The 72,089-nt window shown below is 41.7% G+C and overlaps 1 protein-coding gene across 5 annotated transcripts; it reads right to left on the bottom strand.

Annotated features, from left to right (window-relative positions):
- Window positions 1–37,403: 37,403 nt before the first annotated feature.
- SOCS5 (suppressor of cytokine signaling 5) lies at window positions 37,404–67,838 on the bottom strand. Of its 5 annotated transcripts, none has more exons than XM_054279859.1 (3): window positions 67,742–67,838; window positions 44,199–44,290; window positions 37,404–41,766 (listed from the first exon to the last, which is right to left on the bottom strand). In XM_054279859.1, exon 3 carries the CDS (start codon window positions 41,752–41,754, stop codon window positions 40,144–40,146), a length of 1,611 nt encoding a protein of 536 aa, XP_054135834.1. In that variant the 5' UTR covers window positions 41,755–41,766; window positions 44,199–44,290; window positions 67,742–67,838; the 3' UTR covers window positions 37,404–40,143. The 5 variants fall into 5 exon arrangements, with proteins under 5 accessions (XP_054135834.1, XP_054135833.1, XP_054135835.1 ...); XM_054279858.1 differs by lacking the exon at window positions 67,742–67,838 and adding an exon at window positions 67,445–67,533; XM_054279860.1 differs by lacking the exon at window positions 67,742–67,838 and adding an exon at window positions 51,661–51,679.
- Between the last annotated feature and the right edge of the window lie 4,251 nt (window positions 67,839–72,089).

The raw sequence follows: 72,089 nt of genomic DNA, 5'->3' as shown, positions 1-72,089 counted from the left end.
GTTAAGTGTACTTACCTGTAATATCTATTAAAAAGATGGACTTTCTTTTTAGGAGGAACTTAATACAGTAACACTCCAATGATATATGTGAAAGAGGCCTTGAGCTATTTAATATTATGGAAAATTTTAAATACTTTTCTAGAAATCAGCCACTTGAATTCTACTGATGACTGGAGCAGAAATAATACTCCTCCAACTTAAAGAATGGCAATAAGGAAAATCTGAGGTTCTACAGACTGGTTGACTTCACCTTAGTCTCTAGGAAGCTGATGGAGGCAACTGTTCTTAAAAACATTTCCAAACACATGAAGGATAACAATGTGATTGGCAATAGTCAGCATGGATTTACAAAGGAAAAGTCTTGTTTAACCAACCCAGTAGCTTTCTACAATGTCATACACTTCCTTTGTATGTCTGAATTCAGTTTGGCACTCCTTGCTCATGCACACAGGCTTCCTGCCACTATTGCTTGATTGCCTGTGCTTTCAGATGGTCCTTTTCTGAGCATTCCTGCACTCCTTTTCTCTCTGCAGCCATATTACATAGGTTTCTTCCAAGCAGATTCTGAAGGGATTGTTATGAATGACTGTTATGAGATCATTTAAAGAATCATTGGCAAAGGTATCAGTAAAAACAGCTTTGATATAAAAGCGACAGCACAACAAATTTTGTTGGCAAGATTCACTCTGTTACTTACTAAATGGCTAAGGCACACTGAAGAAAAAAATGTAACTAAAATCCCAAGTCAATCAATCCAAACCAAAGTAAACCAAAAACTGTATATGCGTGTATGTGTGTGGCAAAAGGATAGAAAGGGTAAGGATTAAAAGGAATATGGTCTAAAGGCCTGATATCACTTAATAGCATTTAAACTTAGCAGTACTTAAACTTAACAACATTTAACTTAAACTTAACACTTCAGCGATAGGATAGATAGGATGTAATGTACCACAACAGTAACTTATTTAAAGGCCTAACTTACTTACATAATCTGAAGTACTTAAGAGTCTAAGAGAGCAGCATTTCTCCCATATTTGAAGTAGCATATGCACACTTGCATGCACACAGACATAAGGAGCCTGAACAGGCTATCTTTAAAAAATTCTCCTCAAAGACAGTGAAATACATTGGAAGCCTTTGCAACTTCTCAATGGGCAGAGTCAAGGCTCAAGGAGTGAGGTCCAGAATCTATCCTTATCTGGCAAACCTATGAGTGTAGCAAACCTGAGAGGCCCCACTCAGAAGGAGATTTCTGGTCATGGCCCTTTGCTGTCCAGGAGAGCTCAAAGGGTCTCCGTTTGGACCACTGTAAATAGGGAAGCAAGAGAGCGGGCTTTAGTCATAACCATGTTTCATCCTGGCTTCATTGCAGTCAGAGATTTTCTTTGAAAGTGTGAGAAGAAGAATGCTATGCCATTCAGGCAAAAAAAAAAAAAAAAAGTTTCCAAGGCTGTTCATAAAATAAAAAAACAGGGACTGGTTAGAGAGCACAAGTTCTGGAAGCAGAAAATGTTTCTGATAAGGTCAAGAGGAGCTGAGCCCAGGTGCTCTTTGTCAAGGTTAAGCTTAATCAGCATTTCTTAGACCACAGTGTGGCCTGAAAAAGGAGGGGAAGGGGAGGATGCACCACTACAGAGGAGTATTTTCCTCTCCCGGAATCCAGGGCTGTGATCCTGCTTTTTGGCCAGCTCCTTCCTCTTAGGGTCATCAACTACACAGCTCCATGGTCACTGCAGCCAAGGCTGCCTCCAGCCCTCATGTCACCAACCAGTTTTTCCTTGTTCATAGAATCAGGTCGAGCAAAGAACCTTTTCTTGTTCATTCCTTGATCACTTGTTTGTACAGCATCATATCTTTGCTCAATACTGTTCCACGTCGATGGAAATCTCCCTGTGAACATTGTTTTGAGTTTGCAGCACTGACAGTGAAAGCTGTTCTCAGTAGGCACGAATGCCAGGAAGCCACATGCTGCTTCACTTTGTTTCCTGACTGTACCAGCAGAACTCCTAAAAATGGGACTTTTGGCACAAATAACCACAAATGCACTGACAGGATATTCTATCGTCACTGTTTAAAATGTGATGTTTAGTGAAAACTCTGCCGGATGTATCTTTATAATCATTCACACCAAAAAATCAAATAAAAGAGAAGTGTCAAGGTTCCAATTCAGAAAAGCACTGAATATTCCCTTTAAGGGAATATTTTTATACCAACCTAAGTTTGGCAAAATATTAGCATGCATGTTTGGCAAAAGTTAGCATGCTCAAGCCCTCTGTCTAATGTAAGGTTAATTCTCATAGAAGTTAAGATGAATGTTTTACCATCCTCCTTCATCTCTACAGAGAGATTCCAAACACTCTTTAAAATATCATCTCTGCAGCACTGTCAACAGAAAGCAGTAATTTTGGCTGCCCAAACTGAAATACCTAAGAGAGCCTTTGTTTCCAAGGATAGGTGCTCAAAACTCTTTGAACACAAGACAGTTTTAAAGGCATCTAAAACAGAGTTCCAAACAAATAAAGGCAAGGGAAATCACTAAACAACTATGAAAAGCAGTCTGCAACTTCAGTGTTGCCTGATTTTTAATGGCTGAAAATTGGAATCCTAATGTTATACTAACACATTTTTACATTTTCAGTAGAAACAGATGGAATAATGTTGCTCATGCTATGCCAACACTATGTTGTTACATAGCCTTTATTAAAATTGCTCCAAGGCAAAAAACCTGTATGCACAAAGGTAAGGGGTGGGGAAAGCTGGCAGCTGCCTTGGATGTTCAGGCTTGAGTCCTTTAACTCTGAGCCAGGTCTGTGCTTCATTGAGAAATCCCCACAGCTTCATGAAGGGCGAAGTGGAAGAGAAGCTGGATGCAGGGTACTGAGTGAACAGTGTCCATGAGACCCCTGTCCTGACAAAGGCAGTGGAAACACACAAATAAAAAGGAACAACAGGAGAAGGGGTACCATGGACAAAATGAAGAAAACCAAGCTTCACAAATTAAAGCAGCAGAGAGAAGTATGAGTAGAATGAGATTTAAAGGACATTATTGAATTGAGAATTATCATCAGCTTATCTTTAAATCCAGGAAAATCGCCCAAACTTTCCTTCCCTATCTTGTTCAGAAATTAATCCCAGTTCTGACAAATGAGATGTGAACCACAGAGGCACCTCTGTGTGTGCACACATCTATAAATGTGTCTTCAATATGTGCATCCACAGTATGATCCACAGCCACTGAATTAGATGGAACCATTCCCACTTGGCTTCAGTGGGTTTTGGATCAGGTCCCCAAACTCTGTGATTTAGCATTGAAAATAAAAGAAAGGGACAATAAAATGCCAGATTGATTCTCATTCTGAAAAATCTGAGCTGATCTGCTGGGGGTGGGGGGAAGGGGGGAAGAGGGTAAAAAACTCACACAAAAAACCAAAACAGTCCCCCCCCAACTTTTAACCTTCCAACCATGTAAATGCCTTCAATTAACTACCATTGATTTCCCCTTGCTTATATTGAGAACTTTTATGTCCCAAAAGGAAGCAGTAAAAACATTTCCATGATAACCATAAAGATCACTGAAAAGAAAATAAAGTTTTCTGTTTCATTACCTTTTCTGTGTGGTAATCAATTACAGAGGAAGAACAGTACAGGTTCAATTAAGTAACTAAATAAAAAGGAATTAAAAGCCACAGGGGATCTTTATTTTACTTATGTTCAAGTAGGGTCCAACCCCAGGCCTCGCTGACTTGTTTGCACCTTATAAAGGGGTTTAATTTCTGTGAACCAGTCTGTCACCAATAGCTGATCATAATTATAAAAATGGGGTTAGAGAAAACAGAGGTACTGAAAATAGCTTTCCCCAAGTGTAATCTTCCCTCCTCCCTGCTTCTTTCCAAATGGGATTATCCTGAGCTCTCAGCACATAGCAAAGTAAAAATGAACCATTCAGCAAAACAAAGGTTTTTCCTTTGAAACATAAGATACAACTCAGGAAAACACTGAATGCTCTGTCCCAAATTAGCAAGCGCCTGAGCACGCACTCACCTTTAAGCACTTGCTTAGATGTTCCACTGACTTCAGGTTTAGCATCTGCTTATAAAAGCTCCCTGTGTCTTGCAGAATTGCAAGTTCATACTAAGCGGTGAGAGATTCATTTAAAAAGGAAATATGATTTTTTTTTAGAACTTGAAAAAAATAGCTGTGGGTTTGGTTTTGGATTTCTTATTTTAAAGTCTGGGTTCTTATTTTAGGCAAATAACTCATGACTTCATTATAGACAGTCAGCTTCACATGGGCAAAAACAAAGCTCATGGAGACATATGCAGCATTAAATTAGTGCAGATATCACATGGAAAATTTCAGAGGAACTGGCACCCATGGTATGCTTTGCCAATGGAAAGCAGTTTTTTGGGGATCTCTGATTACACATACATGTATGCCAGTGCATACACACACACAAAATTTATCACAGGAAAATTAGGCATTTTACTTCAGGCAATGGCAGAAATTTTAGAGATTCAATTGAAGCCATTGAGGTTTCACCCACAACCTTTACATACACTGGCTGGGACTCATCACCTCTAACCCCTGAAGCCTCACTTGGCCGAGGCTATGCCAGCCTCTATGTCACGGACACTGCATGACACAGCAAAGGGACCAAAATGCCTTTCAATCTGCTCAGAGATTGAGCAATACAACCTGCAATACACCTGCCCAGCTTCAGCAGGCACCTGTGGCATCCCTGTTCAACCACGGTTCACCATCCCCCTCGTCAGCAGGGACCCTCAGGGCTCAACATGCCTGCAGCCAGCCCTCCTTCCCACCCTCTCTGACCATCAATTAAAGAAGGGCCAAAGGCAAGAAAGCACCACCAGCCCTGGTATGGCAGCTGATGCTCCACCTGGGCCATACAGAGAACAAGAGGGATTGTACCATCAAGTTTCACAAGCAGTCAGTGTAATCGTACATCTCACCAAGAGCTACACCTCCAATATGAAAAAAAAAATCACTCAGAAATCTGTTTGCAAGAAGATAGCTTGGTATTGCTCATAAATTAAGCCACTCTGTTTCACTGCCAAAATATTCAACAAATTTCTTTTTTGGACTGCTCATTTTTCATTCTTTCAGGCTACGTTTAACCAAGTAATCTCCCTATAAATCCTGGCTCCTGCTGCCATTCACAATGCAGTGGGTCTTGTTTAGAAATTCTTAGAGTCAGTGCATTCCTGATGCATGACAGTCCTTCAACTTCTTTCCTTTTGAAAGGAAGAAAATGGAAATCAGTCCTTCTCCAAGTTTATCAGAAGGGCAGCCAAACACTGATGTTATACAGTAAGATCTTGAACTGGGAACTAGGCAGCTATTTTAATCAGTGGGCTTATTTCACGTCTGTCAAGGACAGTATATTTAGATCTGGACAAGCTGTTTCTTCACTGCACCTCTGATCTAAAAAAATGACCCAAGCACAGCAATTCTCAGATGGACTCTTATGGACTTTGGCAGAGCCTTGTGAAAGAGTTTAGATAACACACCAGCTATCAACAGGGCCAGGATTTAAGAACAGTAAATAAATATCTATGCCATGTAGAGCTGGAGCCATCACTGCTGTTTAATCAATCATGGCTATTTAATCATACCTTCCAGGCACCATCAGATTTGAGTGAATTACTCAGGTCAAAATAAGACAAGCTTTTTTGTCACTGCTCACCTGCCCAGAGTAAAGCATATGTGAATATGATGTAAGTGACAACCTCTGAGCAACTAACAGCAAACAGAGCAGGAAAGCTCTCCTCAGCCAGGAAGAAGAGCTTCCTTAAGGTACCCCTTCCCAGCCATGCCACCAGGGAGTACTACAGCAGGCTGCCAGCCTTTTCAGAAGTGCACAGCCCCCTCTTTGAGCATCAAAAGAAGCAGGAGGATTTTGGAAAGACTTTGCCTCCAAACTGGCTGTCCTTACCACAGTGCAAAGGTGAGAAAAGCTCAGTGGCTTTCTTTCTTTTTAATCAGTCATTAGAATAAAAAAGGGATTAAAAATGAAAGCATTACTGTCTAGCATGTTCTAAGATACCAGAAACCTTACCCATCAGTCTCACCTAGCCTGCCATATGCCTTGTCTCACCAGCTGGAGCTGTGGGTTACAGCAGGAGGAGGAGATGCTTGTGCTATGAACAACAAAGGTCCTTGCAGCCTGTGCACTGCCTGCAGGGACTACAGCATGTCTGCTGCAGCTTGGGCACAGAGCTGCCTTTCATGTCAAGGCAAAGCACAGATAGCTGGCACTGTATCATCTTCCCCATTCTCCTCACTAGGAGCTGAAGAGTTTGGATTTGGGACCTCCTGTAATCAAAAATCTAGAGTCTAAGAGCCATGTGGACTTGCATCCTATTGATAGTAAGGCACTGAGAGGAAGCATCACCCTCTGCACTCATGCAGACTGTCAGTCCTTTGAAGGACTTCTCAGAATGCTTTGGTAAGCATTAGAGTAGTAATGAAATACTGAAATACAATGCAATCTGAACCAATCACCACCAAACATATATGGAGTCTACAAGGACTTCCATATATTTCCTACTTCTCTGCTCTTCTACGTTTTTATGTTCTAAGGGAAGAAAAATTTAAAAAAAGCTAAGTTAGGAGTTATTGTCTGGGAGATGCCAGTGGACAAACTGCTTAGTAAGGCTAAAATTAAATTACCTGTTCCTTCACCACACAACCACCCAGGGAGTGCTCTAGACCCACCCACCACAACCCTTCAGGGTCCCCTCTCTAACTGCTGCACAGGGAGCACTGCAGAGAGACCACTGCAGGTAACCACCTGCCAGAAAATGCAGGAGCATGAAAACAAACGAACAACCCCCAAAAAACCAGCTTTACACCTCCTGCTCTCATCATAAGCCACAGATGCTTAACAAATCCCAGGGGAAAATGATTTTATGTGTTCCTCTAGGGTGCTGAAGAAGGACAACACAAAAAGAAGCCTGTGTTCCTCTAGGGTGCTGAGGAAGGACAACAAAAAAAACCACCTGCTACCCTGAGGTGTGGAGTAAATTCCACCCTGATCCAACTAGCAATGTCACTAGGAGAACAACAGTACAATTTGACAGGCTGCCAAAACACCTCCCTTGCCTTGCCCATGCAGTCTCATCCCCAGACTTGCCCTGGAGGGGAGAACAGTATTGCCCCTTCCTCACCTGCTGTAGCACAAGCTTCAGCCCTGGACTGCCCTGGGGCTGTCCAGCAGGACCCTGGCTTTGGCCTCCTGGATGGCTGCAATGCAAACCTGCACTTCTGCTGCTGGTTTGATATTCCACTCCTCTGCTCCCTCTCCTTCTCCTGCACATCAGCTCCATTCCTCCCATGCATTTCTCACTTTCCAGCTCAGTCCCTCCTTTACCTCCTTCCCATCTTGCTATTCACTCTCTTTACCTAGGCAGATCACAGCTACACAGTCATGGGAGTCATCCTTCACCGTCTCTATGGAAGTGTAACACGAAGTGTCACCTACATTTCAGTGACATATTTTACTGCAGCTGCAAATTGCAGTCTCAAGATCAAGAGCTGGGGTCCTAACTGCTTCCTCAAACTCCCATCCAACCTGAAGTTGTTTCAAAAATAATATTTCATTGGCAAGAGGTATAATGCAAGCTAGCAAAATACCATTTCCTCCATTAATGTCTGTGAAGTTTTAACATTCTTGCCATAATCTGCCTGCAGATGTACCATAGGTATTGAGAAAGAGCACAGAGACTCAAAAGCATCAGGAAATGACCACTTTCTAGGGTACAGAGTCAGCTTGTTTTGTACAAACTGTCTGGCTTACTAAGACAGTCTTGTCTTAGACTTGCCAGCCAAGCGATATGAGCTACTGATGTACGTCTGGAAAATATTTATGATAAAAATTATGGTTGCAAAAAGAATAGCAAGTGAGTAGCTGATCCAGCTGGCATGCAAATTGTGCATAATGTTTATCAGCACAAATATGTTCATCAGCACTACCACCTAGTCCTTCTGGAGAACAGTAGGTACTCAGGGATCTTTGTGACCATTAAGCAGTAGGGTTTCCTGCAGCCCTGATAATAAATTTATTCCTGTCTTCTGTGAAACAGGAGAGGACGTTTAACCATCTATCATACTGTCTGACAGAGCAGCACCAGGGTTTTTTTCCATCTCAGAGTGCATCAGGGCAAGTGAGGCACTTGAGGCCTTGGACTTCAACTGATATTTCAACTGGACAGTGCAACACCTTGGGAGTTCATTGAGCCTCTGGCACTGGGTAGAAGAATGCTCAGCAAAATCACCCCTCTCAGAAAACAGAGCATCATTTTAAAGTGCATCCCATCTCTGACATCTCTCCTCTGCCTAAGCAAGCTCTACACAGTGCAGCAGCCAAGTTGCATTGCAAAAGGGGTTTCCCCAGGGCAAAGGCAACGCCAGCTGTGCCCAGTGAGCGCTGTGCAGGTGCAAAATCACTGGCAGCAATTGGAGGGGTCAGAAAGGCCACAAGACAAGGAGGTTTTGCAAGGACATGGCATGAAAACTGCTGAAACTGCTCTTTGCACACAGGAGGAGGAGGAGAAGGGAGGCCCACCTGTGAGAAGTGTGCAGAGGGCAAGGCTGGGTTAAAAACAAAGCAGTGCCACCAGGAACTGCTGGCTCCACATGTCCTGCAGCTTTGTCTGTGCCACCAGGGCTCCCTTGCACAATCTGGATCTCCCTAGAGCTCCCATTCTGGGACAAATCCTCTGCTCCCCATGAGCACTGCTGAGCTTCCACTGCTCCTGGGTCTCTGCCATCTAAACAGCCACCTGTTTTCACAAAACTCAAGGAGTTTAGTATTTTTATCTTGAGAGTGGTCAGAAGGCAGACATGTTTCCCTGGGAAACCAGGCTAAAAACAGACCCATAGTCTTCCATGTCTTTTGAACAAAATAATTAACCTGGGAACTGCTGTATTAGAGCATATCTTGATGCAGCTGAGGGAGGAGAAAACAGCTCCCAGTCACCTTCCACATTACTGTGGAAACACTGAAGGCAACATTTAGTGATTTCTAAATCAATCAGGATCTGCTTTAGCATCTGTCCCTTCTGAAATATCCTGACACCCACTCTGTCAGCAAAGACCAGCAGAGCATTGGAGCTCCCTCACTAGCCCAGCAAACCCCAGTCACATCAGTTTTTCACTGTATGCCTTTCTAACCCTTTGACAGTTCTACATTAGACTGTTTTAAAAGGGCCAGATAAGAATGAGTCCTGTCAGCAAAAAGTATGATTTGGCTCTAAGTTCATAAATTCTGTGCTCGGTTCCTTGATGGATGAGGTCTGCTAGTGTGACACTGTTCCTTGTATTCCCCTCTCTTCCCATAATAAAATGGGAAGAAAACCTCCCTTTCCACCTCATTTCATATAAATGTTACTTCTTGGTCTCAGAACAGCTTGGTCAGCTTTAAGATCCAAGACCAGCTTTGTGCCCACTCTGCTCAGGCTTTCTAGAAATAATTTTGCTCTAGTGTGGGTCACCCAGACTGTGGGATAACTGGAAACTTCAGTGTTTGTTAGTTTTCCTATCCAGTGCTGAGTGATTTTTAAAGGAATAATTGTTTCCAGATGTCATGCATATTTTGCTCTGAAGGAATACTGCAATCTCTGTTAAGGTGACCAGCCTGGGGAGGTTGTTTTGCCCTATCCAAGTGGCTCTCTCAAGAGGATTTGGGAACACTGTGTCTCCCATGTGGACCCTGCAAATGCAGGTAAGAGTAAGACTCAGGGTTTCTGAAAACACTCTTGGTTGTATGACACATTTCACAAAGCTGAAATGTTGAATGTGCATCTGTGATACAATTTTTGGGTTGCTCTGTAGGGAGAACATTGTACTGGGGTGTTAGAGCAAGGCTCAGTCAAAACCAGCCAACCCTAGAAGACTTGGATCTCCACTTTTACAGGAGCATCCTCACATTACACGGAAACACACTTCTGATGATGCCAAGCCCTCTCTGACTTCAGAGTGCAAAGGCTGGAAAGACAGAAGCACCTGAAGAAGCAGCACAAGTTAAAAATAAAACACTGCACTATGGAAACTCTGAGTCTTGACTGGTTTTGAATGCATTTCTTTAGTCAGATAATTTCTGTGCTTTTACTCTCAAAAGATGTGCACACACATGAGTAAGTACAGAGTTTATGTAGCATCAAAGATTAGGTGAGAGCACAGAATAAATATCATGTTATACCTTACAGGAATCAGTAGTTACATTATCCAAACTTTGAGAGGATGCTCCAAATTACTCCTGAGCAGTTTCAAAGTTACATCTGGGTGCTCTGCTTTCAAGAGCTCTGCTCTGTCATACTAGGTATTAGCTAACAAAGGCTCTTGGATCTGTTAATCTACATTTCCAGTTCCAGAAGACATTATTTCCATAAACACAATTTCTTGTTGAAAGGCAGATGTGTTGTACACATCTCACACAACACGAGGTGAGCAAGATTTCACACAAGGCCCATGTAAAGAAGGATGGGAAGAAAGCACCTTCTCCAGGACACAATAAAAGCATGTATTTTGGACACAGCTAGACCAGCTAAAACACTCATACATGAAAATGACTGATGAAGACAGAATAGTTGCATTTTGTTGTCTATGAAGTCCTGCAGGTTTGCTTATTTGCAAGGAAACCTTGTATGATACCCAACTAGACTTGTAAATTACTGAAAAATGCTGGGCAGCTGCAAGTGAAATGTGGAAGCTTTGAGGGAAAAAATCAATACATAAGTTGGTAAAAAAAAGCTTTAGTAAGACTTAAATGCACTATTCGAACCTTTCTGCAACGGAATGATTAATTTTCTATTTTTGAAAATATTATTTCAATTCTGTGTAATGCAGTAAATGCATTTGATTAGCAAAATCTATGATTTTTTCCTTACATCTTGTATGAACAAAAAATTCAAAATTGCAAATGAAATCCCCAAAAAATGAAAAATGAAGTTATCTCTCTGCTTTACAACTAAGAGTAGGTGGTGTTGAAAACTGTCCTAATAACACAGGACAAGACTGACAGCACTAAAAAAAGGGACTAGAAAAAAAAAACAGAGCTAGAAATAAACTGGCCTCTGCATCAGAGCACTCCATAATAGGTAGGAAAATATGTTCCTTTTTCTACAGAAATAGATTATACAGAACACCATAATTTTGTGTACAACACCTACTTCAAAACAGCCCAAAAAGCTGTAATGCCTAAAATAAGAAAATGACCAAACTTATGTCCATGTTCAGCAAAACTCCAAATTTCATTGCAGCACTGTATCACATGAACAGTTAGTAAGCACATGCTAAAGTACACTGCTGAAGGCAAAGAAACATGGGTCAAACCTAAAGGCTTGCCTGGGTAGACCAGAAGGACATCCAGGGCAGTTTAAGTCTGTGTTTAAGAGATTCCTAGAATGGGGACAATTAATTTTAGTTGAGGGCATGCAAAACACCACAAAACTTGTGATACTGCTGGGAACAGGCTGTAGTCTCCAAATCTGCACCCCTAAATGCACTCTAAACAGTAAATAACTAAAATATTAATGGAGTTTGAGAGATGATATGCTAAGCAATTGATTGTATCAAAGAATTACTGCAGATGGTAGTAGGGCCACCTGTCAGCACAAGCTGTCCCTTCACATTCTCCTATTTTCAGCTGTTTATAACTTTGTCACGAAATAGACTTTTTTTGCTAAATATCTGATGCAATTAGGGATCTCTTTGCAATCAAAGAAGACCTCACCATCATTACCAAGACAAGCTTCTGAAATGTTCTGTTTTGCCCACATTGAAGTTGTCCACAATTCTACCCATTTTGTTGACAAGTCCTATTGCTTCCAAAATACTAAATCCTGGCAGTGGGATTTGGCACAGACTATCACAGTGAAGAATGTCCTTTTTGGCATCCCCATAAATTGTCCCAAACCTGACCAGGCCATGGTGAAAAGTGATCACAGTTCATGCAGGGCCAAGAGACCCTTGTCTCAAGGTGACTAAATCTTCTGACATCCAGCTGCAACAGCACAATGCACTGCTCTTTTCTGTGTAAAGTTTACATTTATTAATTTAATTTGATTATTTAATTTAATCTGATTATTTTCATTCTGATATTCCTGAGTGCTCGTGTGCTTCAAGTTCTTTAAATTATGCTATGACATCTTATATCATCAAACCACTCACAAAGCCTTCACACACAAGTATATAATAACAAATATCTTAAAAATCACCATGCCACCTAAGTGTTCCTCTAAATACTTGCATTTTAACTAAAAACAATATAAAATAAGTGTAAGAAATAGCCTGCAAAAAGGAAAAAAGAGAGTTTTCTTTTCCTTAACAGCCAAAGGACCCCACATCAAAACAGTCCATGGTGAGCACAGCTCACACTTGCATAACAGTCACTTGCTCTGCATTAGATTTGCTTTCACAGGTCCCATAAGCACAAGCAGTGCCAGGAGAAACTATGCTGTGGATCAATACCAGGAATATACATTACTTTTGCACATTTTAAATAATACTAAGTACTTTTTTATTTGTAGTTGCACTAACAGGTGTTATTGCAGCAGCTGGGAAATGTTCTATGTAAAGATCCAATTCAAATTCATGGTTAGGCTAATTTTAAAAGTAAGTCTCCACTTTAAAGCAGAACTAAGCCTTGACAGTGCCCAATCCTGCAAGATGGCTAATTTTAAGAGGCAGAAATCCTATGAGATCTGATATTTTGCAAGATTTCCTATCCACATGCCTTCCAGCTTGAGAAGCAATTCAGAACCACAGCTATGGGCATGAATCCAAGCTTCAAAGATACAACGTGGACTAATCTCTATTTTAATCCCCACTTCTCTCCTCCTGGGTATTACAAAACACATGTTTCTGGGTTTGGAGCTTCTGACTTTATCACTCTAACTTTGGAGCTGATACCTCTTGGTTCAGTTGAGAATGAAACAATTAATGACCTTACCTGGTAATTAGCTTTCCTTGCCCTTCTGATTTCCATGAAGAAGGCAGCATTGCCCTGCCCAGCCCACATGGATCAGCAGTGCTGGCAGCTGCTGAAAAGCAGAGGTCACTGCTCTTCAGGGGTGATGTCCCTCTGGGATCTTCCTCTCTCCAGCTGTGGCTTTCAGGGTGCTCTTCTCCCTGCACTAGAACATCTCAGAAATCCTCTAAACTTGCATTTGCCAAGGTGGAAGCCGTGATTTGAGCACTGCAAGACTGCCAGGTCAAACTCCTGATATCATCAATATTCAGACACTTGCTAAAATGAACAGTGATGAGTTCTGCATGCTGGCACTCCCTAGTCCAGTTTGAGACTGATGGAACATCTCTAAATATGCTTTGATACAGTATAATAGCAGCTTGTTTGGATTGAGTTAGTTTGCAATGGAGATTACACCTTTTTTAATAAGATGCAGGGCACAATGGGACTTTAAAAATCTCTTGTAGCTTCTAAATTTTTCTGCAACAGAGTAGATGAAGTTGTGGAGGAGCTGAATATTTCCAAGAACTCATCAGTGATTCAGTGTGCCATGCTCTGAGCAAACAGGCCCCTGGGGATGATGCATGCCAGTGGTCTGGCAACATCTCCAGCCATGAAGTAGTGGCACAATGTTCATTTCCCTGAGGACCTGAAAATGACATTTCCTGTAAGGTTCTTTGGATTCCCCTCTGAACAGGGACAGGTTTTTCCAGCATGGAGGTTCTAAGCCCAAAAAGGAGCCTTGCTTTGGCTTCCCTGACCTTTTCAGCAGCCCCCTGGAAACATGTGGCAGGAAGGGAAGCTGCTTTTCCTGATGCCATTCAGCTGCCAAAACCAGTAATCCCTCCACAGTGTTTCTGCCTGGCCCCGAGGCCATGGAGCAGGAGCCCCACGGGCACCAACCTGCCCCTAATTCACCCCCTGAGCCAAACCCACTATAGTGAATGATGACAGCAACCAGGGCAGGGGTGGTAAGCAAATCTGTGACCCCTTAGGAGAGGGCTGTGCCATTAGAAACGTGTAATATTCTATTTCAGTTGAAAGGGACTTACAAAGTTCATCTAATCCAGTTGCCTGACCAAACAAGATGTCTGACATACAAAATATTAAGCAGAAACCTTATTTCTGGCATTTCTTCACTTCTACATCTCAGAACTTGCAACTAAACCTACTCAATCTGTAAATGTGCATATGTTGTTTATTAGATTATTTGCAATCTTTCTTGCTGCTGAAGGGTTAACACAGTGTCCTTACCTCCTGATGATCCTTAATTTTAAATAATTAAGGGCACGGCAGAACTCTTCACTAAAAACTAGTGTAGTCTTTTCCAGAACTGATTTCTAATCCTTTCCAGGACAGCTGCACAATTTAATATTTTTTAAAAAGTGCTGAAGCATATTTCACAACTTGGCAGCTGCCTGCCAGGGCAGAGGGGTGCGTGGTCCTGGCAGGGAGGGCACAGCCTCAGCTCCAGCCTGCCTGGAGAGCCCAGCTCTGCTCAGTGCCACTGCCCCAAGCAGCAGAGGCTCAGGAAGGACCAATTCCCAGCCCATCCAAAAGGACACAGGGATTTACTGCCCTGGCCACAGGGAGGGGGTGACTGCTGTAATGGGGGGCTCCTACACAAGTTTGGAGAGGGCAAAGAAGGCACAGCTGAGAGGGAAGAGCTGATTGCCAAGGTGGCCACCTCAGCCCCTCTCCTTCATTACAGCTCTGCACCTTCCCCTCCTTGTAGGTCACAGAGAGGTGACAATGGGCACAAAGGGAATTAGTTGGCTGAGCTCAAAAAAACCAACAAACAAACGGGTGGGCAGCAGGTCCAAAAAGCTGACTTGTAAAAAACAAAACCTAGAAAGATCACTACTGAGACCCCCACATCAGAAATGCCTTCTCCTCTAAAGCCACTGACACACCTCTTCTTGCTTTGTCATTTATCTTGTAAACCAATCCATCTGCCTTCAAACCAAAAATGCCATGTAAATATGAAGATTATTAGGAAGCCTTTTTTTTCCCCCTAGAGTAAATTAAACAGCTGGAGGTTACATTTTTTTAACACTGACAACCATTACCAGGCGTAACATAAAGCAGTCGGCTGCACACACAGCCCCACAATGTTTCACTGGGCCTGATGCAGCAAAATCAAGGAACTTGTGCCATGTACCCAGCTGCAAATGCCAGACAGACTCCTGAATGCCACTGAATTTACAGCAACTGTCACACCCGAAGAGCTGATGCTCCCAGACAGTGGAAGTACACAATTAGGTCACATTAAACATTGAGGAAATACCACAGGAGTTCCACATGCCAGCTACAAGTGAGTGACACTGGGAAACAGCTCGTAGCTGGAAAATGCCATCCCAGCATCAGTGCAGCATTTCTGCTAAAAGTTCCCAGATGAAGTCTGCGGGTGCAGAAGTGTGAGCAATCACCCAAACAGAGGCAGTAATAACATTTCCCCACAAGGCAGAGAAGTGAGACAGGCAAGAACCAAAGACAGGTTTGTTCCTCCTGGGGAGCCACCACTACCTCCTGTTCACAGAAAGGGAAGGCTGGGGACTGCATTCCTTCAGGAGGGTTTCCTTTAGGGCCAGAAGAACAAGATGAAGCAGCGATGCTCACAGCAGAGGCCTCAGACTTGTGTAGGCTTTTTTTTTCCCATGTACAGCACCAAGCATAGCAACTGGATCTCCTAGCCCTACCACAGGAGGAAAAGTGTTTGCAGTGTCCTTACCATTGCAGACACATTACAAAGTACATTCCTGGCCAGAGGTGGACTGGTCAGAAATGCACGGCCCACAGAGCCCACTCTGCTTACAGAAAGCCTTTTGCATCCTGTCAGCATCACCAAACTGTTCAGCCGAGTCCAGTCTTGCAAACCTGAAATCAAAGGTAGCTGTCAGTTGCAAGGTAGCTGTTATCACAGACAACAGACACTGTGTTGCACAACATTTGGTGCTCGCCATAAAATTGCACTGAAAAAGATGTCTATGCCCTTTCCACAACAGTGATGATTATTTAAAACATTAATAAAAGGGCTCTGTACAAGACCTCAAAAAGAGGGCAATGCTGCATGGGGAGAGAACAGACCATAACATGTAAACTTCAACCCTGTGAGAAGTGTCAGTTTATATCTTTTTACTCCCATGTATCTTGAAGATACTTGTGGAGTCCACTGATTACAAAAACACGTTTAATTTTGCCTGTGATCAAACACATACCCATGATGCAGCAGCAAGCAGTGCACCTCAGGGAAATGTCACACAGTTTTTGGGATGGTGAGTGGGCAGCACAGCTTTCTCAGCACATGAATTAACACCTCAATTCTTTGAAAGTTTCCATTTTTCCAATTTCTTCACCAGGCTTTTTCAGTAGAAACACTAGTTGTCACGATCAGTAATCCTGTTGCAATATTTCCTCACAGAGCATCCCCATGGCTCACTCCCAAACACAACAGCAAGGCTATTCTTCACACTTTCAGGTCAGCCCTTTAGCACAGGCCAAGAGCAGCATCTCATCCCAAAAGCAGCTGTCAGAAGGGCACAGGCAGAGGAGTGTGCAGGAAGTAGCCTCCTGAGGTATTGCTGCTGCTGCATGACCAGGGGCTGAGAGCAAAGCCACACACCAGCACACACTAAGAACCAAGCTGAGCACTTAGAGGAAACAACCAACCTCCAAAATATTTTGAATTGTGAAACTTAATCTAAATTCCAGCCCAGAACAAAGATGGTAAATTATGACACCCTCATAAATCAGATTTAGTATGGTCTGTCATGGCACAAGATTACAATGTTAGGCTTTCACAGACTGGTTAAGATTGGAAAGGGACCACTGGGGTCATCTAGGTCTCAGTCAAGCAAGGGTCCCCCAAAGCAGGTTATTGAAGGATGTGTGCAGATAGCTTTTGAATTCCTCCAAAGAGAGAGACTCCACAACCTCTCCACGCAATCTGTTCCAGTGCTTGATCACCCACACAGTAAAGAAATCCTTCCTCATGTTCAGGTGGAACTTCTCGTACATCAGTTTCTGCCCATTGCCTTTTGTCCTATTCTTGGGTAACACCAAGCAGAGTCTGGCTCCATCCTCCTGGCACCCTCCCTTCAGATACTGACAGACTTTGATGAGGTTCCCTCTCTGGCATCTCTTGTCACAGCTGACCAGGCCCAGCTCCCTCAGCTATTGTTCATACGTGAGATGTTCCAAACCCTTAATCACCTTGGTGGGACCCACTCCAGGGGCTCCATGTCTCTCTAGTCCTGAGGAGCCCAGCACTGGACACAGCACTCCAGACGGGGCCCTACCAGGGGAGAAGGAGGATGAGGAGGATGAGGGCTGTGTGGGAGTCGGGCGGCGCCGGCTGCTCCCTCTCGCGGCTGCGGGGCCGCGGCCGCCGGGGCCTGACTGCGGCACAGCCCGGCCTGAGGGGAGGGCCGGACCCGCCTGCCGAGACATGGCCCCGCTCCCGCCGGGACACGGCCCCGCTCCCACCCCGGGACACGGCCCCGCTCCCCACCCCGGGACACGGCCCCGCTCCCCACCCCGAGACACGGCCCCGCTCCCCCCCGGGGACACGGCCCCGGCTGGGATCCGGCAGGAGTGAGCGCCATGGAGAACGGGAATCGAACCGAAATACACATACCCCACTCTCCCAAGCCTTAATTGAGGGCAAGAGCTCATCAAAACGGGCCCAGCCTAAGCTGGAGGAGACCTGGGACAGAGGAGTTTGCATGGCTGATACCTGGCAAAGCAACCAAAAGCCTTCACCAAAAATGATTTAATTAGTTTTTGTTTTGCATAACTTTCCCTCCCTTACTGCCAGTGCCCTCCCCACGACCCCAGCCTGCCTGGGTTTTGGAGAGTAATTTTAGGTCTCTGTGTTTCTGACCAGATCTCATCTACTGTGACATGTGACAGAGCCCAGTGAGTGGAAGGCTCCAGCCCACAGATACCCAAGAAAATCTAAGATTCCCTTGCTGCTCATGCAGTTTTGTTACATGGTTTGTCAAAAGTTATTGGTGGCTATTTTTTAAATGGAAGGAGTAGTGAGAAAATAGCTTTGCAGCATATTGGGCTAGCAGATTGTTCAGACTCTGTACAGGGACAATAAAGCCTTTAGGAGCCTTTGATTGACATATATAATGAATGTAGCTGTCAAACTTTTGTGCAGCAATTTTATTTTGGCAAGCTATTTCACTGGCCAGGGTTTGCATAAAAGGAATAATCCACATTGTTGTGGTGCTGCTATTTACAGACCCTAGAGGACAGTGGCCTCAGTACGGAATAAATATTAATATTCAAATTTCTTTTGAAATACATAATTCTGTATGCAACCTATACTACATGTGCATCTTCATACAGGGAGAAAGGCATTGTTCTGCAGAGAGAAGGGGGCCTGGAGCTGCTGGGAGTTGTTCATTCACTGATTCATTATGTAGCCTTTGAGAAGGCACTTAGTCACTCTGCAGTTTAATGTTTCTCTCTGTGAAGCAGAGAACAAAGCCTCAACACAAACTGCCATCACTGTTATCAGTCAAAGTGGCAGAGGTCACCCAGCCAGCATGGGGTCAAGGGGCTGCTCTGAGCAGCCCTTGTGTGTACAAAGCCCAGGACAGCTGTGCTCTTCTGAAACAGCTTCTTTCTCCTACCAAAGCAGTGGCAGGGTCAGCTTGGGCTACCTAAGGCAGCAGTTGCTGCTTACCCACCACCTTTCCTTGGCTGTGAACAATAACTTGCCAAGAAATCACTAGCCTCAGAGAAAACGGGCAGAAAGCTACTGAGAGGGCAAAGCAAAACATGAAGGAGAGGAAGAAAATAAAAATCTACATAAGCAAGGATGACTCTCATACTGTATTTGCTATGCAGTCAAGCCCACAAGTGGGTTGTATGTCTAAAGGTGGAAATACAAAGACATGTCCTGTTCCCTGGAAAGGTAAGCAACTTCTCAAATTATCTTTAGAGGCTATTATTAGCCTCACTCCAACATTGATGTACCCTGTGCCCAAAACCTCAGCACGCACACATTGGATCCATAAAAACAGATATTCACAGCTCTGCAGTTCATAGAAGTGCTGGGCCCATGCTTTGGTACCAGTATAATTTAAAAAAAAGAAGTCTGAGTAGTAAGTGAGGCCATGGAAAGGACATGCAGAGCAAGAACTTGGAAAGGGCATGAAGATCCAACTTGAGGCGCTGAGGTCAATGGACACACATTTTTTAAGAGTGTAACAGGTTTGTTCAGTCATTCCTATATTAAATTCTAGAGATAGGAACTTTGTGTCTACCCTCAAAATAATAGTATTGTCTGAGACAAAGCCAACTTGGTACCAGAGCTTTTCCCATCCCATTCATGTCATAAAGCATCATATACAACCAGGAAGCAGAACAGGAGCTTTATGTCCCTGTTGCTTGGGTCCTAAAATACAGACAAAGGAGACAGGGCACAGAGCAAATAAGATCCAAGCCTTGTCCTCATTCACATCACAGCCCTGTAAGGCTTTAACACAAAAGATGTAACTATATGGTGTAACATCTATCGGGGACACTCTTGTCTGGCACAGAGGGGTTCTGCAGATGGACTTCCAAAGTAGAAAAAAGAGTACCTAGTTGGCAATGCAAATTACTTCAGGCCAAGCTGCAATACATAACTATAGATCCCATGTATAGATCCAGCCTTAAGCCCAGGAGCAATACAGGTGGGAAGAAAGGAGCCTGGGTGATTTAAACTAGATATATAAGCAGTTCAAGGTAGCTGAAAGTAGCACTGATGCCTCTGGGTTTCTGTGTTCATCATTTAAGGTGAACATGCAAAACTCAGAGTGCAGGAGCCCAAGGATGTTCCTCGCTGGCTTCAAGCGGGCAGTTTCCTAAAAGCAGCACTTGTTGGTTTCCTTGGTTTGCTGACCAGCAGTGCCACCTCCCCTCCCTGCTGCCATGGTGCTCAGCCTTCCTCAGTGTCAACAAAATGGCATGTTACTCTACTATGCCAAACTTTAGCACTGAGAATTTAATTTCAAACAGTTCGGCATCTGCTTTAGCCAAAACAGTTCAGCCATTTCCAGGAATATTATTAAAGGAAAAATATACTGCTTGGCACATACTAAATAAATCCAGGCAACCTTTTTACGAGGATCTCTAGCTTCAGAAGTGAAATTTTCAAATTTGGCAAAGAGGTGATCTTTGTGGTAGAAACATGTCTATCCCTATTAAAACCTACCCAAATTTGGCCAGATTACAGGGCAAGGAAATACTGCAATTAAGGACTCAGTAAAGACTTTTGAGAATTGCAGTTACTTGCTGTTCCTGCTGTAGGCAAGAGGTCCCTATCTCCTGCAGAGCTGCAGCTTGCACCCATTACCTTGGCCAGTTGTGCCTGCACAGATCCTCCATGGCTGGATGATGAAATTACAGAGCCAAGGGTGAGTGGAGAGACCAGCATTCCTTCTGACATCTCCATATATTCCCATATTTTTCTGATAGAGGACAGCCTCATCTGCCACACAGCCCAGGTTCAGTGTCAGCATCACAAGTGCTGAACAGCATGAGGACACTGCAGAAGACAAAGTGTGACCAAATAAATCAGGGCGATTACAATACATAAATGCACAGCTGGAAGAATTAATATCAAACAGACAATGGCATTGCAGATATCCCCTAATAATGAAAGCTTGAATGTGCTGTCTCAGTAAAACTCTCAGAATGAAGTTTGTGTGCAGTATAAGGAGAGTTTCTAAGAGAAATATAAATACAGGCCACCATTCTGCAAAACTTCACAAACCCAAGCCCTTGCATTCAGGTGCCATCTCACTGACTTGGCTGCAAAATCAAGGCCATTCATGTTAAAAGCACAGACAAGAACATCTGCTCAAACTGGTGTGTTTTAAGAGTATTAGTTAATTATCCAGACAGTTTTTCTTTTGTCATGGAAATGCAGTTTGAACACTGGCAGATAAATGCTCTTGCATTAAATAGGGAGGAATCAGTATTTGCTGTTGTATCTCTGACATGAATGGGAGTGGCATGAGTAGGTGGGCTGCAGGCTCCCATTCATCTCTTACAAATAGGGGTTAAGAGGATTTACAGATTTACAATGAAAGCACTCACCCGATTGATAGTTATAACATTTCAGTAATTCTTCACTCTTGGCTCATGGAAAAAGGACAAAGCCAACCAACTTCCACCTAGACCATGCTATTCCTTCAAGGATTTACAGCCCAGCAGCACATCAAGGAAATGTTTTCAAGACAGGGAAAAAATCTATGGAGGAAACACTCAAGGCAGCCATTAGGAAAAAAAGGTTCCACCTTTCACACAAGGGCATCTTCTCCCCAGTCTTCAGCACAGTGTGCAGTCCTTTCATGTATCCATGTGTGGGATCTCAGGACTCATGTCCATATACCAAGAACTGGCATGTCATCATCATCCTAGAGAATGATTTCAGTTCATGAAGTGCTGCTAGGAGAAGGATTATCATTCCTCTTACCAAAAGACTCGACAGGCTACAAAGGAAGAGTACAAGGAAAAGTTAATTTCTTTGTTCAGGATATGTACACCATCCCTTTTCCTCACCCATAAAGCAGGAGCAACACAGAACTTATATACGTATATAGAAGTTCTGTAGCTATAATACAGATTATATACTTCAGTACATATGTATATGTAGCTAGATATAGATCTCTGTATTATCATATACATACTTCAGGTCTGGTTAAAGCACGGTGCAGAGCAGAGGGAGTCTGTGGGGCTTTTGTTCCATGGGAGAAGCAAACCATACCTCCTGCAGAAGGCAAAGTGTCCCTGCGGACTGCAGAAGGCTCTCAACAAACAATTTGGGTTTGTCACTCTAGTGTTTGGTTAATGATTCTCCCTGAACAGCCAGGCAAGGAAGAAGTGAGCTTGTCCTCCTTAAGTCCACTGGCTGCATTATGAAGAAAGAGCTCAATGTGGAGCCAGTGCAAGAGAGAAACTTCCCACCCACAGTGCTGCAGGATGCACTTTTCCAGGAACATGAACCAGGATTATGCATCACAACAGCAGGTATGGCTGAAACAGGTATGGGCCAGCCCAGCCACACGTGGACCTTGTGTCATATTTTTCATTAGCAGAACCTTTACACAGTAACTGCCTCCCAAATGAGGAAACTGCAACATAAAAAGCATTTGGGTGACTTCCTGATTGGTGACTGCAGAGTCACAGCCTCATCTCAGCTCTTCCACACACTCAAGCTTAGAGTGCCTGCAAAATCCTTTTCCTTTTATGCCTCAGAGTGGTTAAGCAGCATGGCCAGCCATTTTGCAGGGGCTTTCAAGAAAATTACACACTTGATGCTTACATGTTTTTGCCCATGAGACAACTTTGATATGCTTTGCGAAACACGTGCTTTCACAGAAATCTGAGGAGGAAAGCCACATAACCAAGAACAGCAAAATATTGTTCTGTTTGGAATAGACAATTTTAACAAGACTGTTTTAATGGGAAAAGGATTTAGTAGATATTTTTAAATGTTGGCAGCAGGTTTTGCTAGAAAAAAATCTTATTATATCATTCATTGGATAGATTGCTAATCTGCAAAAACCCATCATTTGAGACCCAACAAATACCATTCTAATGTTGAGAAATCCCTTGACTTCTATGTGCAGCTTTGGAGACTGTGATACAAGGTCAAACCATTTCTGAGTTTAAAGTCTCCCCAGTACTTAATTTTTCCAGGTGACACTTGCTGCCACTTTGCTGTTTGAAGGACAGCTTGAGTTATTACAATGTTTCAACAGAGGACTGTACAGAATGACCATGTTCTTCTTCCCTTCTAAGAGTTGTACAAGCAGATAAATGCTTCTGTGTTCAATAACTAAAATTAAGATTCTCTCTGCCTGTAGGTCTTTCAGGAATGTTGCTATTCTGCTTGAGCAACCACATCCTGTTCTGCATCCTATGTGGATTTGTTCTGTAAATTGAGAGACATCAAGCTAAGCAACCTTCCAGGATTGCTGGTAATCTCTTGAGAGTCTACAGTAAACATTTGTTTACAGACTGGGTCAGATCTGATGAACTGTACAATTTCCCAGCACTCAGGAAAGTGTATGGGACTGGCTTTTTAACCAGTGCAGACGCAGGGGTGGACTTATAGGCCAACTTCAACTTTTCCTAGAGAATGCTGAGTATGTATTTTTCCCACTTAGAGCTATTGTTCAATGTTTTCCCAGCACTTCAGAATGTGTCCAGCAGTGACTGGAACCCCTATGCAGTAAATCCACTCAGGCTTACCAGGAAACTGGAAACCCAGGGTACATATGTGCTACAGTCCATGTAACCTGCTACTGCTAAGGGTACTACAAAAATTTTGAAAGTCTTACTCCAGATATTGCTCATGGCTGCACAGTGGATTTGCCCAAGTCTGATCCTGCTGGAAAACCATCCTACTCAGTTGGTACAATTCACACACATGCAGCCAAGGACCTCCCAAAGCATCAGATAACCCATAACAGGTCCATAACAGGACCTCAGCCATGTTCCCATCTTAGGCAAGGAAGATTTAACATTTCTTGGACAAAGTCCTGTATTTCCAAGTTCAAATACATGCTACAGGCAGTAGTAGCGCTACTGAGTGCATTTGCAGACCCAGCTCCTTGAGATACCTTCAAGCAGCTCTCTCCCCACCTCCTGCATGCCTCAGCACATCAGGAAATCAGACTCAAGTGCCTGATTTCTCAGTATGGCCAGCTGGTCTGCACAGACCCAGTGCTTTGCCACCAAGCACCTCTCAGAGCAGAGCAGAGCAGGAGCAGCTGGCCTCCAGCAAAGCTGCCACAGACAGATCCCCTGAGCCTCACCGTGCTTCACTCAGAGGATGTCTTATGGCTGCTCTGACTTGGAGGCGACCTTCGCCCCACCTGATGAAACCAGCAGTGGGCTGAGGGCCAGCCTCTGGGCCCAAGCCTGTGCAATCATCTGCTGGGAATCACTCAAATGGCCTTCTGCTGTGGAAAAGAAGTCTGATTTTGAAATTTACCCTAAAGATCCATAGCAGAGGGCGCTTTCTGTGCACAGGCTGAGGCATCATGTCACGAGCAGTCTCAGCTGAACATGCCTATTTATGGTGCAAAGCTAAAGGTGCTATGAGTCAGGTGCCTGAAGAGGGATCTCTAATTATACCTTCCAGCTACATGTAATATGTAAATATGCTATGTGGGCAGGAAATGTATGAAATAGGAAGGCATTTATTATAATTATTTTTAAAGAATTTTAAAAATATTTAAGTATTTGAACTTTATTTACAGCATGGCAAAAACTGCTGCAAAGAAAGCTGGAAGTGAATAAACTCCTTACCCACAGCTCTCTTACAGGCCACTCAACAAGAGGAAATTATTGTAACTTTTCTGCTTCAGTTTCTTTATTTTTTACAGCCATACCAGGCAAAACTGAGCTGTTCAATAAACTGATCTGAGTTTTGCAGATGGAAAGGAATTTATAAAAATGTAAACAAGAGTATTTAAACTGTGGCTTCTTCTAACAAAGTGGACAAATTCCTGGATTTCTTGGTTGATGTTCATAGCAAATTAACCTACTAGGAAAAATGCTGAAGTGACAGCAACAAGAAGCAGAGCAAAGAGGCACAAGGGGGTGAAGAGCAGCGGTGGGAAGGTCCCCAGGCTAGCATGTTCCCTCAGGAGAAGGTGCAGGATGACACTGGTGACAAACACAGTGACCTACACACTTTTGTCTGCTATGCTCTGCGATGAGGTCCCTATACATGCCCGTCCCTGGCCTGGCTGCTGCTCCTTGGGGACAGCCTGCTCCCCTGCTCCCAGCTCTGACTTGGGAGGCTGCAGTGTAGGATATGCCTATGCAAACTCCAGGAAAACCATCCAGAACGGCCACAACACAGCTCCCTGACCAGAGGGATAATGGATCAGAAGATCCTCAGGAGTATTTTAGAATCCTCCCTGTAAGAGTGGTTTGAACCCAAGGGATGGGTTTGGACAGTGACTCACAGTGCCCAGTGCACAGCTGGAGCAGGACTGCATGTGCAATTACAGTTATTAAAGTCAGCCAGCTATAAAAATTCACTGCTTCCAAGTGGCATCTGAGAAACCACAATTATTTCCCGTTCAAACTGTAGAAGAAAAATGTGGTATTTTTTGGTACCAGCAAGCAGCAGAGTTTGCAACAGCTGTACACGTTCAACTGAAAGGGAAATGACGGGTTTTGACAAATTTAGGTTCCAATATTAAAGGTCTGTACTATGAAATTCATCAGCCATGAATCATTTGTATTACAGATGTGACTTTAAGACCTTCACTGTCAGGGCAAGCTTTGGACTTGTGATATGGTCATACACATGCTAAATGTCCATTAAGCAAGCCCTGATGTCATCTATCTCCTTCCTTCTAATTTAATGAGGGGGAACAAAACTTACTGATAGAATTACAATTTTCTAAATAGTAAAATTAATGCACAGAAGTTGGGAAGCAGCAAAAAAACACCGTTGAAGTAAATTCCTGAGTCAAGTGAAGAGAACCTTGGACAGCAACTGTGGCTCAAGACTCCCATGACAATGAGATCAGCGAGGCCAAGTCTTGTGCCTGACTTGTTTCCTGACATGCATCTGGGAGCTCCTTGGATGGGGCTGGCATGAAACCTCCACAGCACGATGATCGCTCAGAGGCTTACAGCAGACACTCCACAGAGAAGAAAAATGTCCCACACCAACTCTGTGGATCAGATGGAACATTTCAGAGGAGGTATCAAGGGAGAGGATTAAGAGCAAGGAACAATTGCATCTGATGTCCTTGAGCCAGCTAAGCTGTAGTGCTCCTTGTCTAGTGGGCAACGGCCCCAATGTTTTGGGGTTTAGCAGCTTTAAATAGTCAGTTAAATTGAGTGTGGCAATGAGGAATAGCCTGAAATAACAGTTGTGTGTATATGATGCTTTCCAGTATGCTGATAGTGAAATTATTTCTTTGGAGGGCTTACTACTTCTTCTAACAGCCCAAAAAGCTGTTAGGTACAAGCTGGGCCTTTTTCTCCTAGCAAATTTGTCCAGATTTTACCCTGCTAGAATCACACAGCCAACAAGCAAAGAAAACTTGGAGCTTTTTATTCCAAGGCACCAAGGGGAGGCAAGTTCCCTAGAGCCTGGTGGTAACAGACTGACTTTGCTGGAGCAATAAAGTCTGTGCCCATTCAGCAGTCCCCAGTGCCTGGTAAAGTTTCTCAGAGAAGCTTGGGTGTTTGTGAATTTGAGTTATTTCTGAATTCACAAAAACAGAAGCTGTTGACAGCATTTAGCTCATGGCCACCATAAGAGGGCCAATGGCAATCCTGCACCAGCTCTACATCTCTGCTTATCTCCACACTTAGCAGAATATTTTCTCCTGTACTTCAAAGCATTCAGCCAATCTCTAAGAGTATCTTTTCATTCATCAGGCAGATTCTGCTCTTTAAGGTATTAAGCCTGAAGACGAATATAGTTGTAATGTGATGAATTCAGTATTTTCAGGCCTCTCTGTCTTCATGAGAGACTTCAAAAGTCGGCAAATAATTCAGATTGCTTTAAATTTTTATTTTCTAAAAAAAATCAAATTTGAAAAACACACTATTGAGGATTTTTGTTCTCAGAAGTAACAAACGTTAGATCAGTCTGACTTCATCATCACAAAAAAAATTTAATGTAAATATGATATGTATTCTAACTATTATCTCTAGCTCTCATAACAGAAAAATTCTTTGGTTAATAGATTTTTCTTTATGTTCTATAGCTCAGAACACTACAGTATTCTCACTAGTTTTAATGTGTCTCTTCACACATGATAGACCTTTCAGGTGTTGCCATTAAGGGACATTACTGTTTCACATAATAAATTGGTATAAATAGGAGATTCCACCCCAAAATGTGTAGTCCTATTAGGAATGGGAATGTGGGTATGTCCCAGTTTGCAGTGTAAAATGCTAATGTCTTAATGTATATTAATTTGTAATACTAAAAGAACCATTTCCACAGATTTTCTCCTATGTATCCATTTAACAGTTTCAGGCAAAGTAAATGTAAAGTAAATTTTTTTAGATTTGTTTTTAAATCTATTAAATCTTAATTAAATAGATTTAAAAACAAATCTAAAAAAAAAAAAAAAAGACAAAAACCAAAATAAACCCAAAACCACCCAAAAATCCCAATGACCAGGCATCATCATCAGAACAGCAGGTCTGGTCTATTTAAATTTCAACAATTGCAATAGGAAAGAAAAGACAGTGAATTACTTACAGTTTGTCTCCATGCCAGCCTCAAACAAACAAAAAATAAATCCAAGTTAGTTTTTAAAAATGTCTACCTTTTTAGTCACAATTATACACATGAGGCACAGAGACACACAGGACCTCGTTCAAGTGACAACACGTGTAAGTGAATTACCATGCCCCATGTTCACACACCCCATCCTAATCATCTCTGAGGAGCTGAACAGCCTTTCTGTTGCACAAGCAACTGCTGGGATCGTGATCAAAACTCTTTGGGGCATGTCCTGAAACACCAAATATTGGGATGTTTGTACAATGGACAGTTACCTGTGACGTCCCTGTAGCTGGTTCCCCTCGCTGGAAGTTGTCAGGCTGGACCTTTGGCCATCTCAATATTGCCACAGCACGAGCTGTGTGTGAGCCTTTGCCACGCCATGTAGGACTGCTTTTGGCAAACCTGCTCCAGGATGACCACAGGGCTCATCCTAAAAAAGTTCCACTGTAAATACACAGGGAAGCCCTGGGAGCAACAGGGAGCACTGGCAGTGTCTCCCAGGCTGGTTGCTGAGGACAAAGAGCAAGCTGACTCAGCCCGCACTCTATGGGATAACATGACAGAGGATGAGCACACAGGCAGCCTGACAGGCCACCAAACAGCACTGGATCCCAAGCCAGACATGGTAAGTGAGGAATTAACGAGACTCAAACTTTCTTTCCACAAATACACAACAAGAATCTCTTACTGGGAGCAGTGACCTAATGCCAGCACTGAACAAAGCACAGCTGTGTTCCCGGAAGAACGTGGCCTTACAGAGAGTCCAGTGGAGCAGCTGTGGCCTCTCAGCCATGCTGTGGGACATTCTGAGGAAAGAGGTGAGCCTGCACTATCTGTGGCCACCTTCTCCATGCTGCAGCTTCCATGCAAACAACATTCAAATGCACAGCTCAAAAGCTGCAATAATTTGACACGCTGGCTGAGTGGGGAGCTAGGGCTGGAGGGTGCATTCCACAAGGTATTCCATGAATGCTTCCCAGCCCCCCCACAGGGAGTGCTGCCTAACCCAGTCCACTGTTTCTGAGTCTACCTACTCAAGTTATCACAATAAATCAAAACAGCCCCTCACAGCTTTAATTACATCCCCATTGTAAATTCATACTAATTTCTCATCTCACACAACAGCATTTAATCACTGTAGAATAAACCAACCAAATCAAGACAAAACATAAATGATTAAAACCTGCAGCTTCAAATTCTGTGTTTCTAGATCTACAAGCTCACCTACAGAAAATCATAGGTGATGTGCTGATCCAGGTCTGGATCTCATTTGGAGGAATCCAGCCCTGTCATTTTTAATATGGGTTCCAACACCAGTTGAGATAAACAGGAGCTGGATTGCAATGATCCTGATGGGTGACTTCCAAGTCAATCCTATTCTGTGATTCTGTAACCCATCACACACATGCCAAGCACACCTTCTAACTTTCACCTTTTGTCTATGCTGACCAACAACTGCACAGTAAGTTCTGGGTGGGGATGATACATATGCACAAGTTAAGTAAGCTGTAGAATTTGGAAGGTCATTCTGTACATAAACACATTGTAACAAAGTTTTAAACTTCTTTTGCATGTTTACTGATTAGTTAAAAAACCTTTATGTGAAGACATTTCCCTGAAGTCTTTCAGTCCTCATCCATGCAAAGAGAGTGGCTTGGCAGAGAGAAACATCTTCCCAAAGTACAACTTCAATAAGCTTGAAATCTTTCAGACAATTAACTGTAAAAAGTATATGTCTGTCAAAGCACATATTCACTACACAAGAGGTCACAATATCATTTTTACAGGAGCAACATTCATTTCCACAGACTCTCCACTTGGTAGACAACCCTGCTGTCCCTGGAATCTGAATAAATGATGAGGTGCAGTATTTTGCAGTCCTTTGGAGAGAGGGGAGAAGGGCACTGTTCTGCTGAAAGCTCACCATTCCTGGAAGCCCTCACATCAGCACACTCCTTGGTAAAGATGCAACCACACTTCCAGGTAGCTGCTTTCATTACCCAGTTCACCAGAGTAGTCCAAGCTTTGCTGAGTGGCATTTTAACCACATGTATTTTCATCTTCTCACATTCATTATAGGTGGTGTCACAACCAGCTCTTTGGTTTCATAACCTTTAGATAAAAGAGCTGAGACCTGGACTTAGATTGTGGAAGGTGGTCCCAAAAAATTTCATGCTGTTCAAATAGAAAACCAAAAGGTTCCTCAATCTCCGAGATAAAATGAGATTATTCAGATTTGTGTATCTGCAGTTTTGGGAAACACTGTAACTAGCACAAAACTCAGATAAAACAGTAAAGCAAGTGCAAAAGGCAGTTTAGTCAAGAGAGAGGCAGCGCAGGGAGGGCCAGCTAGAAGGGCATGCATTGCTCACCCTTGTCATCAATTTGACAGCCAGCAGAATGGTTGCTATGGGCTCAGCCATCTGATCTTCATAGATGTCTAATCCAATTAAAATACTTACTAAGGAAAGAGGTTTTAAAATAACATCTAGAGATGAAAAGTAAAAGAGAATGAAAGGAAATGTTTCTAAATTGATAAGCTTTCTAGCCATTGCAGGATGGAGGAGAAAAACAGTGTTTGAGCAGCAAAGACGGCCACAAACAAACTTTTCACTAAGAAGCTCAGACATCAAACAGTGTGCCAGAAGGAAAGGGAAGAACATGTCCCTGCAGAGAAGTGATGACTAAACTTGAAGGAGAGAATCTAATTACTTGGCTTAAGCATTCATTGCTGCTGTTAATTAGGGTATCTCCCAACAGAAAAGCAAAGTCATGATTTAACACTGAGGACCATATGACTAAGGGCAATGAACAGAGCTTTGAGTGGAGATGCTGATTTAAGACTGTGAGCAACTCTGAAGCATAGTGTTGATCAGTGTCTACTTGATTTTTACTGATTAGTTAATTACTTAGTTATTTTTGGCAAAACTTGCTGTACCACAACAAAATTATAGCCTATTACTGAGTCAAGTTAAAATGGACATAGTAAGACTAGACAGTGTTTTGAGAAAACCAAGAGGAGCCCTTTGAAAGAACCTGAGGGGGGCAATTATACTGCAGAAATTATTCTTACACAGAACTGAAAGCAGCTCACTGCTCAGAGTGCAAATTGCTCATGATATGGGTGCCGGCATTATCTCTGTACTCCAGGAGAAGGCAGCCCAAGGAGAGCCCTGTCCCATTAACCAGGGCAGGTGGGCACAACCTCTTACCTTGTACAGGATGAAAGGGATGCCAGAACTGGCCCTATTAGGATTTGGTCTGTAGGCTTACTCAGGTAGGAGCCAAGTCAGATTCTCTCCTGTCACCCCAAAACTTCTGGCTAAAGGAGGATAGTAAAAGCTCTCTAACCACAGGGCATGGAAAGCAAGGTTGGGCACTAGATTCATTCTCTGCCCAGCCTGAAGTGGGGATCAACTCTTGTGCCTAACCCCCTCTCTTTCCACCTACTATAGGTATCCCCAAGGAAGCCAAGGAAGATTGAGCCACATTCAGAGCCTCAGACTACCCTAGGCTGCCTCTTGCGGTGGCACTGGTCCTGGGAGGAGCATGAGGATTGGAAATGGAAGCTTTGTGAAGAAGTTAAAACTGCCAGAAAGCAGGACTCAGGGCAAGCTCTGGAGGGCACCAGTGCCTGTGAGGCACACAGTGCATGCAGCAAGTGATGACTTGCTGCAAAGTGACTTCCAAGGCATCCACCAAGAGCTGCAGCCAAGTAGTGCTTCAGGGCGGTGCTCGACCTCTCTGGGCAACTGTATCTCTGGAGCCTGAGCCAGTCTTAAATTCCAGCCAGAGATACCAGACACCTGAGAATTTAAGGAGGTCTTAAAGTGACACATACCAGTCTTGCAAATAGCTCTTTCGAAGTTTGTGCTGGAACAATTTACAAGCACTTTTCCTTTACCCTCCAATATAACAAAACAAACAAACAAACAAGCAAACAAAGATATAGTTGAGGTGACCCAGCACATAGATTAGGACTCCTTTAAGTATGGAATCAAGATGAAGCTAAAATAATTTAGGGGGAAAAAAAAAGCTGAGACTGTTGCTGTTTCTAGCAAACACTTGAGTTAAAGCCCTACTCACAGAATGTTTCCCACTGGCTTTTTGCTGAACAGCATAAACACTGGCAGCACTCATCTGATGGTCAGCATTGACTCCACCACAGCTGGAACAGTTTAAGCCACAGCCTTCATGCAAAGCCATGCCTGCAAAGTCAGGAAAGCAAACCTGCAGTTTAAAAGAAAAGCTGGATAGCTCAGGCTCCAATGGTCATTTAGAAGAACAAGGATGAAAGCATCCTCCAGCCATAAGTACACAACATGTGCCAGGCTGGGGGTGGAGAGGAGAGCATCGTCACAAGCACTGCTAGGGCAGAAAAGCATTTAGCTGAAGTATCAAGGCGTCCACACACCCGTAGTATGAATGGCTATACAAGCAACCACTTGAAGGGAAAGTGTGTCTTTTTTCTTCTTGGCACATAATGAAACTGAAGACAAACGGTGTATAAATAAAACAGGGCGCTTCTGTAGTACAGAATGATAATCTCAGCAATTCCTCGGCTCACGCCAGGAAATTCTCACACACTGCATGCAAGTTTATCAGCCTTATCAGATTGGACACAAGAAATAAAATTACAAAAGTGAGGAGGCAAAAGCCAGTGTCTCCACAATGGAGCTTCTAAGGAGCCAACACCACTTTACGTGGGAAAACCCAAAGTATGGCTTAACAAAGGCTGGGTTAGGCCATAAAAGGCATTTGGCACTCAGTGCCACACCACTGCAACCCTATGAATTGTGTACATCATGTCAGCCACCCCTGAGCAAAACCACTCAAGTGCAGACACACACACCTACCTCAGCTCTACCGCCTGCTGAAGGGAGTGTCACACACGTGGTGCTCCTCACCAGAGCACAAACTGTTGCACAGATGAATCAAATATCATCACTCTTCTTCCACGAAAGGGAAACCTGAGCAGCAACACATCCCACTTGCCCCATGTCCAGCCAGTCTGATTCCAAGCAGTTCTTTGAGGTCCTGTGAAGTCTTTGTCCCACTCTTGAAATCAAGATGAATTTACTTATTCCTACTAAAGTAACAGATGAGAGCTACAACTAATGCTATTCTGAAGATCAGAAACCCTGTAAATGGCGATTTTTATTCATCTGGTAACTTTTCAGGAGAAGCGGTGAAATCTCCACTGAAGGTTTACAACTTTGACTTCCTAGATACCCCACGACACCTGATGGGAAAGTGAAAGCAATCTTCCAAGCAGGTCATGCCAACATTTCATCCACACCCAAGCTATCAGATGTTGGGAAGCTCAGATGTGAAACCACCCTAATGTTCCTCACACCACCAGCTGCTTCAGAGGTGAAATGACAACACAAACCTTTCTTACGGATTCATTTGTCCAGGTCCTCTGTGTTCAGTGGCAGCAATGTCACTTCAGCAATCTCCACCATGCTTACAACTATTGCATTCCATCTAGAAACCAAATAAATGCTTATTGGTCCCTTAGAAGCCCAAGAAAAACCCTGTAGGAACAGATTCTGCCCTGCACAACCTGTGCTAGTGTAACAGACAAGTTCTTTGCAGGGCCTCTCCTACATCTATTCCATATACTGACATGTTCTCTTCTAGGTACCTGCCAAGTCACAACACAGCAGCTTTCTAAGAAACTCCTAAAATTCCCTTCCCTAGCAAAGTGATGCAGAAGATACTGATTTTAGGAACTGTAGCTTAGAATACCTGGTGTTTTGAAACCCTTTTGAAGTATCACTGTGCCTGTATTTTCCTCAGCTAAATACATAAAATACTTAATATAATATTAGGATATCTGCCATAAGTTTTACATAATTTGAGCTTAATATTTAAAACCCACCACTACAACAAGTGAATCAATTTCCATAACTTTCCTTTCTTAATCAATTACAGATTTATTTCAGGTGAGTTTAAGACACATAGGCTTCTCCATGTACCAATGAAGCTAAAACTACATGGGCAATCTCTATATAAAACAGCCAAAACCACATGGTTTGTTTTCAGGGTTTCAGTTTTCTATTAGTTCACCAGTGATGAGATATAAATACTCCAATGAAGCCTAGGCTAAATGTATTTTTAGGAGCAGTGGTCTAGAAAATATATAATTAACAAATTAAGAAGCCCAAAATAGTTCCACAGAGCAGCCCACGACACTTCTTCAGCTTGTCACATGGTTGTTGCTGTGCCCAGCTAGAACTGCTCACCAGCAGCATTTTGCTCAGTTTTCATAATTAGCTATAGGGTTTGCACTAATTTGCTTTGGGAGCAGCTCCCATCAGGCACAGAGCAGAAACACTCGTAGTTTACAGGATGACATCTACATCTGTTCCTGAGTTTGTGCCCATGGGGGCTGTGCTCTAGAAGACACAACTATGTCACAAAAACATGTCCTTAGCCCACAGCTGGAGAGATTTAAATCACACTTTAAGTGATTTAAGTGAAAACTCACTAAACTAATTGATGAATTTCAGAGCGTGATAAAACTTTTGAAGACAACAACTATCAGTCTGTGGATCTCTTCACTCAAGTATTTAGATGAAAGCGAAAAGGACTCTAACATGAGTTACTGATTACTTATTGTTCTTGACATGTACAACTAAATATTTGTAAAACTATGCGTTTACAGCACGGACTTAAAATAAACTCATTAAACCCACAACTTTTTGCTCCCAAACAAATATAAAAAGAAAACAATATGGCAGTTTATACCCCGTTTATTAAGACAGAGCCATCTATTACTTAATACACTGGTTGGGTAGCCATAAATCACATTATTTTCTCACTCTATTAAGATGCAAGACAGTTTGGCAACCAAATAACAAAGACAAATTAGGCAGGGTGGAGAAACATTTAAGCTGCAGTGAGTTAAAAACCATCTAAGCTGGGGAGACCTACACCAGCAGAGTTACACAAGGTGCTGGCAGCGGGTGACGCTCGGCATGGCGTGCTTGCCAGCCAACTCCTCGAGTGCCCAGCGGGCCTGCCAGGCCCCTCAACTGGAATGTCAGAAAAGGTCCAGGGACCGTCGGGATGCCGCTGCTTTGGACACCGACCAAAGAGCGCGCCACCAAAGCTACAGTTTCTGTGTAGGGATCGCATAGTTCTTTGTAAGAATGAAGGCTTCTGGTAAGAAAGTTTATAGTGCAATCTGAATTAATTTGTGCCCACAGTGTCATTATTCATTTTCCCAAAACAGTTTAAATATAATTGTGTAGGAATTTGATATCTCTGTAAAGATATTACAAAGCAGTGCTTATACAGTTGGTGACTACATAGATTCAATTTTAATAAATACATCTCTTCAAGCTTTTGCAAAACTACAAGCACGAAAGCAAGAAGTGGCAAAGCAGCCAAGTGCTTCTGTATCTTCCGAAGGCTATTAAAATTCTCAGGGCTCTAAGGAGTTCAGATACCCTATCACACAGGAAGCACACCCCGTGTTCAGTTAACAGCTGCTCAGGGAAGAGCAAAACCTATTTCTGCTTCCTCTTTGCCAACGTGCCACCAAGTTACAGCTCCTGCTGAGAAGTCAGAGAGGTTGCTTTACTCCAGACAAGCAAGTTCAGATATGTTTCTGCTTGTCAGCATAGCTGCGTGCTTAACATGGAAATTTGTAACATGAGCTGTATTGCACAGAGTTACACACTTTTTTTCCTACTGAAGACAAAAAAGGGTCAAGCACCAGGAGCTTCAGCTCATAAATTCATTGTGTTGGCCCTAGGGAACCTTGCTGGTAACAGCTGTAGCCTTAATGCAAATTTACAAAGGGAACACTTACTCAGCTCGAAAAGCATACACACAACAGTTACCCTGATAACAATAAATACAGTATCAGGTTAACATCCTGTTGATAGACAATTTTTGTAAATGGAATATTTTATAAAATTATAAATGGCAATGCTTCATTGAAATAACAGATTTAATTTGCTTCTTGAAACAACTATTCTTAAATCAGTCTGGCAATATGCAAGCAAATTAAGTAAAAGCACCAGATTTCAGTTTTCAAAAGATTGTAAGGTTTAAGTCATCAAGAGATTGTTTGGGGTTTGATTTTTTTTTTAAAGAGTCTTGATTTAAGACAGTGACAGGGGAAAACTTCTAAAAAGCATCTTCAACAGATCCTTATCTCATTGCAAAACATTCACTTTAGGTATTTTGACATAAAAACATCAAACCTTTTCCTTTTCAAAGTCCTCATCAGGAACATTTTCAGTTAAAAAAAAAAGGCTTAAAATTCAGACACTTGAAGTCAACTACATTCAACAGATACAACTCATGGTCAAACTAAATGATTCTCTGTACATAATACTGCAAAAAGGAAAAGAGCAATTAGCAGTGTTACACCATGCCTCATAGGGATTAATACTTTAAAAGCCAACTGATTTGATTTCTACTTTGAAATAAACAGGTATGAAAAATCTCCTTTGGTCACAGTCCAGGGACAACTGTTTAGGTAAGTGTGATGACAGCAGGAAAAAACACACCAATCAACTGGTCATAATATATAAAAGTGCAGGTGAAGATACAAATACAATAGTCCTTTTAATTGCAAAGCATGCCATACACAGACAGAAAATAGACAGAATTTTTAGAATTCCAATATATTAATGCTCATCATATTGGTGTACTTCAGTAGCTTCAAAAAATTCCATGAATGTAAACATGCTTGGAGGCATCTTATTAACATATAAATATACATGTGCCCAATACTTGCAGACTAAGGTTTGGCACATACGTGCTCACTTCACAACAAAACTTTCAAAAAATGAGGCTCAAAAAGTGCTGTCATCATTTTAAATGTGAGTTTTAAATGTCTTAAATGGAGAAACACTATTTTAGAAAAGAATCAACTAAGATTCAGTTCACATTTTTCCATTAAATACTGTCTTTCAAGATAATTTTGGAAAAAAAAAAGAACCACGATGCCTGCAGATATATCTCTCTGGTACTCAGCAACTTCGGACAATGACAATTTCTGTCTTACATGCAATTCTGCAGCAGAGAAAAGCTTTAAAGCATTCTGCAAATATTTTGGCTTGCACATGGAGACTCGAGCAAACAGGTTTTTTACTAGAGAAATTCAGAATTTTTGCTTGTTTCTATGCAGTGCTGAACCTTAAAGTTAAACATGGACTTAAGGATTTGAGTGACATCTGTAAGGCTTGACTTCATATTGTCAAACACTACAGAAAAACAGACACATCTTTTCACAACTTTATGTTTCTGATTTAAGGACCATCATTTTGTAAGCAGTAAGTCTTCAAATGTGAATAAAATTTAAAAGTACATAAATGCAAAACATTAATTAGCAACTTATTTTCTTCACAAGTTCCATTCTGACAAGTAAATTATCTGGACAAGTGTACTTGCCTTACAAGTATTTTCATGAATTATGCATTTAAAACTGATAAACACCATAGACCTGATAAAACTGCTAAGAGACCCTAAACTCGTAGATCCTTCCTGGATACTCAAAATATAGTATATTTTCCTTTCTCCAATTCCACAGGGGCATAAAATACCTTTGGTAAGATTCCTCACAAAACCCTCCTACAGAGTAAGCACTTTCTATAGCTCTTTCTGCTGAAACGAGAATCACCTCAAAAAAACACTTGACAAGACTGAGGCTCAAAAACTCATCTGTCATGTAACCAAATTAGATTGGAACAATACAAGTGTACTTTTTTACATTGAATCCTACAGTTACATTTTAAAAAAAATAAAGCTGTGGTTTGTGCACCTCTTTAAGAAATGTTTAAGATTTTCTAAATGAAACCAGAATGAGAAACACAAATGAGAAATCAACTATTTGCATTCGCCACCTACGAGCATTTTAATGCCTTTAGAACTGAAAATGTATTCATTAAGAAATACACTGCAACTGGAGTAGTCAACACTCAAGTCCATCAAAATTTAAAAAGTGATTCATTTTAGCATAACCACACTAGCAAATTATTCTGTATATTTCAGTGAAGCAGAGCTTTAAAAAAGTTGTAGAGAAATAGATAATTCATTGTTGGCGTGTTTTAGGGGAGCAAATCTCTCCATAAAAATTATTTATACAAATGCAAGAGCAAACTTTCTGAGGTAAGGGTTTGGGGTATTTATTTTTCTTTCCCAAAGATTCCACCACATGATTAAAAATTAGATGAATGTGTATTCCTGACCACATTGACAATGGCACAGCTAGTTCATGACAAGCAACTGCAACAAGAGTAAATGAAAAACAGGTCCCTGCACTGGGACAAAGCTTGGTTGCAGGCTGACTGTATGACACTAATATTGAAAGCAAGAATTGAAGTAAACTCATCTGGCATTCAGATCCGACTGAGAGAACAGTGAGAACGACACAGTGAAGGTACACTTAGGTGCAATTTCATGCTGGTGACTTTTTCCTCTTTTTATGCTTAGAGCAGATTTTAAACCAAGAGTTGCATATCCAATGACACATACACAATTCAAAACTTAAGAGACCAAGAGCACAGTTGTACACATAATTACATAAACTTAGTATTTACATATTCTAAACAAAGTTCCATTTTAACAGTTGAAGTCTTTTAACACATGAAAGAAGATAATCTACTACAAAGAATGCATAACGGGATCACAAACTTTCCACAAGCATATAAACACATGTTTTAAAGTGCTTTCTGGGTGCTTCAGATTAACCCCTCGCAGTATGAGCTATTCTGTAGTGCTGTTCCAGTCATTAGAAAATTATTTAAATCACTCCTCTTCAGGTGCATTGTGAGTTCAGGAATAATGACAACACCACTGATGTAAAAGCTTTAGGCTCCACCAACATAAATGTATACATTACTTAGGTTCAGATGAAGTTGTCAAACACTTTGGTTTATCATAGCTTGGGATAAATATTTGATAGAACAAAAATTGCACCTCTCCACTCTTGAGTTTGTTTTTTTTTAACTAAAAAAATACTCCAACATAAATTGACAGTATTCTTTGGTAAAAACAGGACATTTGGCCAATTTGTGTGTACATCTATTTATCAAAATAGCCTAAAAGTGAACAAATGCCGCTGCTGTACTGTCAATTTACAGGAATAAGCATTCCTCAGTGGGGAGTATCAAAATATTAACCTTAGCAGTTACCTATACAACAAGTTGAAACACCTTCAGCAACCGTTACAGGGGATCAATAATGTTTTAGAACATTTTTTGCTTAACATTTATCCTTTGCATTACAAAAACCTGTAAAATGCTCTATGCCTGCAGACAAGTCCACTACCTTGCAGTGACTACAGAAACGTTATTCAATGGTGTACACTGTCAAGTTGTAACAAAAACCAGGAGTAAGGTGTGCTGACCAGCTAATACACAACTGCACAGTACTTGTGCATTACCTATCCTAAATACTAAGAAAAGCCTATTAAAAATTCATTTAACTGCTACAAGTTAGGTGAATATATAAAAACAGAGCAGATATACAAGTATAACACTGAACATACTGTACTTTATTAGCACAAAAAGCCAGAACAAGGCACAGCAAGCAGAAAAATACATCAATAAAGGGTTAGTGTAGCATACAAGAATAACGTTTATTGTACTTGCAGCCAAAATGTTTCCTACCTCACACAGGTCACTGCCGTAGAGAAGGAAGGAATCAAATACTGTAGCAGCTGGTAAAGAAACTAGGGAGCACTCAGAATTGGTACAAAACATTAAACAGGGGTCAGGGCATTCCAACAAGATTTTAGTGCAAAATATCTAAGATAGAACTACTTTTAAGTTCCATCTCCAAGTAAATAAGCAAACAGAAGTTAGAATCTTGTTTCTAAGTAATCTGTTGAAACTATCATCAGTGCATATTACTTTAAAACATTTTTAAAAGCGCAGATGGAAAGATATTTACAAATAAAGTGTACCAGTACCTTTGAAACCTGACATTTGCTTCAGATATGTCAGATTTTGTACTCTGATTATAATAATTCAACCACTTGTCATGTTCTCCATAAAAATATCAGACAACTTTAAATAATTAAGAATTTTTTTCTTGTCACTATTACCTTCTACTGTGAGTTACTAGCAGTCAGGACACCAAAATCTGTTTTGGAAAAAACCCACAACCTTCTGTTTCACAGCAATAATCTAATTCTGTGTCCTGCCACAGAAGCAGCAATTCACACTGGAAGGTATTTTTAACTGTCTGAGACAGTACTACTTTTGCTAACAATGCCACTTAAATCTCCAAGTGTTTGTAACAGAATTACAGTACTGAGCAGGCATATTCAAGTCTTAATGATTAGGAAACATTATACACTGTGAAAAGCATGATTCATCTGTTAGCCTCAAAGCACCATTAACTCTTAATGGACTGCTTCTAATGAACCGCTCTTCATTACAAGAAAATATTCACTAGTATTTGGAAACTTGTCTGTGATCTAAATTATTACTTAGAGTTGAGGAAAGTTTTCAAGAAGAGAATTTTTAAAAAAATACTTCAAATATTAGCAAAATGCCCCTTCGATAAAGCCTTTCTTTAACAGCATTACATGAATGCCCCATGGGAAATGCCTCATAGTTTCTTCATCCAATTACTACAGCTATAAAAGGGAAATAAAATATTTAGAAATTAGCAAAAATATTTTCACTAGGCCTTAATGAAAAACGTGCAGAATTGTGTCTGCTTATTGTTTCCAAGAGGCATCACAACTTAGTTTGATTAACAGCAGGCAGCATCTGACAGGATACTAACACTCAGCTTAAATAGGGTATTGCAGAAAAGCTAGACGCCATCGGTGCGCTTGCTGCAGTTAAACTGTAATACACAAAAAAAAAAGCACGTTCCAGAAGCTTATTTTGATTTCCTTTTACTTTGTTTTTATAGGTTCCCGCTCCAGCCATCGCACCCTGACTTTTTGTTTATAGTGATACTCCTTTAGAAAGTCTTGCAACATTGAGGGTAGAGGAAGGTCATCGATTCCATCGTACGTAGTGCACCTGCAGATTACCGCCCGGCAGATATACTGCAGACTAAAGGGGAAGGTCCTGTTCAGAGATACGGTGAGCAAGGGTTCAAAGAACATGCAAGAGCTGGGGTCTTTGTAGTGTTCCAGAAGCCCCGTCACGGTGGAGGAGTGGAACACACAGGGGTCGTGGGCATCAAAGCTGAAGTTGTGGTTCCACTGCTCGATGCGCGCGTGCAGCGAGCGGTTGTAGCGGCGGAAGCTCACCGAGAAGAGGTAGTCCTCCTGCGCAGAGTCCCTGAGCAAGAAAGTGCCTTCGGGTTTCCCCTCCAGAAGCGCTTCTGCCTCGTAGCGGTCCATGACGCCCCAGTAGCACGGGTTACCTGTGATCTGGAGCAAGTCTGGCACGAGGCAGTGGATGTAATCGATCTGAGTGTGCACTTTCCAAGCCCCCTGCCTGCCGATATGGCCGTGGCTCTCTCCCGACATCTGACGCTGCTTCTGCCGGCGCGACTGCAGGCAAAGCGTCGTCGTGTCCTCTTCGGAGTCACAGCTCCCTGGAGGTGTTATGGTTTTGTCCCCGGTCAGCTCAGTCATACCAGGGGCTAACTTTGGTCCCAGTTTATACAATGGATTTACCTGTGCTGTAGCTTCAAAAGTGTGTATTTGGGCATTGGGAGGGGGATCAACCCCTTCTTCAATACTAAGCCTACGTCTCTCTCTGAGTCTGTCTTCTTCATCTTCTGTGGAAACCAAGGAAGGATCAAATGTGTCAAAGAAAGTTGAATGAGGGCTCACGGGTGCTGTGTGTTGTTTAATCAGATGCCACTTCTGGGCCAGATCTGAGCCTGCAGGAAAAGGGCATTTCTCAAGCATTAGTTCAGAGAGGTGGATCTTTCTTTTGTTAGAAAACAGAGGTTTGGACTGCTTGCTGTAAGTTCTCATGGGAAAACACAGCCCAACAGTATCTTGGAGACGCTGCCGCAGAGAACGGCTGCCCACTGTCCTGCTGGATACCGCGTCCATGTCATGGACTGAGCTCACCCCGTACCTTCTCTCCCTCCTCTGCAAACCGCTTCGTGTTCTACCAAATCTTTTCTCCGTATCCAAGGAGCTCTGTGTTTTGGTAGAGCAGGAATGCTTCTTCTTCCCACCCCAAGGAGCATGCCGAGAATAAGAGTCCCTTCGAGCGAGCCTGGCTCCTGTGGTGACACATGAGTCATTCTCTTTCTCAATGCTTATTTCAACAATCTGAGGAATTTCTGTGACACAGTTTTGGTTCCGCCTTGCTGAATTCTTTGAAGGACTTAAGCCTAATTGCAAAGCAATGTTTTCTCTCAAAGGGCTGCTGGGCTGTTGTTGAGGCAAGTCACTTATCTGGATGGCTTTCTCTTTACCAGACGAGCAATTATTGGAGTTCACAACTATACTTTCATTTTGGCTTCCACCCTCATGACTAAAGAGGTTCTGGCACCTGTATTTGAAATTGTTCCACATCTTTCCCACTTTATCCATGGATTATGTTATCTAAATCAAGAGGAGAAGAAATATTAAAATAAAAATACAGTTTTAAAACATGAGGATACATCTTCAGTTATCATTTAAGTTACAAACCCAAGATGACTATTATTAACTAAATGAAATACATTTTAAAAAGTGCCCTAGTCTTTGCAGGGTTATGTGGAAGCAAGATGCATCACATCATTTCAACATTTAGAAAAATATCCATATTTTTGATTATTTTCTAAATGAGTATTTAGTAAAATCACCACAAAGAAGGTGTTTAAGAAATTTCAAACATTTCATTTACAAGTAGGCCCTCCTATTTTTCTGTAGGCATGTAGGTAGGTCTGCATAGTTGTATTTGATAAATAGGAAATACACAATCTAAAATCCTTCATTTAAGAAAGAATTTTTAAATCATATGTTAGGTATGACTCCCTGATAAGCTTCCTATAAGCAGCAGTAAAACAAATCCTGAATAAGAACTCTTCAAGTCACTCCAGACTAGGAGAGCTGTTAGTAAAATCCAACAAGTGCACTGCAAATGTCCAGATGCACCATGTAAAAACAAAAGCTCCAGCTGCACACCACATAAATTCCAAGATATAGCTTTGTAAGATTAAAAGAATTAGCACAAAAATAGAAATTTAGGGGGAAAAAAAGCATTCATCCTTATTAGATGAGACAATCACCAAAAGACAATTTTAGAATTATAAAGTCTCTGATACATTAATATAAGCCATATGAAACAGCTGAAAAAAAACCCAGCAACCAATGGTCGGCTTTATTACTTAAGATATAAAAGAATGAAAGAGCCCAAGGAGCTTTTCTATCTTTAGTAGGAACACTTAAAAAGAAAGCAGCTCCACAGCAGAAACACGATGACAGTGAATCATGAAGATACTGTAAAAAGATAAAAACATTAGCAGTGTGTATTCTGAAACTACATCTTTAGAAACTGAGTTTGATAATTGGAACAAGACTGCCAAAATTACAGGACTGCCCTAGGACAGAGAGAAACAGGCTAATTCTGTACTAAAAAAAGTCAGGCAATGCCAAACTAAATTAGATCTAATTAAGTTCTGAGAGAAGTGCTAAACTTAAAAGACTAAAATACGTCATCTTATCTAATTTAACTCTTTATGGAAACTGCTCTGTTCTTTGGAAACAGATTATTTTGCAGCAACACTCCTCTGTTGCTGCACTACTTTTCTGTTCATAACTGGAGAGGAATCTGAAGCAGTGACTAAATGCACTGGGGCTCATGACAAAGTGGATGATAAACAAGTAGGCAATGCTCTGGTGATCCAGCCCACAAGTCCTTACAACAGGAGCACAGCTGTAAGCCTACGACTTTATAGCAGAGTCCACTGAGACTGGAGAGGAGTCAGAGGCACAGCTTACATGAGAAACATGAAAGAGAATGAATTGTAACACCTGACTGTGATAGGAACAAAAAACAAAAGCTTTGTTTCTCACTCTGTCATCAGATGATCCAGCAAACCCAGGTACCCAGCTGCACTAAGCAAGACCACAAGAATTGAGTGTGGATGAGAGAGCTGAGGAAAAGAGGAAATCAGGCCTCCAGTCTCTGAAGGTTACTGGTACAAGTTACCTACAACAGTGCTAAAGGACAATCTGCACAGCACCCATGTGGTTATTAAGGAGGTAAACACTTGCAGAGCAATGTTACACATAGAAGATGCTACACAGGTCCATGTATACATAAACACTGTAAGCAAATGAGCAAAGCACACCTTCCTGATTAAAATAAAAAAATCCTTAAATTCTTTTTTGTTCTGGAGTTGTCTGGATCAAGCTGGGGAAATTCTAGGAGCAGCAGAACTACTAAAATCAGACCACATACAAATTTGCAGGAAGCAGCCAACATGTCTCATGTTATTGCAATGATCATAGCTGTTTGTGGTGTCTCAGAATACCCATGCTGGCCATGGAGGAGCACATGTTTGCTGGCTGCCAGCCTGTCAACACAATACATATAAGGTTGACTTCTACACTTTTGTCTCAAGTTGTAAGTTTTTTATTCTCTTCCTAGACAGAGAGATGTTTAAAATTTTTGGGAAGAGAAAAGAATGAGATAATATTACAAACACCATTCCCTTGGCAAGTCAGGCTAGAAAATGTACACATTTTTGTGACAATGAACTGGAATTACTTTTCCATCCAAACAATCACATGCTATTCAGTGGTGTCTTTTATTCTGAAATTGCTCTTTATTGCTCTTCCTTTGCACCACTAGTCTAAAAGGTCTTAGGGTGGAAAGTCCTCTACATGTGCCCAGAAAACTTCAAGAACAAATAAAAATAAAAACCAACAAAACACTCCACCCACAACCCCCCAGCATACTGGCTTGACAGACTGTACTTTTCTGAAATTAAATTTAAAAGGTTAAGTACTTTTTGTCACACTCAAGAGAATAAAGATACCTTTCTTACCCAGAAAAGCAAATGAGTCACTGTGTCTTGTCTTGAGAATATACCTCAACATGAACTTGCTAGATTCCTTCTTTGACTTGTGGACATGTTTACTACAAAGGGAAAAGCAGAAATTTTGTTAATAGTTAGAATATCTTTTCATTTAGACATTTACTGTTAATCACTGACATCAAATGGATATTTTACTATTTATTTCTGAAATGTGTCCATGTAACTGCCTGGTCTTTATATATTTTTAATGCATATTAACATAAACAAAAAACTTCACAGAACTTGCTTTTTCTATACATTAACAACATTTGTCAAGTAGTCATGGGAAGGACTCTGAAATAAAACTTTTGACAACCAAGAGCAAAGCCACAGTATCTGGATCATTGAAGTGCCAGGCACAATGGGCATAATCAAGCCTATGAAATGGTTCCCCCACATTTTGGTTTCAAGTTGTGGTTGGCAGTGCTGTCAGATCACCACATACTGTCTCTCCTCCTTGTTTCCAGCTGCTACATCACATCAAAAGGCAGCTAAAAATACACACTTTTCTAATATTACTTTTCCAGGTAAGCAACTGCTGTACTCTCCACAAGGATGTTACACGATTGTGAAGCAAGAGCAATATGAACCATGATTCTAAAAATGGGAAAGTGGAATACAAGACAAGTTCTTTATTAAAAGAGTAGGTCAGCAGTTCCCTAAAATAATCATCATTGTTTTTCAGAAATCCAAGAGGAGTCAAGGGATTTAATATGCTCACACCACTGTCAGAAATCTAACAGTAACAGAACAGAGAAGATTTATTTGCTTCTCCATGCTAGATTCGGGAATAGCAGTAAGAGTTAAGAGAAAACATTGGGAACTTATATTAAAGATTTACACACAGAACAGGAAGAAAAATATTGAAATGTACTTCAATGAAAAGCTACAGGGTTGAGCAATCTCTAAGTGGATATTAAAAGTTAATATTCCTATGTAGAAACTCCAGAGCAATGGCAGCAAAGTCCAAGTATTACTAGTTTCCATTCCCTTCTGGAGGCACTAAAATTGCTGAAACATTCCTAAAGTTAGGCCACACTATTGCTATTGAGATTCCATAAAAGTAACCTTTTCAGAGAGCAACAGAGTGACAAGCACCAAGGATTAAGTCGATGAAGATCAAAGCACAAGTACAGTTCTTCTGCAACTGTAACAGTTACTCTCACTTATTTTGTTCTGCATTATGTTCCTAGCAAGTTTACAAACACAAGACAGTGTTCCTATTAAAATGTGTTCAGTGCAAGGCCTCAACAGAGCAAATGCAAGGTAAAGTTGCTAGAACAAGGGCTATCCAACTTTAAACAAAACCTTACTCGGAACATTAGCTCATTCAGCCCTCTGAAGTTCGTCTTCATTGCAAACAAAACCAGAGATACTGTTTTACTGGGCACAGGTGGCAAAGGGGCTGCATGCAAACCATTTTAACTCATCAAAAATTCAAAGAACTCACATGGATGCTTATCCTGAAGTGTCATGCTTCATGGCACTAGCTTTATATATCCCCATTCTTCTCAGTTCTGCTCAGAAACATGAGCAGTCAATACACACCTATCACATCACCACTGCCAGCCAGCTGACACGGCCTGTGGGACAAACTGCCAGGTGGCTCCAGGTGGGAGTGGTTTCTTTGGGAACCAGCCTTCCCTAATGGAAAACAGTTCCTTGAGTTTGGCCAAATTGTCTCAGTTAAACATCTCAGACTTGTGTTAGAATAAAAGTTGAGTCACTGGTAAAGTATTTAAAATTCAACCTAGTGATTTTAAATTACTTTAAACCAATGTGCAACAGATGTGTGGTTTCACAGATTTCTTGTGGCAGCACTAAGCTTGACAAAATAAAAATTGTTTCTGAACTGGTTCTAAAGCGATCCTAATTTTACAAAGGAGCACCGCCAGTGGTTATTCTAGCCTAAACAGGAAATCCATTTCATTCCATCAAAATCCACAAAGTGAATCCAACCATTTGTAGATTTTCTAAGGAAAAAAAAAACCTCAATTGTTTCTTCTTAGAAAACTAGAGGTTCTACTGATGTTCTTACCACAATCTCTTTTCAACTAAAAATTATTTCTACCTACTTTGAACTGGCATAAATGATCTTAAAAATAACATATAATAAGCACTCTATAGGGATTACAGAAGCAATGAGCAGCAATACCTTAGTGCTATACTCCCATTTGCAGTAAATTTAGAGACATTCAAATGCATGAAGTTTGCATGATTGTAGTCTTCAAGTATTCTGAGAGCACAAATACTGAGACAACAAAGAAATTTCAAGCAATGTGATAAAGCTACACTTGCAACTTCTTTGCAATCCTAAAATATCACATATTAACAGATTACTGTGAAAACTCAGACCATTCCTTCCAGAAATGTCACAGGCAGAGAGATCTGCCTAGATCTTGTGACTTTGTAGGAACACTATTCAAAGTCAAGGCTGTGCTCTGTCTGGAAGATAATATACTTGTTTCACTCTCACAGTTCACCCAATTTAAAATTTACTCAGTATGGTTTATTATATTCAAAGTATTAACTTCTAATAATGTACCATCTTCACAAAAGGTGATATACTGCACAAACTATGATATCTTACAGAACAGGCTCAAAAAAAAAAAGAACCTACAAAGTGAAGTTGCTAGAAACCTGCACACTGTTTAGCTCAATATTAGCTGGAGCCTGCACAGGCAAACTGGCTACCACATTCCCTGAACCTGGTGCATGGACCACAGAGGTACAAGCAAAAGCCTGGAGGGAAACACTGCTTCTATTTGTGCCATTCCTCAAAATGATTTGCTGAGCAGTGGCAAGAGACTCTTGTTAAAGACACTGTTTCCATTAAGGGCTGCTTGCTGAAGAGGTCACTGCCCTGTGTGCCCGCTGCCAAATGCCCACTGCAGGCTCCTGCTGCAGGGATGCCCTGAGGGAGCTGCTCCCACCGGCGCTCCTCAACCTCATCCAGTCACAGTGAGGAAGGCTGGCAAGCCCTGCATCTGAAGTAACCCACTCGAGGAAGGAAGGGCAGTACTAAGGATTACAAAGCAATTTTCCTCCCTTCCAATGCACATTCCAGAAATAATGAATTACTACTGTAATACTAGAGATAACGTTTCTGAAAAACAAGGAATTTGTTGGCTCAAGAGGAACCATGCATTTTTCTACACACACAAAAATGTTGCTCACTGCAGACAGCTCAAAGAGCTGATTTAGAGGCCTGGAAGGAAAAGGTGGCTGCTTCTCTTTTATAACTAAAGAAGGTAAAGGGGCCAAGTGTCTCAAGTGCTCATGAAAGCCTTATTAGGATAAAGTACTACTGGTTTTTAACTATTAGGCTTTGATAAATTGGAAGTGCAGTTGCATAGGAAGATGAATATGAAGCTTTGAATCCCCAAACCAAAACTCAAACCTGCCAGAGAAGAGGTAAAGGATACAGAGCTACATTTCCAACAACACACAGAATTGGCCTAAGTCAGCACTGCAACCAAAAGAAATGGCGTCAGCCTCTTCCTGGCCACCTGTGCTGGTGCAGGAGGTGGTCTGTACACCATATGGCTGCTCAGTCAACCAGCTCAAGGAACTGATCCAGCCTAAAATGAATTCTCAGAAAAAGTCTCAATCATTTACTCCATCTGGTTTATGACTTCTGTACAAACATTCAAGTTAACACATGGGAGGATCAGATGAGGAGGGAGGAAGCAGCAGCCAGGGCAAGATTGCTTCCTTCCACAGCAGCACTGGTTAGTTCTGCTGAAGTTATGATGTTCTTAGATGGCTACTTCGAAGAGAAATCTCCATTCTCAACTGTGGGGTTCTGGCTGCAAAGAAAGAGATTAGGACTCTATTTAAGATGCTGCTTTGAACACTTGCATTGAAAGTTCAGCCACTGAAAAGCTTTACTTCAAAAATAAAATGCTGAGTTGGCCTGATGAGTTTTGCTAAAATACAAGGAAAGCTGCAAGCTTCAAGGACTTAAGCTGGCAGACTGTCAAGTCAAAGCCAAATAATGATATTTTGCCATTGCTCCAACTCAGAGTAAGAAGTAAGCTCCTCCTCCCCCTCCTTGGTGCAGATTTGCATTGAGCAAAATTCAGTCTTAGCTTGGACAGCTGATGTTCTGCCAGTTTCTCCTCAAGCAGCTACACATTGGTAACTTCAGTCCAAAAATACTGCTCCAAGGCTCAACAGTGGGAACATTCTTGTAAGCCCCTTACTAGGCTTTGGGTTTCCAAAAGGACAATTTTGGGACTATGTGTGTTCACCCTGCATTGAAAAGCACTGTACAGTTGCTATTCACTTCTTAGCTGATCAGAAAATCTGAAATCCCTGAAGCAGACAAGCCATCAATAAAAGAACAGAAAGTTATGGCACTGAATCCAAACTAGAGACAACTGCTTTTTCAATACTTCTTTCCCTCTACTTACACAAGTCTAGTAGGTAATAACCATAATGAGGAAAACTGGTAGTTCTAATTATGTAAGAATCACAGAGCAAACATGAGTTTCAGATATTAAAACAGAAATAACACTATACAGATTTACCAAGAACTCCACATAGCAGTAGATTTCTATGCTAGAAACTGCAAATTCAAGACAATGGCACACATCAATTCCAAGTCAAGAAACCTTCAAATCATTTAGGCAGTATCCTGATGGCAGCCACTCATTGTAACATGTAAATCCACACAAGCAACATTAAATTAAAGCAGTTTCCTTTAAGCTACCTCCATACACCTTAAGCAGGCAATTCAATTTCACCTTAACATTTAAAAAAAAAACCAAAAACAATGAGCATTAAGTTAGCAAAGTAAAATACCTGCCATGAAAGGGAACTCTAGGTGATTTAGTGTAGTAATGGCTCCCATACTGTTACTTTTAACTCTTCTCACATAGAAGCTGCCACTATACTTTTTAAAAATTCATGTGGATAGAATAAATGGTTCCAGTCAGTGTTCAAGTTAAGTACAGCAGCCCTCTTGGTGACTTCTGCAAAAGCCATAAATACTCCAAGAAAAATGATGGAGCTCTCCCCTAGTAGAGAAGAATTTGTTTCTACTTCTAAGAACACTAATGAAGCATATCCTCCTCTACAAAGTTCTAAAATATAAATAGGTATCAAATTGATAAAAAGAGTGATCTAATGGTTATTTGTATGTAATTCTTGGAAGTTCTGAGTTAAGAAAAAGCATACCTTAACAGCTGTGCCTCACTAAAAGCAAAGGAAATTGGAAGCAAGGTTGAAAAGATGAGTCAAATCACATCCCACATCTTTGACAAGCTCAGTAAAAACATCCAATTTAATATATTTTGTAAACAGAGCATTTCATTCAATTGCAAATGGCCTATTTTCCAAACATAATCCTTCTGTTCTGGGGTCAATTTATACTGGTTTAACAGTCCTATTTCTTCTCACTACATTTTTCAAAAGCTCAACAGCCTGTCTAATGCCTCTCCCTCACCACTGTACCCATGCCCCCCATCAGCTTACAGGCACCTCCTGGACACAGAGCTTTGCTCATGCACCCTTCCCCTGTGTCCTTTCAACCTGACCAAGAAAAAGATCATGTTCTCCAACACAAACTAGCTACCTGCCACCTCTTATCAACTGATAAAACCAAAGTTGTACTTGTCTTTCTCTAGCAATGTACCTAGAAGTGACCACATAGGGAAAAGCATTATTGCCATTCATGAAATTTGCAGAAAAAATAAATTAAAGCAGTCATTCTCTCAAATTTAAGTGAAATGGAGCCAAAAGTTCAAAAGTTTCTAAAACCATGACAGCTGAGAAGAGTAACAGCCCAAGCTGCTACCCAGTTACAGCTGTGCTTACAGCAAGCAGGAGGTGGCCTGAGATGGACAGTTCTAATAACAAACCTAAAGTGACCTTCATAATGACTTAACTCCCAACTCACATTCTGCCATGCCAGAAGTTTGGCAAGTAAATGCTATCACTACAGCACCACTGTAAATCTTAGATCAGTTTCTGTACAGAATATACTTAAATAAAATAGAAAACTGAGTAACTGCAGAATGAGACCAGGGGATTTAATCTGCAAAGCATTTGGCAAGCAAGGAGTTAAAATCCTGCCTAAGACTAGCCCACAGCTGCTGTCAGCAGTCAGGCTTGTCAAGAGAAGCTCTGGGCTGTCTTGACAAGACTAATTGGCAGCAAGCACCTGGTTCCCCAGGCTGGGCCTGGGGAAGGTAAAAGAAGATAAACCCTGCAAAGAAGAAGGAGAAGCAGCTGGAAGGCTGCCAGTAGGTCTAGCCCGTTTCATGTTTTCACTTTAATCCACAGGCAACTTTATCCTAGACTATACGCAGCTAGAGCTATCAGAAACATTTCAACTTCCCAGCTGAAGGAAACCTGTGCTTTGTGGCTCTGTACCTGCAAGTTCTGCCAGTGAGCACTCACCAAGCCTTGGAGTGCAGGGTCTCGCTGCAGCACAGCCAGCTGCAACATCAACACCAGCACTGAATTCCAGTGCAACTGACATTTTGGTTTTCTAATGCCACCATTTGCTTAAAGGTGTTACCATAACTTTAAAATTATGGACTAAATTGCCAGAAAATCTAAACTAAGACTGTTCCGGATATTCTGTACATTGAACAGATAAAGCATGAGCAATGACAACTTATGAACATTGCAAATTAAACTGCATCTTCAAAAAAAGTTAAAAAAAAAAGGTTAAAAAAAATCCCCAACATTCTGGAAAGTAGCTAGAAGTAGAATGTATGAGGAATTTTAAGTGGGATTTCCAGAAAAGTTAAAAGACTTTAAAAATATTTTGACCTCTGCTAAGAATCATGATTTCAGTGAATGTGAAGCTTTCTGAAATTCTGCCCTTGGTTTTTTCATATTAAAACTCAAGTAAAAAAAACTTAAAGAATTAGCCTTGCAGGTTTAGCCCCTGAGGTAGGAAGATCTTTCTTAGGGGTAAGGAACAAAAAAAAAAAAATCCTTTAGTTAGTTTAGCTGAGTTTGTATAACTGAACCAACAAGCATCTAGTTATATATAGACATACACAAAAATTGATATATGTAAAATATGTATAATATCAATATACATCAGAAATTCCTGTGTGCAAGATAGCGTAATGACAAACATTAAAATGTCAGAATGAAATTTCTTCAAAACAAATTGCTCAGCAAATACATTGATTATGTCTTGGCCAAGTTTTACATTTTAGGCATTTTAGCTTGCTAGTCAAGAATTCTAACAATGTAGAGCAGCACTAAGTTTCCACATCTTAAAACTGGAAATGTGGAAGTGTACTTGTACATAGTCTCAGTCTGAAAAACACTGCAATCAATAAGCATTAATGCCAATTGATGGTGCTTGGGAGAACAAAAGATTACAGTGGAACAGCTTGATAGTCAACCCATGTCAGCAGTAGAACAACCTCACCCAAAGAGGCAGAGTGTATCACTGTGCTCTTACCTGGGACACCACATGAACCATTGCAACATTCCTTTAACTGCTCATGATACTAAGCAGTACCAATACAATGATCCATAGGTAATTTCTAAAAAGAAAACACCCCAGGGTAATGAGATTAAAAGTTACTGTGTTTAGTTACTGCTCTAGCAAAAACAAAAAATGTTTCTCTGCCTGACAGCAAAGGGTCCAGCCCTTTGCAACACCTGCTCTCCATTTGTGTTCAGACTGCTAATGAGTAATCTAGAGGCTCTCTTGGTCTCCACTCATGAGCTTCATGACTCAGTGTTTTTTTAAAAAAACAAACAAAAACAAATATAAACACCTAACCAAAAAAACCCACCCCAAAACCAAACCAAGACAAACAAACAAAAAAAACCCCAAAACCCACCCACACCACACTTTCCTTGCGCCATGCAAAAACATGAATGCCCATGATTCAAAACACAGGATCAAGACGTACCATAAAAGCTTCAAGGAATAATATCTAACCCTTCACACAGTCAGAAATGTAATACTATGACTACCTGCACAGGATATGCATTACAGAGACTGAACAAGCACTGATAAGAAAATCAGGTCTTTCCTCTTAAGTGCATCAGTTGCCTCAGTCCATTACAACTGAGGTGCTAACTAGATTATTACACTACTATCTTATCTTCAAGGTGCTAGGCTACATTGCACAGGAAGATGAAATAGGACAGCAAGATAATATGTGGCTACATCTTTCTTCTCTGCTTTACATAAAGCAATCAGTTAAATAAAAACTATTTTAATGAACTGCCTATTCTAGCAAAGAGGCACCTGTGCATGTTATGTAAGTGAGCCCCCACAGGATGAGAATTTTCTAAGAAAAATATACGTATTTGGTTAGCTCCTAAATTCTTCTCAAAATATAGAAATGCCTTGTCTTTTGAAATCACCTATCCAATCCAAAAGCTGACTCCAGTTATCACTCAAGGATTGCTGCAGCAATACCCCAGCCATGAATCACTAATCCACTGGTTAGCTAATGGGCATTCCTATTAATCAATAGGCAAATAGCCTACCTAAAAAGACAACTCACTAACCTGTGGTCCCACTTGAATACCTGCACACCAGCTCATTCAGTATTGGAAAGCTGCTTGGTATCCAAGGGCTCCTATCCAATATGGATGAACACAACTTACAGGCTGCAGGAACTCCAAGAAGATGCAGACCAGAAAAATGAATCTTTACACCACCATTGCCAGCTGCCTGGGGCTAATAAAACCTGTAATGCTCTTTGGCCCTGTGAAAGCAGAGACTCAGTTGCATGAATGGCCTACCCTGCTTGAGCAGGGAGGTTGGACCACATCATCCACTGCAGACCCTTCCTTCTAACCTTACCTATTCTGGCATGCTGTAATGGCTTAAGAGGCTGCATTCCATGCAGGAAGAGCCTGCAGCACCACAGAAAATTGAGCAAACCTAAATCAATGATTACTGAGTGATACACTTGTCAGAGGGCAGCTATTGAAGAGTACAGCTCTTTCTAGGTTGTTTCTCATGAACAGAATTTAGCCATAGAAAGGGCACCCTAAGGGTGACAGTCCATGATAATTAATCTACCACTGCTTTGCTCCTATTAAAAAGGATATTCTTGCTTCCCTCCCATCCCCTTGCATCAGTTCCAGCATTCATCTCACCTCCATTTTCACCATAAGCTAATTGATGGAAGCATCAGACAGACAAACAGCACTTCAATGAGAAAAAAGAAGCCAGAAGAGACAAGTGATAGCATGGAGGTAGGAGAATTTGAAGTCTTATGCCAAGAGAAGGAGGCAAAAGAACCATGTCTACCAGCAGCAGTGAGCCATTAATGCTGGTTTAGCCATTTCTGTGAAACCTACTCCTTAATGTTAACCAGATTCTCCTTATAACCTGAAACACGTTTTATTAAATCAAAATCTTAATTGTAAAACAAAAACTAAAACTTAGCTTCAAGACTAACACTCATCTAGAAAAACACTGTACCCTTCAGAAGATCAGGAACTGTAACACTGCTAACAGGGAAAATTATTATTATTAAAATATAAGAAATATTCACCTTTATTTTTTCAAAAAGGTGGTTCAACTGCTACTTGAAAGACCAGACATTTTCTGGTATTTTTTTATAAAGAACAGGAACATTTTAAGAGCACAGGAGCAACCTGTTCAATAAAGAGTTCAGAAAGTTTTGATCCTTAAGTATCCTCCATGATGAAAAATACTTTGATTCTTGATGCAAAAAATAAATTTTAAAAAAGTCATTATGAGACATGGCAATTTCCACATCTAACAACTTTCACCCAGGGGACAGGAATTCCTGAAGAAAAACATGCAGCATGGTGACCACAAGAATGAGAAGTCCAAATTCTAGATTCAAAACTAGATGAAAACTAAGAAATTTTCTTAAAATACTTATGAACAGTCACAGCTGGAGCACCCTTCAAACCATTCTATAAAGTTGTAGGGTCCAAATAACTAAAACCAGTTGTGCAAGTTCAGAGATCTCAAACTCTTCTGCTACAGACTGGCAGGACTCTGCCACTTAGGTGGGGGGAGGGAAACCCCAGAACACTGCCTAATGTTTGACTGTACACAAGGCTACAAAATTCTGATTGCACTGGCACCAGTGGCACACAGACATACAAAATTAACTTGTAGGTAACTTAAAACATGTCATGATTGGAAGAAAAATTATTTATTTTCATAAGAATTCTGATCAACAGGCAGACTGGAACATTCTTGCAGCAAAATCTGTTTGCTCCTATACTGAATGAACATGGAAAAGAAGCACCTGATGCAGCAAGGTACCAACTTCCCAAGAAGTTCACACTGCCACAGTGGGTTCTGCTGCTGGTTCAGAGGAAGGACAGCAAAGAAACTCAGGGAAAGCTCTCTCACACAGCTCCGAACACCTACATAATTGACACAGATTTTGCTACAGGGGAAATGCTTTTGAAAAAAGAAATTTTCAGCTGTGCTGTGTCAACAGGCAAGGCCCTCTTTCTTAAACTATTCACCTTAAAAACAGCAAAGAAAGTCAGTCTACTTGGTGGCCCCAAAGTCTTTTCCCAATGGGACATGATTCTGAAAATATTTTTTCTCATTTTCCTTTTTACAAAATAATTTATTTACTATTTTCACCTAATGCTTCCTATCATCAGGCACATTCAATTGCTTTCTCTAGCCTTCTGATTTGGTCAGAATTTCACAGGCTAGGTAGCTACCTAAAATAGTTCTTTAAAGTCTAAGTTGTTGGAAAAATGTCAAAAAAGTTACATTTTGGTCGCCTTTAAAAAGCCACCACATCATTTTATAAATTCAGGAAGTTCAGCCTTTGTGTGGAGTATCTTCTGCTATCTTTACAAAAGTTCAGATAAACTTGGTCCAGTTTGGAACTTCTGAAGAAAAATACCTTTAGGTTCATCAGCCTAGTAGTCTTTTGAGATTTTATCTGTGAAGGTCTCTGAAGAATCCTATTGAGTTATTTTGGCTGTCACAGCACTGAGTCCTGACCAAATGCAGAGACCCTGTGTGTGGGCAGTGACTGAGCACCCCCTACAACCCCAGCTATATACATGGGTGTGATGAGTGACATCCTCATCATGCTCAGAAGTAGCAAAGGCATTCAGATACAGAAGAAGCCAAGCTTTAGCCCAGTATGGACACCTCAGCTTCTCTTGAGTCTTAACAAAAAGTCACAGTCAAAATACCAGTGTTGGCAGGAGCCTGGAGGTACTACAGAGCCAATGGGGCAGGAAAGGAGGAGGCACAAGTGCATGATTCTGAAGCTGACACATGTCAGGGCTGTCTCAGAGATTTCCCAGCTGGCTTTGTGCCATAGGAGCCCCTCAATCAATTAACTTGGGACAATTCTGGCTCCCATGCTCTGCACAGCTTATTGCAGCCGAGAAATGTACTTGAAAGAAAAACCCTGCTGAGCATACAGAATGCAGAGAGTCTCCAGGGTGCCCCACAAAAAACAAAACAGAAAACTGTCATGTCCAGATCAGAAATTTTCAAGAAGAGAACTGGCTCAATTTTTACAGATTTTCATGTAAAATTAAAACAATACTGCTCAGCCAGAGGCTGCCCACAGACAAATTTCATAAAAATGTTCCAGTTCAGAGGTGCACTACAATATTTCAAAGTAGAGACTGACATCAAAAAAAGGCACAATTATTCTAGTTCTGTTTCTGAAAACAGATGAAGAATTTTGGCAAAAAGCTTTAACCAAAATTAAACTCAAGGCAAAGAAAAGCCTCTAAGTATTTTGGTCCAGGAGATCAGAGATCAGGAAAGTTATAAATAATTGAATATACCAGCTCTCAAAATTTTTCCAACACTTCCTATTATCTGTGGAAGAAACAGATGAAGGAAGAACACCACTGGGAACAATGACTTGTGTGAACTCCCACTTTCACTTAACCAGCAATGCTCTTTGTTACAGAAGTCTACAGCTGGATAACAAAACAGGGTGCTTTGTCAATTATACAAAATCAAACCATTCAAATTGTGCATTCTGACTTTTCAAACTGCTGGGTGAACAGCTGGACACTCTAAGTGGTCATCTGTGTGATGACCAGTGTCAGGTTCAGTGAAATGACAGCACAGGATGGAGCCAGCAAACACAAATAAAACATAATAATATCTTCCTTTCTAAAAATTCCAATTGCTTGTTCACTCATTGTGATCAGGTAACATTAACACTCTATACCATCTTATTTCTTCCTGAAAAAATCAGCAGGTAAATCAGAGTGATCTTTGCAAGCCTCAGAGACAGACTCAACTGGAAGACTTCACAGCCTTGATCCCAAACAATGTCATCCTAAGAGAGCAAACAAGTGAAGCAACATGGGCATATCCAGGGACAATATTCTCCTAAGTTAATACTGACAGTAGAGGACTTTTAGGCCTACAGCAAACAGGAGCTAAAGTCCATAAGGACAAGATCAGACTCCTCAAAGAAAAACCCCACCTCAACAGTAAGAAAATACATGAGGAGAGTATTTTTCCTTCACTCTTCTGACTCTCTTACAAGCAGTCCTGGACATTCTAATTAAATTCCAATCACATATAAGTGAAATCAGAAACAGCCATGGCCGTGAACTCTTTACATCCAGTTACTGTTGTTCAACTCCCACTATGGGTAATTGTAAGCTATTTGAAATATCACCACACCAGCACTACCTGCACCCAGCCTAAAATTATTGCAATACCTTTGAACACAGCTACATTTGGTACAAAGTTACCTTTGTCTAATTACTCTTTTTTGTTGTTGTTGGGTGTTTGGTTTTTGTTTTTTTTTTTAGCTTGTTTGTTCTATAGAATAGAGTATTTCAGTTGAGAGAGACCTACAATAATCACCTGCTCTAACTGCCTGACCAATTCTGGGCTGACCAAGTTAAAGCACATTTTAAAGGCAATGTCCAAACATCTCTGAAACACTGACAGGCTTGTGGCATTGACCACCTCCCTAGGGTGCCTGTTCCAGTGTTTGAACAAATGCTTCCCAATGTTCAGTCTGAACCTGCCCTGGAGCAGCTTTGAACCATTCCCACACATCCCATCTCTGGATGCCAGGCAGAAAAGCTCAGCACCTCCCTCTCCACTTCCCCTCTCAGGGAGCTGTAGAGAACAATGAGGTCATGCTCAGCCTGCTTTTCTCCAAACCAGACAAGCCCAAAGCCCTTGGCTGCTCCTCACAGGACATTGCTTCCAGGCCTTGCACCAGCTTTCTTGCCCGCCTCTGGATGCAACATATTCCCAAAACAGATTTCCATGGTCATTTGTCTTTCCTACCTGATGAGAAGGGAGAAAAATGCAAAAGCAGAAATAATTCTTTTACCAGGCTGGCACTGTGTTACAGCCCAGGGATTTGGCACCACAGCACCTGTGGTTGTGCTACTGCCAACACACTGCCAGCTTCAGCTTGGCAAGGATGGCACAGAACTCCACTTCCCTCACTTCATGGTACGCTCCTTTGCTGCTGCTCCTCACCAAGGAGGCTCAAGTCTGTCTTTCTGTCTGCTCCCACAACAAGCAGAGTGCATGAATACACAGTTTACCCCCAGCTATTTGACTCCTGCACACACAGGACAGGTCTGCTTGTGCAAAGCCTTTTGAGTAGCAACTTTGTACACATTTATTTGAGCCCCAGGCTCAGCTCCTGCATAGAGGCATCACTTCCCTTTAGAGCTAAATACACAGTTCAACTCCAAAATTAGTAAAAAGACAAAATAACATGCAAAGCTAAATGAATGGGAAACAAAGATTAGGAGTACTGCATTCAGCTATACTTAAAGGATTTGCAAACAGTGCTGTACTGGTAGGCCCACTAGCAAGATTTTGTAATAGAGAGTTACCTCTGTACACTGACATTCTCTTGGAGATTTGGCTTTCTTTCATCACTGTCCCAAATCAAAGACCAGAATGTTTTCATACGTAGCTGTATCTGTAACACCACAATTCTTATCTACAAATCACAAGGGTTTCCAACAGCAAAGACCAAGACTATTTTCCCATGCTAACAACAAACTCCTCTATGTTTGCAAAATACTTCCCTTTGGATCATTCCTTATAGCAAGACTATGATGTTTTTGTAAAAGAAAAGTGCATCCTGGGCATAAGGAAAACTTACAGTGATTAATGAAACCACAGAACTAAACATCCTTCAGAAGAGAGGCATCAGCTGAGCACTCTCACACGCTATTGAATGACTAAAGTACGTCATCCTGCTGCCTCAGAGCACCACTGCTGCCTCTTCAGCCCTCCAGACTGCAGGAAGGCACATAAACAAGCAAGGCAGAACAGAAGAAGTTCTGTTAGGTATGTCATCCATGATGTCAGCATATTCTTAAATCAACAACTGCTAACTTACTGTCCCCTCTGAATTCAGAATAACTTGAAAAAAGACAGGGTACCATGCTTTAGAGATGACGACCTTACTGTTGACAGGAAGCCTGGCAGCAGCAGGTTTTAAAAATATCTCAACATCAATTTGCTTGTACGAGTGAAAACTAAAACACTTGCAGAGAATGGCTGTCTATTTCACAGGTAAGCTGTACTCCAGTAACTTTCTCACTAAATTAAATCAGTTTCATACTTCTTTGGGCAACAGCTCACACTACATCTACAAATTACCTAGGTAACAGAGTTTTGAAAACCTTACTAGCACCTACTCCTATATTTGCCTTTGGCAGAAAAAAGTTTTTGACTCATTTTTACGTTCAATTAATCCACAGTCACATTCTTCATAAAAAGACTTCTGGAAAAACTCAACTTGCTGGAAACAGTAACTGTAATTACTGACCCTCTTGAAGTCAGCCAAAATTAAATTGCAAAGTAGATTTTCTGGCATTCCAGCTAAAACTTAATAGTACAAAGAAAAGCAAGTCTACAAGTGAAAGAAGAAACCAAGCCCAGCATTTGTGAGAACCCAAAAATGAGATACAATTGGGGAGTTTATAGGGGAAAACTGAGAACAGACCCTGAACATTGTCCTTCTACATTTGTACTACATAACAAAAAGAGTAAAACTTCTGCTTTGCTCATCTTTGCAGTATCAAACTTCAGTCCAAAAAAAGCATTATTATTAAAAAGGAGAAATAAGACTTCATGAAATTTCATAGTGAAGAACAAATCATAAACTGTAACTGTATGGCATTTTATCTCCTTACATAACATTATTCTCTTTCCTCTACAGTTTCCAGGTTTGTTTTACTTATTGCTCTCTGCAGTTATGAACAAAGTCAAACCAAAAATCGTGGTGTCTCTGTATTTCTCAGGAAAACAGAAAACACCACTGCAGGTGTGCCATTAGAAAACTTGTGTGAAATTACACATGCCACTGTCATTGAAACTGTCAAATCAAGATTCTTTTCACTTATTACAGGCTTTAAAGCAAGTACAAGGATCACACATTCCTCAACCTGCAGAGATATGCTACTAGTATGCCACATTAACTTTACTAGCATTAAAACAATTGGCTTATCCTGGTGCAAAATGAATGAACATTTAATATTTGACTAACGCTTAAAAATATAGAATTCATGGGCTATGTAGACATTCTGAAGTTTTTGCTTCTACTGAATTATTTGCATAACAGAAAAAAAAAGTGATTTCATAATGTGATAATTTTTGAGCCTATAAGCAAGAACTTCCAGGACTAAAACCCAAACAACTTCTACCTTAAAAACCATTCCCAAAATAAGCTGAAGATTTGCAGTTACTGCTATCTATTGTCATCTATGATACTCCAGGAGAATATTTTCTACCCACATAAGCTATTGCTGAAAAAGGGCTGTAAAGTTCCTATAGAGCACACTAGCAAGAGGGATTTCCATATGTACTTAAATATAGGTACTGTCAAAGAGACAAGCAATGGTACATTGCTATTTTTTTCCATTTTTAAAATTCGGATCAAAACTAGTTGTGAAAAAAGCTAAACATCAGGCACCAAAAACTACAACAGTGATCATCAAATGTGGGGAAGGGGCAAACCAAACAACACTCAAAGCAAGGACATTTCAAACTTTCAAGCTGCTTAAGAAATCGGGTTCTGGCCTGAAAGGAAGTGTAAGTTCAATCAACAAAAAGTCAGTTTTTCCTGAATTATACAGAACTATAGAACACAATGTTTTTCCACATCTAGTGCCATTCTGAATCTAAGTCCAAACCTTGATCTAAGATACAAGATGCCTACTACTATTTCAGACACCAGTTGCTCTACTGGCCTGGGTCTGGACCTTAAGGCACCAAACCTCGTTTATTTTGTTCACAACTGTTGGACAAATATCAAAATAGAAAATTTGTTCAACACAGCGGTCATCAGTCCCCCTCATAAGCAACTCTGAGCTATAATGTGTGCAATTACTTGACAGTTTTGAATGTAAGTCACAATCATTCTGACAAAACCACTGAAATTCCTTCAACAGACACTTCACTCCTAAAGGAGTTTGAGAGAACAAAGCCATGTTGTATGCTCATGGGGACTAACAATTCTACCAACAAAAATGCTAAATCCTCTAGCAAATGCTTCAGACCCCAAGGAATCTGAGAAAACAAAGCCATATCATCTGCACATGAGAACTGATACTGGGCAACAGACTCTTGAGGCAAAACAGCTTTCTCACTTCTCACAGCACAACTGCTTGAGCATTGTAAAAATAAAAACTCCTGACTGATTCCCACATTTTATCTTTTTAGTTCCAGTAAAGGGAAACAGGAGATCATCAGGTCAATCTGAAAGAGTCTGTGTGTTTATTAAAATAACTTTTGCTAGAATACAATTCAATAAAAATATCTCTATAATATAGACTACTATGTAGATTGACTGAATTTGGAAATAATTTAACTGAGATATGAAAGAACTATAGAAGACCTAAGAGAATTTAATTTGGAATTGTCATATTGGAAGACTAATTGCTAAGTTATCTTTCTAATAAAGAACAAGAAATGGATTTTCTTTCTCAAATAGACTAACTGAACAGGGGTAAAAAAAAATTTAAAAATCAGTATTTCTACAACTTTACCAGTGCACATGATGCGAAGTGTCAAGTGTAAAGCCAGATTTTCTGAAAAAGACCATTTCAAACATTCTCAACTAAAGAGAACTAAGTTATGGAAAGAAACTAACAATTACAATATCATAATCCAGATGGGACAGAATTTGTTAATTGCCAAACCAGGCTATATGCTAATCATGTCAGCAAATACTAACAGGCAGACGACACACTCCTGAAATACAATAATGGGATGTAACATAAGAATAGCCCTGACCATCACAGGGTACACCTAATAAAAATCCTGTCTGGCCAATACATGCTGCTCAGTAGAGAATACAACAACAGGTGAACTATTTTTTAACACAGTCCTCATATCCTTTCCCAGAGTCAGTACTCTGCAGTTCAGTGTTTTTAAACACAAAAACAGTACTTTTGCATTCTCCAAGATATACTATACAATCAATACTTTCAATCTCTTAATTTAAATCTAAATCATGACACATAATCTGTTTTACATATGTAAGAACCAGAGCTCCTGTTGTCAAAGCTCTTGCTTCCATAAGTAAAGTTTACCAAATATTAAGAACAATAAATATGAGGAATTTATTTGGTGGATAAACCACACACATTTTTGGTGATAAAGCTGGTTTGATACTGAAACTTTAAATCTGACTTATATTCCAATCTACCATCACTGTGACAATCTGCATTAAGGTCTCAATGCACTATGAACAATAAAATTAAAGCAAAAATCAAAGATTGGGTTTGTTGCCAAAATTTTAGATCATGTCAAATGTCCAAATGAGTTAAACTGCTGGCAAGAACCTGCCAAAATACCCAGTGAGATACTGGCAGCAGAAACTTCACTCACTGAAAAGAGACTTTTCTTACCTTAAGAGTGTGGCTTGATGAGACTTAAAGAGAACAAGTCACTGCAGTCTGAAGGGACAACGTAACACCATCACCCCTCCGTACCCCCAAGCCCTGTCACACAGCCCAGAGTCGGTCTCCCTTAACCCACTACCAACTAACCCAGAGAAAAAAAGAAATTAGAACAGTGTGGATTAAATGAACTGGTTGAATAAAAATGGAGAAACTGTGTCAGAGAATCTGGAGACTCCAAGTGGGTAATAACACAAGTGCAATTTAAGACAGGTCAAACAGAAGCTTTATTAACCATGATCCCAGTGAGAGAACATTGAGAGCATCTTTCCTGGCTCTCTGCCAAGCAGCTGCAGACCCCCAAACCATACAATGTTTCAGAGAAAGGCAAGGAAAAGCAATCACATCAATGTTAACAAAGCCAGGTACCCTCCCCTGGGAGGGATGGACTCCTCAGGTCTGCTGCTAAACAGCCACAAACTTAAGGAGGACTCCGGCACTAAATAATGTGACAACATGGAGATGGTTCGTGGTGGAGCCCACAGGGATGGCCTGGTATTATCCTATCTGAGATGCAAAGTTGGAAACAATCAGACTGCTAGCTTTTGGTTGAAAGGAATGTTGTTGGAGTAAAGATAACTCCTTAGCCAGACCTCTCAATCTTAACTGTTAATAATTTTACCAGGGCAACGCTTTGACAGCTTAAAAATACATTGTTGCCTTCCTCTTCCAAGCCACAAGTAAGACCAACAAATGAGAAATCATATCTACCAAGTCAAAAACACAGCAAGACACAACTCAATTGAAATTTTAACTTATTGAGCAAATTTTAAATAAAAAAATATGTATCTGATAAAATTGATGAGTTAATGCACTAGTGGAATGATTAAAACACCTCCTTCACAGACCCCAAGAATAAAAGCTCCCCCAAACCAAAATTCAGTAATAGGTACTTTTTCCACAAGTAAATCAGCCAGTAAATCAAACAGTGCTGCACATGTCTTGCTGCAAAACCAAAAACCCAAGGTACAGAGGCAGAGTATGTGGTTTGATACAAAAAGAGATGTACCTAAGCAGATGAAATCCCAAGTATCAGAAGTTAGAGACATCTTGGAGATGGAAGTTTCCTGTTTAAGTTATTTTCAAGAAACAGGGTCTACCCCATTAAACATGTTCATCCTTAGCTAGGCAAGTTCCATGAATAAAATTAAGTAAGTCAAACTGGCATAAGCACCACTGCAAGCTAAATTTTTATTAGAGGCCAAAAAGTCGAGGAAATTCTCTTGATCAATTTTCATCAGAGTTTTGATCAAGCCTAATTCATTCAACTGCAGTCCTTGAGTCTCTACTAGCCTAATGGGAATATTAGGTAGTAAGCCCCAGACATCTTTTATCCCAGAATTACAATTCTTAATCCTATGACTGACATTTGAGTCTTGAGCAATGAGGCCCAAGTTATTTTATTTGGGAGCCAGGCTGACCATTGAATTACTATCAGAATTCATTCTGCTGAGAAGGAACAAAAACGTATCAGGTTTAGTACTGCAGAAAAATTATTTTTGATTGTTCCTACTCCACTTCAATTTTTAAGCAAGATCTCAAATTTCACCTCTATAAATGTGCTCCAGTCTGAAATCACTGAAGCACTTACAAAAACTGTAAAAGTTTCTGCCTCTAACAAACTGGTGCTCACCATAGGTATTGCAATACAACAGTATCTTAAGGAATGCTTCATGACCCACAACAGCAGTAAAATATTTCTTGTAAAAACCTTGAGTTTACACAGACTAGTTATGTAGTGCACTGAAATTGCTATTATTCTGCTGCAACAAAAAGAAAACCGAATTTCTGACTTCTCTGATTCTTCAACTACTGCAAAGATTCAAACTTTCACAAGAAAGGAGTACTGGTTTAAATGCTTCAGTTGATAATGCTAGCCCTGAACACACTGTATTCGGCTACATAAAGAAAATACTTCAGAGTCCTCAAGAAGCATTACTGATCTGGGCCAGCCTCCATCTCCCCCTCCTTCTTATCCCAATCTTTCATAGATAGGCTTTAAATGTTTTGCAGCTGTCCAACATTAAGGCTGAAGAATTCAACAACCACGGCACTATAAAAACACAGGGTGAAAAGTAACTATGTTCAGGACCTGTTACAGAGCTAGAAGAGGTTCCTGACTGCAAACTTCTTCACCAAAACCTGGATAAGGTCCTGAGAGCAGATAAACCTGTCAAATTATTCCTCCTTCCTTCCAGATAATTCTTCAAGTGAGTGCCTACCATATAAACTAGTGCAGACTATGCATAACTGCATTGAGTTTTAGCCAACCTCTCTCACAGCCAAAAATATCAACCACCACCACTGCACACATTTTCTTACTGAGATTTTCAGAAGGTCTGCATAATCTTGTAACTACAAAGTTAGTGAGCCATTTCATATTTCCTGAAACTAAACTGCACATCAGATGATTCACCAATTAGTGTATTCATGAAGCTTTAAGAACCAATCAAAATTTCATTTTTGTTGAAAAATTTAACAGAAATGTCCAGCTGAATGCATGGAGAGAGCATGTGGGCTCTTCTCCTTTATTTAACTTAACTAACAGCTACGTTAGCTGGTGAAAAATATTCAGTGTGTCAAAGTTAATTTATCAAGCTGACAAAGTATAAGGGCTCCAGAAGGTATAGCATACATTTACTAAATTTTAAATACAACATTTTAACTAGATATAGCTCAAAGATTAAAATAAGCTGTCCAACAAGCAAACCACACAAATACATATCACTCCAGGGCACTTCTTATTTAATGGAGCAATTGCATGCTTGTTTCAAACTAATGCATAGGTCATCATATCAGAAAAGCTGATCATCCTTCACACCTCAAATCCCATAAATCAAAACTTGTTCTTTTAAACTAGGTGGATATCTTTGGAAGACAGAGATATCAGTACAGTGCAGGCCATGATCAGATGGAGGGGAGGCACTGCTTGTTGTACAACCAAACCTTGCACCTCCTGGAAGCCTCTAGGCACAAACACAACCAGGTAAAACCAAGTGCTCATTTCCCCCTAAGGCTGAAACTAGGAAGCACAGCTCTTGGGAAAACAAGCCAAGGAAATCAGCCTAAAGCAGACAATTATTCAGGAATTAGTTAACTAGCCAACCTATTCCAATACTTTGGAATAAAAATCAGTGTTTTAGGAGCTTATGATGAAGCCTTTACATCAAAAGTTATTTCATCTATCAAGTCAGGAATGTACAATTTAGTAAACAAAAAGGCATCCTGTTTAGATTTTACATTTGCTTTCACTATTTGCGACAATAAATAAAATATCACCAGTTTAACTAAATTTTAAGGATAGGTAAAATTGCTGTGTGGAAGTTACTATGGAGTGATCTGAATCCACGAAGTATCTATCAAAAATTTAGCTATTTTGCAGGAAGCTATCACAGGATGAGGTGCTTTACAACTATTAATAAAAACCATCACTGTTGTTTGATTAGACTAAAATCCATCTCTAAGCATAATGAATGAGCCCTAAAAATGCATGTTATACCATCTTTGGTTATATGTCCATCAAGGAAACATCTAATTTGAAGAACAGTCCTCTCTCTAGAACCTTGCTGCAGAGTGACAGGTTTCACATGTTGCAAAGAAGATTTAAAAGAAACCCTTTCTGCTTGAACACAGTTGATTTCTAATCCCTTGCATTTGCTCCCTCTTTCTTAGATGTACCTGCCATCATTAAAAGAGCAACAGAAGAGAAATTCTAGATATTCCTACAAGGACTTATTCAGCCATTTTTGCAATGCTCTCATACACATGAAGTCATGTCAAGCTACTGCTACCCAACTGTCTGAATTCACTGCCTGATTTGTATTGCTAATGCAATGCTGAAAACCAGAGCAGAGGCAGGGCATTTAGACCAACTGGAAAATCAGAACAGATTTCATCCACTCAGTCCACCAGGTCACAAAATTGGTTTGTTTTCTCTTTCTTGTAGCTTGCTTTGGACTGACAAATAATTCACTCTGCCATACTTAGTCATGTACAGAAATGTAAAGAATTGGATCTGTTCTGACAGAAACTCTATTGCTAAGGCTATTGCTTCGATATGAGGTCCATTTGAGTATCTTGGTTTACAGACTGACAACTGAATGAAGTAGGAGGTTGCTAACTTGGAAACTTGCCTCCTTTCAAATGTCTCACTGCAGCAAACTCATCAGCTGAGGATATTCAAGGTAACAGGGGTTATGCTCAGGCTGAGAGCTGCATGAGATCTTCAGCACAAGCTTCTCATGGCACAAACTTGCATGACACAAGGTCCTGAGGTGCACGGATCACACTTCAAGATTTCTATGGATGTAACATTCCCAAACAATACTGGTATTAGCTCCAGTGAAAAAGCATCTTTGGTTTGTGTGGTATGGCCTGGGATCACACCTCACAGAATGTGATATGGTGCCACATGATGAACAGCATAAAATGTATTGCTTACAATCAGAAACAGTGCAGAAAACTTCAACAAGCTTTACAGGAGAGGGAAAAAAAATAAAAGAGGAGAGGATTCTGTAAGTATTCAGGAAATGGAAACAGACTATTGTACATGCTGGGTTCATAAAACCACATCACCAGATTATACACAACCCTAATGAAACAAATATTCAGAGACAGAAATGTATTCCACGGGATTAAGATCCTGTGATTCGGTGCAAGTATTGAAGTACAAAGTTAACAATAACAGCAGAAATAACTCGATTTACTGTTCCTACAATTCCAAGAAATCATTCACAACTTCGAATCAGATGCGTATAAGGGCCACTTGCAAACTTTTATGCGCTCTCACGAGGGAGCCCGGCCCGCTGCCCAGCGCACGCCGCTCCGCAGCGGGGGTTAACGGGAGCCTGGCCGCCCCGAGGTGCCTTCAGTGGTCATTCTGCCAGGACATTTCCATACGGACAAGCCGTGCGTGCAGACCCGAGCACAGGAGAGCGCCGAGCGCCCCGCTGCTCCCGCACCGGCCCCCGATGGCCCCGGTGCCGACCTCGGGCAGCGCCGTCCGGCCGGGCGGGTTCGATGCCCGCTCGCGGGGCTCCGCTCGAGCCCTCAGCGGGGGCCGGCACCGAACGGAGCCGCCCCTCCGCACCGCTCCGCGCCTCCCCCGCCCCAGGCGCCCTTCTCCCGGCCGCGGCTACAGCCCAGTCCTCGCCGTCTCTTCCCCCGGCCCCCGACGCCCTCGGGCCGGGACAGGGCGGCAGCTCCCGCCTCCCTCCCGCACGGAGCCGCGGCCTCGGCGAGCGGCAGCGGGGCCGCGGCCGCCGGGGGGCGAGCGGCGCAGGCAGGTCCCGCCCGCCCGCCGCGCCCGCGCCCCGACCGGAGGCAGCACCTACCGCTGCGCCGTCCCGGCGGGGGCAGCGGCGCCTCAGCGCCGTCCCGGCGGGGTCAGCGCCCGTAGCATCCCCGGCCCGGGCCCGCAGCCGGTGCCGCTCCCGGAGCGACCGGACCGAGCCCCCTCCCTCCCTCCGCCCAATGTAAAATAGTTCCCCGGGCCCCGGAGCGGAGACACCGGGAGCGACACCTCGCCGGCCAATGAGAGCCGGCCTGGCCCCCCGCCGCACCAATGGGAACGGCGAATTGGCGGGGGCGGGGCGTCGCCCAGCCAACCGGGGCACGGCGCTCGCACTGACCCGCTAGGCTGTCTCCGGTGGCCTCCATTGACCACCATCTTGGAGTCGGGCGCGATGCCCGCGCCGGGAATGGGGAGGCCGGCCGGCGGCCATCTTGGGTCCGGGCGGAGCCACGTGCGGGGGCGGGCGGCGGGGAAGGGGCGGCCGAGCGGAGCCCCCGCCCCGCCGGCAGCCGGAATTCCCCGCGACCGCCGGCGTCAGGGGCGGAGCGGAACGGCGCGGGGAGGCTGGTGCCTTCTCGCAGTGCGGCTCCCGAGGCGCCGGATGCTGCGCAGGCAGGGACCGCCCCGGCACTGCGCCTGCAGGCGGCTCCTTGCACGCTGCAGGGAGCAGCAAAAGCTTAACGCGTGGAGGCCCTTGGGGACACGTCGGTATTGTGGAAAATGCGTATTTTAGGATTGGCTTTTCGCAAATATTAAAGTGAATATTATATGTGTTGTGTATGAAAGTAATGCTGTATTAATTCTCTTAAGTAGTGTGTTTAATATAGTTTTAGGTTATAAAAATTGTTAAAATAGAAGCTATGCTATGTAGGATACTTTTTTTAAAGAAAGGACTGGCAGCCAGATAGCAGCCACAGGACACCTAAATCTTTCAGAGAAAGAGACTTTATTGCCCCAGTATCAGGAGAAACGAACTTCTTCCCGCCTCGAAGGCGCTGTCACGATTCGGAGGAAGAAGTTGACGCTGACCAGACAGAATCCTTTGTTTTGAAGGGAATTTATGCATCATGTATGAGATGTATGAATAAGCAACAGGCTATTACTTTTAAGGGTTAATCCTTTCTTAACGTGTGTCCTTTTTCGGGCCTGTGCTGCCCAGAAAAAGGTACCCGGGCATCCATAACTCTTTGTTTCTATTGTCTCATATTGTCCTAATTCAAATTGTCCAAATTATTATTACTCAAATTGTATTACTATTTTTATAACCATTTTATTACTATTAAAATTTAAAAATTTAAAACCCCAAGTGATTGGCATATTGTTGGGAGCAATACCCCATTCAAAGCAGTTTCATCTCCCTTCCCCCGTGTAATGGAGAGCACATCCATGGCTTGGCCTAAGCACGGGTGAGGGAACATCCGATCACGTCGGCAAAGGAATCGCTCTCTGCTGCACCAGCGCAAAAAGATGGCTGCTATTCCAAGTGACAGAACATATCCCATTTTCCTGTGTCTGGCAGGCACACTGGGACACTACGGTGCATTCAGATGAGGAAGGATGCAGGACCCTTCGGAGGGAAGGGTCCAGGGTTTACTCTACTGGGAGGCAGCAGCAAGCAGAGAATGGCAGGAGCTGGTTCTCTCGGCATCTTTCTCAGAGGCTTTTGGGGAGGACACAGAGCGTGTGCTCAACAAGCTTGCAGGTGGTGCTAAAGCAGCAACAGTGAGTGCTGAAGGACAGAGCTGCCATTTAAATGCATCTAGACCGGGTGGGGAATGACATGATAGGAAGCCTGTGAAACCCAGCAAGGATGAACACAAGGAAATTTGACAGGTCCTGCACTTGGGAAGGAACAGGCCTCTGCAACAGCACAGGGTGGAGACTGATGGACTGTGGGGCAGCTTTGCAGCAAAGGATATGGGGTCTCGTTGGACAGCACATTGGTGTCAGGCCAAGAGCATCCTGGGTCATACTATTGGAAGCATAGCCCGTAGGCCAAAGAAAGAGATTATTTATTTCTGCTCAGCTACTTGTGGAATAGTGCATCTAGTTTGGGGTCACAAAATGCAAGGAAAATCTCAACAAACTAAAACAAGTTCAGTGGAAGCCACCAAGTGCTCCAGGGGAAGGTGCAGCACTTTTGAGGTAACCACCCTGGATTAGCCTGAAGAAGAGACAACTTAAAATACTTCAGCATACAGAACACAGCCTAGCATCTACATTACCAGCAAAAAACCCCGAAGATTAAATAATACACTGTATAAGCAATTCTGCACCTTGGAAGAGGATGAAAAATATAATGAAACATAGCTAATGGATGTTAGTTGCATTCAAAATTATACTGATGAGGCCAGTGTGTGAATTTACATTTCTAGAGCGGGGTAGCACTCATGAAGGATTCATGTGCACCCCGCACAAATGCAGCTGAATTGCCACTTGGCAGCCCTACATAAACAGTGCAAGAAAGAATGTGCTAACACGTAGCAACAACAGGCAAAATAAATATAGAGCCAGCATAGCCAGCATCTGGTTAGCAGTTCAACATGGGGAAATGCAAGTCCTGCACCAGGGGAGCAGCAGCCCCAGGTGCCTGTACGTGCAGGGGGCTGTCCCAGCAGCTTTGTGGGAAGGTCCTGGCGGGCACCCAGTTGAACAGGAGCCAGCAACACTCCCTTGATGCAGAGAAGGATAGCAGCATCCAGGGCTGCATGGTGCCAGCGGGTTGAGGGAGTTGGTTCTGCTCCTGTCCTCAGCACTGGTGAGGCTGAACCCGTGAAGCTCCCCAGTACAAGGGAGGTACAAAGCTACTGCAGAGAGCTCAACAGAGGGTCGCTAAGGTATTAGGGGATTGGAGCACCTCTCCTGTGAACAGGGGCTGGAGGAGATGAGGCTGTTCTGGCTGGCAGAGAGAAGGTTTAGAAAAGGATCTTACTGATGAATATAAATACCTGAAGGGAAGATATAAAGAGGATGAACCACAACAATCTTTTCTGCAGTTATCCAACACTGACTCCACTTGTATAAAAGTTTTATGAGTCAGTTTTAACCTCAACTTATAGGCTGTTTCACTTTTTAATTAATTCCGTGGCAAATGGTAGCATTTTCATTTCCAGTATGCAGTAAAAAATTTTATGCTAGATACTTAAAACTTATCAGAAGTATAAAGTTTTAGTAACATAAACCCTCAGATTTGCTACATCTCTTTATATTTGTAGAGCAGATCCTCTTGATTTTACCAATTTTGTCAGGATTAAAGTTCAGCCAACAGTTTTCATCTAATGAAAACACCTGCCATTCTGGCCTGCCACTAGGGCAAAGAACTTACAACTGGCTGGAGAGAAATAATCAACTGCTTTGTTTCATTTTAAAGATCTGCTGATAGGATGGAGGAAAAGAAAGGAAATAGGTTGCTACATGCTATAAACAAGAAGAAAAATTCCTAATACCATTCCTAATACCAGCAGAGCTGGGCTGTGGGCAGACCTCAGCAGGATGGAGACTTTGCAGCTGGTGGTTATCATGCCCTGACCCACACAGCTGTAGGACATACTTTGATTTTGTGAGGGAGCATTGATGCAAGGGACCAGCTCTCAGCCCTCAAAGCATGATGGAACTTACTGTGGCTGCTCTGCACTACTGTGTGGGGCTCTGAAGAGCTCTGTCCATAACACTGGGAAGGATATGAGAAAGCCATGGACTGTGGTGGGTGTTCCAAACTATGAGGATGCAATGAGCCTATTGGAAGAAATCAGATCACCTTTCTGAGGGTGTGCACCCACCCTTGAATGAAAAGCAATTCCCTGGGGAAATTTCTGGGCAACCCCATCTTTAGTATGGCAATTAATTTTCCTGATGGAGGGCAATGATCTGTGCATTGTAGGAGGACATGGGGATGCTGTGAGGAAACACCACTTGGAAGAAGGTGATCAGAGGCTGGAAACTGAGCTGCTACCTCCCACATTGGCTTGCTTTCATCTTTCAGTGTTTATTTCCCAGGCACGCCGCCAGCCCGGGGTGTGTGCTGCCAACAATGCAGCGCTGCGGGGCATGCTGTGCACAGTGCCCTCAGTCTGCCACTCCTGGGTGACACTGCCCACTTTCTCTGCTATGGGCCACCGTGCTTGCTTCACCAGCCCCACATTAACCATGTTTCCTTAGCCCAAATCTGCTGGATTGTTGCTGCTCTGATCCTGCTTCTGTGTTGCAAATTGTCTGACCCTGGAAACCTCTGCAGCTCTGGCCCCAAGCACTCTCTCCCACTTCCTTGTCCAGAATTTATCCTCTCTTCTGCCTAGAGCAATTTTGAGAAAGCAAATGCAGGCATAGATCTTATGATGATCTTAAATAAAACTTTTTCATTCCAGATGGAACTTAATAAATTTGAAGAAGTTAGTCAATGTACATGTTCTGTCCTCACTCCTAACAGCCACATACCAAACCTCAGTGTCAGGGGTTGTAAAACTGAATTGGACTTCAGCAAGGCAAAAGAGCACTTTTAAATTCTGGCTGATGTGGCAAGCAGCCTTCTCTGCAGACCCATCATCTGTCCCCAGAAATCTGTGTGTCTGTGGAACTGAGGTGCAGATACAGTGGCAGCAATTTCCTGTGCTAGGGTGCATTTCTAGGCCATGGTGACACACCAAGCCAGAGGATTGCCCATGGGAATCAGGGCAGTCATCATTAGT

The sequence above is a fragment of the Melozone crissalis genome, unplaced genomic scaffold (assembly GCF_028551555.1).
Source record: "Melozone crissalis strain CALT ecotype California unplaced genomic scaffold, PUWL_Pcris_2 ptg000027l_1, whole genome shotgun sequence".
In the NCBI taxonomy this organism is placed as follows: domain Eukaryota; kingdom Metazoa; phylum Chordata; class Aves; order Passeriformes; family Passerellidae; genus Melozone; species Melozone crissalis.
Note: the sequence above shows the minus strand (reverse complement) of the source record. Positions and strands in the feature narration are given on the sequence as shown.

Excerpts from the sequence above, each read along its gene's own strand:
- SOCS5 (XM_054279859.1), bottom strand. The coding sequence starts at position 41,754 with ATGGATAAAGTGGGAAAGATGTGGAACAATTTCAAATACAGGTGCCAG.